Source organism: Alosa alosa, chromosome 5, assembly GCF_017589495.1.
Source record: "Alosa alosa isolate M-15738 ecotype Scorff River chromosome 5, AALO_Geno_1.1, whole genome shotgun sequence".
Classification (NCBI taxonomy): domain Eukaryota; kingdom Metazoa; phylum Chordata; class Actinopteri; order Clupeiformes; family Clupeidae; genus Alosa; species Alosa alosa.
In genome coordinates, this window is record NC_063193.1 from 8,193,449 (window position 1) to 8,265,537 (window position 72,089).

Here is a 72,089-nt window from a genome sequence, read left to right on the forward strand (position 1 = left end):
TATTATCCCAGAGTTTGGTCAACGTGCAGCACATTTAAGACACATAGGGTGTGTTCGAAACGGGTAAAGTTGCTGCCTTTTAAGATATCTAACTGGGGAGCAAGGCAGCAAGTGCGGTTCGAAACCGAAAAAACAAATTCTGCTGCCTTTTAAGATATCTTAGAATTCCCAAATAACGGTCATTTTTGGAGGCAGCATCGATGCACACTTCATGCTCCCTCCTACCCATAATCCCTTGTGGCAACGTCTGAAACAGCTGTGAAAGGTAAACAAACATGGCGGATGACATCGATAATGGCTGCTGAATCTGTTTAAAATGTCATTTGTGTGACCTTATTTTGCTTAGATTTGTAGATTAGAGATGAGAAATAAACAATTTACTATCTGATTATGCCAATGTTGTAACCATTAATAGTGTCTGGTCTGATATATCTGCCGGCCGTAACACTAATTTATACCGTTAGCCTGCTAGCTTACGTAAGCTAATTTAGTTTAACGTCAGGCCTTTGCTAACGTCATACCGTAGTGTTAACCAAAGATTCTAGAGTGCTACGCTCATTTTTAAAAGATGCATTTAATCCAAAGTCATGTCTAGTGAGACAGCTCTCTAGTAGGCAGCTGTCTCCCGTTTCGAACACACCCATAGGCACATACACACACACACACACACACACAATGACAATTAGGAATAAATAATTAGGTATGAACACAACTCTCAGCCTTCATCCTCTTACTCTTCAGTCAATCAGTAGCAGGCTTAAAACACATAGCCTAAGGCAACATTCCCAAATTAATTAAAAACAATAAAAGAAAAACACAGTGTTGCAAGAGTAACAATACAATTCATTTTCTTTACCTGTGATGACACTTGCCATTGAGCTCTGGTGCATCCTACTTCTATCAATGGTCCTTGAGATGCTTCTACAACTTGATTGGAGTCCACCTGTGCCTAAATGAATTCACTGGACATTATTAGGAGAGGCACAGATCTCTTTATATAAGGTCTCACAGTTGATGATGTCAGAGTGATAACCAAGCCACAAGGTCGAGAGAATTGTCCGTAGACCTGCGAGACAGGGTTGTGTGAAGACACAACATTTCTGCAGCATTTGAAGTGCCTAAGAGCACAGTAGCCTCCATCATTCTCAAATGGAAAAGTTTGGAACAACCAACAGTCTTAAATCTGGCCGCTTAGCCTAACTGAGTAATCCGGGACGAAGGGCCTTGGTCAGACAGGTAATCAAGGACCCAATGGTCACTAATGAGATATTGAGTTCCTTTGAGAAGATGAGAGAAGCATGCAGCTCAGTGCCTGGTTTCTTCCATTGGGAATTGTGGCCCAATAGTTCAGCCTTTGTTTTGTCCTTTTTTCCTCGTGGCTTTGTTTTCACTCTGACATACACCATCAACTGTGAGACCTTATTTAAAGAGATGTGTGCCTCTAACCTGACCCTAGCCAGATGAATGTCGTTCCGCTTAGCTCCGCCTAGCTTCACTCACATCCATCTGGGACCTCTTCCATTGAGAGTGATTTCTCCAACCAACTTTATGGTTTAGCCAATCAGGGGACTTGGGGGGGGAGTTTCATAGATGTGACATAGCGTAGAAGCGACTGTGAGTCTGTTATTAGCGTCACGGGTTGGCTTCGATGTGAGTGGTTGAAGTAGCACATCAATAGATGACGGACAAGTGGCTTATTCAATCATATGCAAGCATTTTTTGATTAGGCCCAGCCTTCTGAAGCAACACTTCAATGGATCGGTTCCAGATGGATGAGTGGAGCTAGGCGGAGCGAAATTCATCTGGCTATTGCCAGGTTAGTGTGCCTCTCCATGTCTAGTGAATTCATTTAGGCACAGGTGGACTCCAATCAAGTTGTAGAAGCATCTCAAGGACCATTGATAGAAGTAGGATGACCCAGACCTCAATGGCAAGTGTCATAACAAAAGGTGTGAATACTTATGTAAATGGAATATATTTCTGTCTTTTTTTATACATTTACAAAACACTCCAAACACTAGCTTTTTTGTGGGGTATTGGAGTATTGTGTGTAGAAGATTTATGAGAAAAAATAAAGAATCCATTTTATTTTAAGATGAGTCTGAAACATAACAAAATGTGGAAAAAGTGAAGCGCTGTGAATACTTTCCGTATGCACTGTATACCCACACACTATGCACACATCATATGAAAAGCCACACAACCAGTGTCTCAGTATCTTACTAAGTGCAGTTATTAGACTGATGCTAAAGGTCATGTAAGAACTGCAGAAGGGCCCAGATATATTTCACCTCTCCTCATCATACCCCCTCATACTGTCTCACCTTTAGGAGTGAGAGAGGCATGTAAACCAGGGATGCCAACGCCGATACCAGCAGGATTCTATTTGGATGATGTTTGGACATCATTTGTGTGTGCCACCCGTCATTTTAATGCAAAGGACAAAACTAAGTGTCTGAAGGACCACCACATCTACATAATGGGAGACTCCACTAGCAGACAGTGGTATGACTTCATTATCGAATCCGTGCCTAGTAAGATACATAAATATACACATACTTACATGCCAAAATGTTTTAATTCATGTATAGATACACACACTCACACCTGACATTAGCATACAAATATATACATGTGTATACACATACACTTACACACAACACAAACACACAAAAAAATAATTTCAGATCATAAATTATGGAGTGCAGTCACTACATTTGAGTATGCCTTGCTGTAGGGCCATCCGAGGTGTGCCCCATATGTGCGTTCAAAATGCCTTGAACAGAGGCGAATGTTCATAGCGAACATGTTGGTCTGAACCGATACATTTTAACAATTTTGTGGTAACATTCCATCTCAATGGTAACTGTCCATTCCATCTAACTCCCAACATGTTGCCGGAGAACTATCTACTCAAACCATTTGCCTGCAAATTTGAGGTCAGGTGGGGTGAATACGCTCTTCATTCACTGCATTCTTAAAAGGGCTTTGATCTGTTGAGTCAAGTGGCCCATTGACACCATTAGGTTTTTGACAGGACTACACTGACTTGCAAAGTGTACTGAATGTATCAAGGCAGAGACAAGACCAGAAACAGACTAATGCAGAAAGATGCAGAAAAGCTGAATGAATCTGGGATGAATGGAAAGCTACAGACTCTTTCAACAAGTAAAACACAATAATAGTAATATAAGTAAATTAATGTACTGTATATATTAAAAGTAGTATAATAATTATACAGATATATAAGTGTGGAGTCTTGTGAAATGTGTGTGAGTTTTGAGAATTTGACAACAGTAAAGTTTGAAGGACACTTTGAATCTGCGGTTTAGTCAGAGTTTTTAGTATGTTGGTCTCAAGGGGCGATGTCAACCCATCCCATAACCACTCTTTTTTTTAAGTATATTTTTTGGCTTTATTTCTATAGGACAGTGAAGAGTAAGACAAGAAGTAAGTGGGAGAGAGAGATGGGGTGGGACCGGGATATGATCACAGGTCGGATTCGAACCGGGGTCCTCGTGGGCACTTGGACCCGTATATGGTATGAGCGCTGTAGCCTGTTGTGCCACAGCGCCCCCCCATTACCACTCATTTGATGTATAGCGCCACCTAGTCAAAAATAAAAAAGCAATACAATACGGTACCTTTTCATTTTACTATATTTCCAATTTCTTAGTGACCCTAAACTTGAAAGTATGAAATATTGATGGTCAGCAACAACCATCAAAATGTAAAAAAAAAAAACTATTATGTGGTAACGCAATCTAATTCAAAGATGGCCTAATTGCAGGTATTTCAGTTTAAGGTACACTATGCAAGATTTTCACCTTGAAGCCAATTTGATGGTAAACAAACTTGTAATAGGGGAATCGTTCACCTTGCATAGCCATACAGCATAGCCATAGTGAGTCGCTAACGAGACATAGAGTTTGACCTGCCAATACTGATTTTAGCCGATTCCGATTTCATATTTCATTTCTTCTAACCACTTTAGGGGGAGAATATTTATGCAATTGATTATTTTGCATTATATATTTTTAATTAATTAACATTACTTTGTAGCAATCTGCTTTCACTTTGACATTAAAGTGAAAGCAGATTATTAAAAAATAATATTACAATTATTATTATTAAATAATAATGTATATCATGGAGCTGAAGTGAATATCATTATGTTGTATATCAAATATCTAGCTAAAGAATGGTTGTTAGACGCTTTCCTTTAGTCTCAAAGAACTCACACTACTAACATTAGATTATCCAACACACTGTTTGTTTCTTCCTGACAGCTCTAAGGCGCATGAACCAACACACCATTGAGAATAATGGGCCCCATATGGCTGTGGACGTGGAGAACAATATCGACCTACACTACCGCTCGCATGGCACCCCCCGCATCAGCGTTGCTCGGCAGATTATGGCGGATTTGCACTACATTAGTAACGAGATAGACGACATGGCTGGTGGACCACACACTGTTATTGTCTTCAACGTTTTTGCTCACTTCACCACCTTCCCTCTTTCCTACTTTGCCTACCGGGTTTCCCAGATCCGGCGCGCGGTCGTGGCACTGTTGAGACGTGCGCCGGAGACTAAGGTCATCATGAAGACAGCCAACACAGGGCACAAGGTGATTTCTCTGAGCCATTTTCTCTTACGTGTGGCAGAATGCAGGGAGTAGCTTAGACTCACATGAGTGTGTCTGTGTGTGTTTGGATCCTTTTATTTATCTGTCCGTGTTTGTGTTTGAGTTTTCAGGTCCTCAATCTTAAAATTTAATTTAAACATTATTAATTTGGTATTAAAGGCTTGAGACTGAACATAATTAATCAAATGTTCAACATCATTACGGTTCTGGAAAATGAGCTTTAAAATAACAGGTCAACTTTTGGGGACACCCTTCTCACCCTTCGCTAGAAGTGGGATAAACCAGTTACACCATACCAATAGCTAAAAGGGAGCTATAGACGAACAGTGTCAGACTGGGTGATTGTACATACAGAGAAGAGAAGGGTGTCTACTTACCTAACTCTGGGGTAGATGCAAATAAGTTTATTTCCCAAAAAGTTCCTTTAACATTCCTTATCTTAAAGGTAGGATGTGATGCTGGATTACATTTGCAGGATCACATTTGCAGGATCCCATTTGTTTATGTTTTTAAGCAGATGCTTTTGTCTACATTATATTTGAACCAAAGACCCAACAAAACACCGGAGGTGTTAGCTCACCCATTCTTTCAGTGCTCTCCAAAAAACTTGGTTAGTTTTCTTATGTTTTTTTACAGAGTAATTCAAGAACAGAGAGCTGTATCATACGGAAGCGTATTAGGCCCACATGAAGAGAAAATATTTTTGAAAATTCCGAGATAAAAGTCAACATTTTTGAGATAAAAGTCAAAATTTTCGAGAAACTAAGTCAGAAATAATTTCTGAGATTGAAGTCAGAATTTCTGAGAACAAAAGTCAAAAAAGTCAGAAATTATTTCTGAGATTAAAGTCAGAATTTCTGACTTTAATCTCAGAAATAATTTCTGACTTTGTTACTCGAAAATTCTGACTTTGATTCTCTCAAATTTTGACTTTTATCTTGGAATTTTCAAAAATATTTTCTCTTCATGTGGCCCTAGTACGCTTCCGTAGTATCATGAAGAGATATTGGCTGAATGTGACTAAAAGTGTTACACATTAGAAATGGCTTCAAAAGGCTTTACAGCTTAAAAATGCTTTCTGGAGAGGCTAAGGGCCCTATCATGACATTCTAAAGTCCATCGTCACTCGTCAAAAGTCTCTTCAAATTTAGTAGGATGTCCACTTCACATTGGGAGGGGTTTCGTTATCAAACGTGGAGCGCATGGCGCAACAAGGTGTTCTTAGGTTTTTTAATCAGTCATATGGGTGTGTTTGGGGCGTAACATCATTTAAAGCAATGAGAATGACATCTGTTATTCCCTTTAACGGTGCAAAGCGCGATATGTCAAATAAATGCATCGGTATTTTGGCATTCAACGGCGCATTTGAAGGAGGCTGCTTGCAAGACCGTATAAAATAGTCATTCTTAAACCATGCTTTACTAAAACCTAGCATAGCCTTCACGCATTTGCACTCGTCTATTATTTGAACTCATTGGCAAAGTGAAACTAACTTCACCAAGGTGTCAGTCAACGAAGACAGTTATATGCAGTTACGTTCACTATTGACTGACAATGGGTTACCATCGAAAACATAGGCTGGAAAAAGCCTAATATTGCTCAAATGACTGAATAAAACAAAATTTATCCTGCAGAGGAGTTGCTTATATCTCGTGACAATGCGTCTTCAGCTGTGCTCCATACATGTCTCTTGCCTCTCCCCTAATCACTTTTAACCGTCATTACCAATTTGCAAATGATGGTGAATAACTACTCATCATGAGATGTACAGTATTTCGTAATATCTTTATTCTAATTATGTTTCCCATTGTAATTGTGCAATTTGTAATGCTTTGCATGGACGTGCGCTGGTGTGCGTTCATTAATGATAGAAGGATGGTGCGTGCACCTGCCAATATGACTGTTGACATGCGCTCTTAAAATAGCATATGAACAACTCGCCATTGACTTCTGACCAGGTTTAGGTGGTGTACCATAGCGATTTTTTGACAAAAAAAAACGAAATATTAAAAACGAGTTTTACGCCATTCGCTGGTGTGCAAAATCAGCCCTAAGCCTAAATGTGAAGCCATGAGGGGTTGCTAGATAGGCACCTAATTGATGCGCTTATAGCCACTTGCGTTACTTGTCTAGTGTTATTTATTGCTCTCACCACGTTCAATGTCCAATAATCTATACAATGTCCATGCATCCTCAGATTGTCTGTTGTTACAAAACTACAACAAAGTATCGCCAGGTATGGCCTGCCACAGCAAAACGGTCAAAAGACTATGTGTGCTCCCCCTCTGTCAAACAACACCTGCACAAAGGTTCCCCCATATATGGCTGTGCACACATACATAACACAGTGACATCTGTGGACCAATTAAACATTTCAAAATGAGACCAAAATGACTTCTACACTTACAATCGCTTACTGTACCTTTAAATGTGCAGTTTGTGATTAGAATCTGATACACTGTTTGTCAAATTCAGTCCTCAAGCTATCTGTCTGTGTTCATACATGGTCCTGGCTCTGTGGTGGCTTAGACCACCACACACTGAGCCAATCAACATGCTGTTTCAAATGCACAGAAAGGAGAGGTGTAACATGATAGGTTGGTGAGCTCAAATATCCATCCATGTGTGTATGTGTTTTGCAGGATTTCTATCGCAGTGACTGGCTATCTATGCAGCTTGATCGAGTCCTGCGAGAAACCTTCAATGGCGTTGGAGTCTATATCCTGGATGTGTGGCAGATGACCGCCTGTCACCATAACACAGAGGACATCCATCCTGGTCCAGTGATCATCAAAAATGAAGTTGACATTCTTCTCTCTTTTATCTGCCCCACATAAGGAGGATGTTTCTCCTGGCCACTGCCCTCTCTGTGTCTGCCCCACATAAGGAGGATGTTTCTCCTGGCCACTGCCCTCTCTGTGTCTGCCCACTGTGGTTATGTTCAGATTGCCCCCCCCAATCAAATGTTGTTGTATATACATCGCAAATTATGGTCGACTTAAAACTACTATTGTCCTAATAGCACCGCTAGTGACATAGCAAGAGGCTAACAGCCATTTAACTAGACTGCATTTCCGGCGGGAACTGCGAAAGTGTGCTTGCCCTGGTCCGGTCACCAACGTGAGCAGACAGTGGCATACGTTATGCTGAACCTGGCTTGATCCAGGCATTGTAACAGTGCCTTTCAGTGTTGGAGCAGTGGCAATATCTCAAAAGCTCTAGGAGAGGGCTATTCAACTATTGGCTTGCGGGTTGAATGTGGTTCGTTGGATTTTACCTTTGGCCTGCCTTCGAATTTAGCTTCTATGACTGAGATCAGATCAATAAAATAAAATGAAAGCAGTGATTGGCTGCAAAAATAAATAATGTCACGCGTCTTGCGCCTCTCAAACTGGGTTATCAGGTAACCTACAGAGGAATTGAAATTATGAAATATGACCAAGGCATTAAAAAGCTGCTTGTTTGTCAGGATACTTTTTCACTGATTTATTTGTAAAAATATGAGCTATGAGTGTGAATGTTATATATTCCATCCCACAAATTATGTTTTACTGGTTTATTTGACAAATAATCTATATGGATTTGCTCTATAAAGACCTTATGTCTGTTTGGGATTGTTTTGTGAGCCTGGGGTTGTTTTGAGAGCCTATTGATGTAGCCTATCTCAGATGTATCTCAGAATAAAGGAATACTTCATATTACTCTAAACCACCGTCTGTAAATCAACTGTATACTACTGTCTACATTACACTATATTTCTTGACCTGTCTCTGTATATTTCATCACCTTTCTATACTTTGCCTCACTATGCAACACAGCTCAGATCTTTGGTTGCTATGGAGGCCAATCGTTCTAAATGGATGGTTGCTATGGCCAAAGGCCAGTTCTATTACTGCCACAAGCATCTCATATCAAATGACCATGGCATTACGCTAAACAACATAAATCCCAATTAGCAACATACATCTCCTCCCTTTAGCTAGCCACACAAGAAATTAATGATACTAAATCTCTGCTTAGCATGCTTCTCTGCTTAGCATTTTAATAACAGAAGGGGCACATTTATGTTGACCACTACAACATGACTCATTATGTCTGTAACTCTATAAAACACTTACTTTCATAAAGGAAGCACACCATCCAGCACATACACATGGAAACCGATATTTTAGGTACTTGGCCACGAACTCAAAACGTGTCTCTCTGAAGCTCTGTTCTAGAATCTTTGCTCTGAAGGCTGCGTTGCTAGGCAACATCAAATAAACAAAATGAGAGTCTTTTCAAGGTCTTGAAAGTGTACGTGTGATTACGAATGGATGTGTGTGGTTTGCAATTAGAATAAACAAGAAATAACATTTCCAATAATTTCCCATGATAAATTACATAATATTTGCACCTTCCTTACTTGTGAAGCTCACACGCATTTAGTGAAATGTAATACAACGTTGCCACCTAGCGTTCAGTAGGCTATTTAAGATTAACGTGGCATTTCCTGCTTATTCTTTCGTCAACTCCATGCTTTTAGGAAAACAATCTTTTTTATCATAGTTCCCTCTTCAATGAGCGATTACCAGCTCGTTTTTGTAACAGAGATAGCTGTTTATTGTCCCTAGGTTTACAGAAACACCTATTCATATTAATACGTATGTAGTGCTGCTGACCACTGTTCATTACATGGCCCAGAATGCCTTGCATGTCTTTACAACAAAACAACACAGTAAAAACTAAATGCCTGTAAACATGCATTTACATACTTGTAACATTTTAATAATACTCTCCCATCATGATATTTAACAATAATGAAAAAATAATCTGAATACCGTCAATGTGAAAATAACTGTACTACATCAGCAATAAATAGCTAATGTTCTCCTTACCATTTTAATTCATATGTCCATACTATCCCATGGCTGAGCAAGGATTTCATGATTGGGCAAGACTGCCACAGAGACATTGTGTATACTTGGAAGGCATTGTGATAGAAGTGCAAATGTGAAAGGTGATAGTTACCAAATACTTGTGGGTGGTTTGCCAAATGCTGGAAATTTTTGGAATATTTCTTTTTTTTTTTTTTTTTTTTTTTAGCTTTAGCTTTTTCACCCTCACATTGGAGTCCCCAGTTCATATACAAAAATATGTGAGTGTTCCTGAGATATGGACGACTTCCTGTTTTGGAGCTTCGCCGCCGTTTGGCTGTGACGGGCAAACGTTTTCGAAAATCAAAAATCCTTCTGGTAACTTTTGTGAGGCTTGGTCCAAGGATAATGTACGTCAAGTTTCGTGGCGTTCGGACCACATTTGTGACCTGTGAAAATTTAGTTTTGCTTTCTGTTCAATCCAATATGGCGGACGAACGACACGCTCACCTGACGTCATCTTCGCAAGCAACTTACACCGGTACTGACCGGACATTTTAAAGTTGGAATGGTGTCTCTGTCTCAAAGGGCCTAGGCGCTAGAGCTGACAAAAAATTAGGGAGATGGGAAAAATAATAATAAAACTTAAGAAGAACAATAAGTGTGTTGCTTTGCAAGCACACTTAATTAACGTTAGCTATTTCATTACATTACTAGGCCCTCTCATAAACAGACGCAATCTCTGTGGACAGCCCAGGCTCCAAAAATGGCAACATAAACAACCTGGGCAAACCTAGCCCATAAAAACATAACAAACTGTTCCAGCAAATCACAGATGAGATGCGCGTTTAGGAGAGTTTCAATTGCACGGGAGGGAGGGGTTGGAAGTAGGGAGCTAGCTCTCTGTTTTGTTTGAAAGTCAACAGAAGTGGCGTTACCCAGCATCACTTAGAGCACCTTTAACTCAGAGTAATTGGTAAACCTCCTACAACAAGAGCCCTATGGCATTGTTTTGTATGGTGAATGAAACCACACAGCTCTTCTATTACCCCTTACTCTGAGTAAACTTACCCAGGTTTGTCACTAAACCATGTACTTGAAATCCCCCCTCTAGGCTCCGAGATCTGTACACAAAAACAATTGGTGCTACCAGCCACTCAAAACCAAGATAAATAGCGTTCCAATCCATCACTGACAAGATGCGAGTTTAGGAAAATTTAAATTGCATTGGAGGGTGGGGGAGGGAGTAGCGAGCTAGCTCTCTGTTTTGGTTCAACGTCAACAGAAGTGACGTTACTCCCGCAATCGCTGATACAACCTTTAACTTTTTCACAATCCAGAAAAATAACAGGTAGCCAATGTTATGAATGAAATGTGCTGTTTTGGAAGCAATTCGTAGCATGAACGACTTTAGCGTTAGTTATGCGATATTCCCCGATCCAATAGAGACGTGCTCAAGAGGTGAATCCCCTGGGCGCCCCTCCTCCTTTCCCTTCTAAACTCCTGTGTGTGAGACCTTCTCAGCAGCAAGCACGGGCGCCTGAAAAGTAGCCCATATAGGGCCGCCCACTCCCCACATGATGGACGTGCAAATGTAGCCTGGGTGTTCCCATGCTGCCTTGCGCGCGATTTGATTCACGCTGCTAAGGCAGCCGGGAGACCATGGAGCAAATTTTTTCGCCTGAGATAGGGAACCAATCACAGAACATGGGGGAAAGCAAGACGATGATGAGCTATGCACAGACGCATTTGATAGACATCCGTGGCACCCAATAAACAGATCTGGGCATTTTTTTCAAATACGAGAAAATGAACGTTTGGTTCCCAGACCACGTCTCATTGAGAAGTGGTGGCGCTAGCCAGGCTAGTGCAAATGAGCATTAGAAAACTGATTAGTGCAAATGAAAGCTAATTAAAGAAGCCCTATGCAACAATTTTAGCAAAAATGACCTTAATTATGCAGGTTGAGAGTCGTTCTGATGGTTCTACAACACTTTCTGGGTTGTTTGGTGGGTGCTTCGTCTCCCTCTATCGTTTCTCTACGGAAAAACCGAATATGCAACTTTCTGAACCCGGACCGGTTAAATTCGGATGTAACTCGGCGGAAGTATCCAATCGCGCCTCGAAAATGTAGTCAGATTGTAGTGTCTAAGAAGACTGCAAAACGGACACCAACTTGGCTTTGTTGCTGTTGAAATTTTAAGTAGCCTACCCTTGGGTGAACTTCGTTTTTGTAATGTAGTTTGATAGTCTCTTGAGCAATATGTTTGCTCGACCGTTTTATTGTGAGCCCTGTATGTGTTTAGCTTGGTTTCTTGATCGCTAGCTTGCTAGCTAGTGGGGGTTTAGCGTAGCACGAAGCTGCAGGGGGAGCTATGTTGTGAAAAATGCGAGCCCAAATCCGGCGAAAACCCAGAAACAGCGAAGGAATAACCAGACCTGCATAGGGCTTCTTTAATAAGCGATTTTTTTAAAGTGCTTGTGCCGTCCCCCATGTGTTATGAAAAAATGCCACCCCAGGTAGCTGCCCGCTTTGCCAATGCCCAAAACCACTACTGCCTATCTTACACCCAACATAGTGAAGATTTTGTGATGAAGTGCTGAAGTTCACAAGTTATCAAATTAACATTGCACACCCATGGCCATGTCAATTAAAAACATAGGTGTGGTCAGGCACATGGTCAAAAAAGTAATTTGATTTGTTTTTAATTATGCACAGAAATAAAGTTAAATAGTTTTTTTCACCATTCATTGTGTCCATATCATGATGTGTGTGTGTGTACAGTATTTACAGTATTTGCCTGTGTGCGTGTGTTTGTTTGTTTGTTTGAACAACAATAATATGTTATTTACTACAAGGCACATTACAGTCTGAGACAATCAACTTTAATTGTTTATGATGGCAGGTCTTCAAACACAATGTCGGACTCCTCATAGATTTCCTTCAGGAGTAGCAGAACGGTGTCCTCTGACTCCCTAAGAGAGGAAGAATATGAGCAACCATAAGAGCTGCTCTTATGCACATTATCTCTTTCTCTCTCTCACACACACACACTTCTCACCAGTAACACAAGTGACTCTGGATGGCAAACAGATATTCATTGATGCTCTCCATGGTCGTTTGTTGGAGGACATAGTCAATCCTTCGCCCCCTGTTCAGCATCCCAGTACTGATGCCATTGGTCCTCTCTGACTGGGCTGGGACTGTGCTGGACTCTTTATCACATCAAAAATTATGACAAGAGACCCGTCAGGAGATGCTTTTCAAAGGTGTGTAACTACTTCAGTTGATACAATCATGACTGGTAGAAATATTTTTTGTCTAATTTCTGCCAGTTTATTTCACATTAGCCCTGCCTACTCTTTCAAGAAATGGGATGTTTATCCAAATATAATGCACTATTTACCCTTTGCCTGTGAATTCACATGTTCACTGCATTTAAGGAAAAATGCCTCATACATCCCATTATGTACATTCCTACTTGGTACTATTGGTACAAGTAGGCCTACATTAAACAACAGCTACAACAATAACAATATGTACTATTACCAGCATTTTCTGCACAACATTTCCCCCCTCCCTCACACACTGTCAGTTGAAGTCACATTAGCTAGACACTGGTACTCCACCATGCTAATAGCCCGGTTAAAACCAGACCCTTCTCAGTCGTAACTGAGAGTGGGTCTGGGGAAGGTTCGTTCACAGCCCATTTCCAAAGGGCGTTCCCAAACGGACGCCGATCAAAATGCCTCGGACGCAATAGGAGAGGCCAAAAAACAATCAGAGCAACGAAAGAGACAGAGTTACAAAAACACACAATTTGCAACACTGTCACTGTCTGGTTGTAGGGAGAAGCAGGAAGAATTAACCACTATTTTATTAAACGTAGGCTAATTTACAAAGACATCGTGCCACACTGAAAGCTAATATTTTGTCACTAGCAATTTACATCTGCCCTCTGTCAAACACAATTGCATTTTCAGCTCTGAACAAAACCGAGCATTTTGTTTCATTCGTCCTTTCTGGCTGACCGGGACATATAAAGTAGGAATGGGGGACGAGAGACTGAAACGTTCAAAGCAATTATGCCGGAATTATTTCAAGCCAAACACTGAAGTGTAGCATTCGAGTTATGCTCGCATAGCACACCAATTCAAAAGTAGCCTATGTGTTTTTGTTTTCTGTCGGCTACGTGTCCAGCTACTATAGTCCTATAAATTAACAGAATATCAAACCGTTTTCAGTAGCCTACCACTGTTGCAGATATCGTATCACTTACATACATCTTTGTACAATGTTGCATATTCCAACATAAGGAAGCAGTTAAGAAACTTCTAACCCCATGTCTTAAACCAACGTGATATCAGCTTCAAACAAGCGGCAGCAGCCATCGTTGATGTTTTTTTTTAAAAACCCCGGCTTCTTCAACAGGGTGCGCTATCGTCATTGTGTAAATCCCGCCTCAAGGGTTCCGATTGGTGCCTCGATCTAGGAAAATTGGAAATGGGCTAGAATAGAGTGGTGAAGTCCCGCCCCTTCTACTTCCGGTCCATGGGACCTATCTTTCAAAAAATTATGAACGGCAGTTAATGGAGAGATAACAATTTTTTTTTGGTCCAGTTTGAATTGTGCCACAAATTTCACATACGATGTGTGTGAATTTAAAAGATAATTTTTCACGTCAAGAAAGTACTGTTGTTCGATAGACTTCAAAAGTCAGTGGCGGTTTTAGGTACGGGCGAACCGGGCGGTCGCCCGGGGCGGCATCTTGTAGGGGGCGGCACAAGCGCTTTAAAAAAAAAAAAATAATAAACGCCGCGAAAAACGATTTTCTATTATCCATCACTTGTGTGAGGAATTAGGGAATTGGCCCCTGTTGCTCAGAAGGTAGGCCTACTGCACTGCACTGTGCAGAGGAAGGGGCTAAGGGAGGGGTTTGGCGGGGACAGTTCACCTCTGGGTCTCCTTAATGAAACGGGGAAAGGGGATGAATGGGGATCCACTGTATAGTAGCCTACAACAGTCTATTAGTGGGCTAAAATCAGTCACACCTTGACTTTCTTCCAAACAACGCACATCTCATAATGTTATGAATGCAGACCTATGATTCCTGCACATTTAATTAACTGTGTGAAATGGCTAATAAAAAATAGGTGACAAAACGATTAAGAGGTCACCCAGGTGAATTGGTTTGGTCTTGACTGTGGTCGCGAAAGTGGATCATGGGAATTTGTGGATTGTTGTCGACTGTCGAAAGTGCCAAACACGATGGACAGAAAGCGGTCAAAGCCATCAGGTGCCCAGTTCCGAAAAAAAAGAAAAGTAGAAGAGGAGAGGGATCTCGCCCGGGGAGTAATTGAGTCTAGAACCGCCACTGTCAAAAGTTATGTTGGTTTTGTGCGAATCCACTCAGTGGACTACATCTCTCGTCTTGAACGATGTACGTCACCAATGTAATGAAACGATAAGAGCTGTTATGCTAGTTAACGGTTGCATCTTGCTGCCTGCTATGTCACTTAACAGTATGTAATGTACAGTCTATGGACGAATACAACTTACCTGATGTGTTTAATCCTCTGACTCATGGTATTTTCTTCGGCAAGGAAAGCCCAATTAAGACCTGTTGCTGGTATGCTTGTACAATCTAGTGTGGCTGTGAATGAGCTAACGCCACTAGCGCTGACTGATGGGTTTGTAGTCGTTGGAATTACGATCTTTCACAATGTTGTAATTCAATAGTTACGAAACAAACTGCAAATGTCTTTACATGAAAAATTGTCTTTAAAATTGATAAACATCATATGGGTAATTCAAGGCACAAGTCAACCGGGACCAGAAAATAATTTATTTTTCGCCATAGACTGCCGTTCAAATTTTTTTGAAAGATAGGTCCCATGGAGGCAAACGGAAGGGGCGGGACTTCACCACTCTATGGGTTCTTGGCCAGACGGACTTTCAGAGCGAATCTCGAATTTGCCGGAAGTACGTCTAGGTTTTTCCCAGGCTACCATGCTAACCTTGTTGCTGTAAAGCTGATGAACTTTGTATGCTCAGTTTCCTGCCACTGGGTCTGCGGCTGAGGTACTGCCAGGCGTAGAGAAGTACAGACGCCATCTTGTGCTGCAGGTCTGTGGTCAGGCGTGCCACACTCTGCCCAAAGTCTGCAGCACAAACACAAAGGTATATAGATGAGTGTACATTGTACATTGTCTCATACGCAGAGTTTGTGGGGAGCAGGTGGAACACTGCATACGTGGAGTTTGTGGGGGGCAGGGGGAGCACTGCCCCCCCTGGTGGCTGAAACAGGTAATTGCATTGTTTCAAAAATTAGTGAAATACGTCTAGCATGACCAGATATTTTTAAAATAATTTAAATAATACAAAACATACAAAACAACAATATAAGGAACGGGCTGCGATTGATGATTGGAGCAGCCAGGTTTTCTTCTCTTGCGATCCTTAAGATCGAAGGCGACATTACGGCCAACCTGACAAGGCATGCAGGACGCAAAAAAACGAAAATTACTGTTGTTGCACTAGGTTTCAAATATCCTGTTCTGCTCTCACTATGTGTTGTACTTCCTCAGTGTTAACATAGATTAAACAGGCAGCCAAACTCCTTTTCAAGAGCCAGGAAACTGAGCGTGCTTGCTCCTTTTATTGACTTTGTTTGCAGCATAAAGTCAATTTGACAACATTGAATTGGAGTGAAACTACAAAAAAGAAGAGAAAAACGGAAAATACACTTAGTATGCTATATATAGCAACAGTAGCATAGTATGACGTTATTGACGCTTAGCCTACAAGTTAACATGCCAACGCGATCATAATCACACACACACACAGGTAATCTAATCATCAAAATTCCTTGAAAGCATTCATACAAAAACTCTAAACATGTAAAAAACTCATAGCATTTACAGTCATTGCTTTCTGAAGGTTCAATCCAACGGATTAAAAGAGATTTTACACACGAGGTAAAACAGTAGCAATCATGCATTTGTTTACGTTCTTATTCTTCCTGCTTTCTTACCACTTCCTTCTAACGTTCCGATCTACCCAATAGCAATCAGTGTCAGAACAAAAGCCCCACAATAGAAACAATACAACTACATAAATGACCTTAACATAGAAAAATACAACTTAGTCATTTTTTTAAGTTTTTCTAGCACACACAACTTATTTGGGCAGAACATATCCAATTTTTCATTTTTTCCACCTTGACACATTAAAAACTTGGATCTTGGAACTGTTTTTCCAATTTTCAATTTTTATTCAGAGGAATTTATAAAATTACAAAATTGCATCTGGGCTCCAATTATTCAATACTGCAATGATATTCTCTCCCTCGTTCCACCTAGTTACCAGTGGCAAGCAGAGTGCGAATTACCCCACCATAATTGGGGGGGTACTGGTCCTTCACTTCTTCTATGACCAATGACCATCATGGTCCACTACCATATCAATCCCCATCGTGATCGCCAAGCAGGGACGGATCATGGCTTGTGCCAAGTGTGCACGTGCACAGGGGCCCTCAGCCAATGGGGGCCCTCAGATTTTAAAAAAAATTGCCATGAATTTAGGCTAGATTATGCCCGGTGCTTCTGTCTGTTAATTTGAGGCACAACTGAATGGTATTATGGAACCGCTGGACCGAAAAGAAAAATAAATTAAATGTTTTCCTGATCAATAAATACTTCTTAATTCATAAAATATAGAGGCATAACATTAGGTGGAAGTGGTAGGCTATGAGTGCTCATTCAATGTGTATGCGTGTTTGCGAAAGTGAAACTGACACTGAACCACTCGTGGGTAGGTGAATGAAGTGGATTCCTGCAATGTTCATGAAAACAGCATAGCGATTGGATAGCCTAATAAATCGTGACTTGGCCTAACAGTAGCTTATATCGTAGCAAATAGCCTATGGTGATGCCGATGACAGATAGGCCTACACTTATTTCACTCGTCTCGCTGTTCTGGAGTGAGCGCATAATGTGGGCTGTTGCGCTAAGAAATTAATTAGGGAGATGATCTGCATCTCCATTTACCAAACGCTATAGTTTTGCTAACATCTCCACTGTTAACGTGAAATATGTCTCCATGCATGTAGTGTCAAGCTAGCCCAGAAATCTAGACGCACCCTAGCGGCGGCAAATGAATTTGCTCAGCCTGTACGTCTAGTATCAAACCATAGGTATTTCTATTGGCTGACGCCGTGGACGGCAAACAATCACAGCGCTCTATTTTGTTAGAGTCTTAAGGCGGGCTTAACAGGATAACGACAGTCCTGCGACGGTGAACAACAAGGAAGGTGGCTATGGCGAACGAAGAGCGGTTGTTTGAATCGGCGTTGGCGTCAACTTTGGAGGAGTTGGACTTGTGCTTTTCTTTGAAAGTTGAGCAACACAATGCACTTAAGTCATTCCTTTCGAAGAAGGATGTATTTGCCGTTTTGCTGACCGGATACGGATATGGTCATAGCGCTGGCCTATTGCATGCCTAGGCAGTTTGAAAGACAATTCTCTGCCCGCCCCTTGGATTAAGCGAGGTGAATGGTTTGATTCCAGACTATACATTTCAATGATATAGGATGGCCCGCCAGGCTAGTGTCAAGCAGCAGTGAAGTGAAAACCTTATCATGCAGGTAGCCAATGTTCACGTCACCTGAGTCAGACAGAAAATGGGCCCTGCTTGCTCTGTTTGTTTGCCCCTTCCAAAAGCACCACCTCTCACAAAATACTATCAACGTCCCTGCTACCGGTCCGTCAGAAATATGACAACGGTCTGTTTAGTGAAAAATAAACGTCGCGGTCAGGGGGAGGGGGGGCCTTTTTTGGGGGGCCCTCAAATAAAATCTGTGTCCCCTACATTGTGACCACCATACTGTATTACGTTTCTATTTTGTTGTTATTTCACGTAGATATAGTCTTCTTTTGTTAGTTAGGCTACATGCAGCGGCATAAAACTCACACAGCCAACTCTCCTTGCCCCAGTCTCACACACACACAATGGAGACTCCCCTCCGTGGCCTAGGCAAGCCTCATAAGCGGAGGGAGCGGGGGTGCGGTCGCTCCGATCCCACGGCTGCCACGACTGCAAAGGGGTCCCACCTTTGGCCAAATCTATCTTGTCTGAATGGGTATAAACATGCTTATTTGTACTGATTGCTGGGAGGGGGAGGGGGAAGGGGGGGGGGTGCTACTAAAGATGCCGCTGGTCTAGTGCGCTCAAAAAGGGAGCTCGTCATGCCTATGCTGTAAATTAAATAGCTCGCAACAGGCACTTTCCCTATCACGTGTGTAGATGTGTAGAGTTAGGCCTAGGTGCACTTAGTTGTTAGCGATTGACCAGGTTGCTTTTTTAAATGAAATGCGTTTGTTAGGCTAGCCAATTGTAAAAATAGGGAAATTAAAGTGCGTGCCGTGCCTATACATTACACAAACAATCTTAAATCGCGGAGATAACATTCGTTAGACAGGCAAAGCTCTCAGCAGCAACATGCATTAGGGAGACCACCCGTCCCGCGTAGTGCGTGCGCGCACAGCGTTTGAAGCCCAATTCATGCGTCCCGCAAATTGAGACTGTCACGCATAATCAATGCTTGCTCAAAAAAAAAGTTGGTCGCTCTATATCCTGCAGCCGGTTGCACCAGTTGAACGTAAGTTCCATCTTAGCTTAGTTCTAACGTAAACTACGTTGAAGTTTACGAGCTACTAAAATGTATCGGGTTGCACCAAACTGAATAGTTTCAACGTAACACCTAGACGGGCTCTGGTAACACAAGTTATGACTTAAATTAAAACTTAGGCTATAACCAGGTAAGGAGTTTAGCACGTAATATTTTTGATAAGAAATTATTTATAGGCATAGGTTGTCTGTGGACTTAAATTGGTAAAATATGTCTTGTCTTCACCGTGGGATAGTGAGAAACGTAATTTCGATCTCTTTGTATGTCTGGAACATGTGAAGAAATTGACAATAAAGCTGACTTTGACTTTTGACTTTGAAATTAAAGGAATTGTTAAAGGAGAATTCCGGTGTGATATTGACCTAAAGTGTATTAAAACATGATACCGAAAGTGTGAGCGTTATGTCTCATAGCCCATCTCGGCTTGTCCCCTGCACTCCAAAATCTGGCGCTAGTTAGCCGATGCTACCAACAGCTTTTTCAATAGTGGTGCTTTCGCATCGGGCTAGCCATGCAAATAAATCACTGTTTTACACCCATTTACGAGGCTCAATGTATCTCCACACTTCATTGGTAGACTTCTGAGGGCCCTGACATTTAAAGCGAGACATTGAGAACTTTGAAAAAGCACTGGTAGTTTACTTACAAGGCGATTTATACAGACAGTATCTTCACGAAGTTTAGCGTTTGCAGCCATCTTGAATTTAGTCACGATAAAGTCGAAGCAACGAGTAAGAATGAACTGGTATGATAGGGGATCAAATTCAAAAAAATAATTCAGTGGAAATGCATGGATTCCAGTTTCTTCCAGTAGCAGCAACTGGAATCCATGCATTTCCACTGAATTATTTTTGGAATCTGATTTTACCCATGCACGTCAGCAAAAGTTAGCCTACTGGAGGAATTTACCTAGCGTTTTGTCATTCAACGTTGACACTTGCTTGAGAAGTTTAAGTCGTTCTCTATCTCTGTTGCTTTGCGCGCCACGGTGGTTAAAAATGGTACGGTCCATAATAGGGGTGTCTGAAATCACTTTACATTAAAATGTTCCTACAGTGAAAATAGGAGTTGACTTGTATTGTAGCCAACTGTAATGATATTTTTCACAATATCAGAAAAATGATCTGACCCCCCCAAAAACTGATATTTCTGTCTCTTGGGGGGGTATTGGGTCTTCATTGGGGGGGTATAGTACCCCCCAGTACCCCCTGTAATTTGAACTATGGTGGCAAGGCATGTTGCGCGACACCCCTGTCTATTGCGCTTCAAGACAGCCGTGCCACCGATGAGAAGTTAGGAGACTGCGAGGCTGAGATATCGTTCCAAAAATCTGGTAATTTATTTCCTCTACTTAAGTACAGGCTAGGGCGCGGGCAGCAGGAGGTGTCCACTCAAAAGCAACAAACTGATCACTGAGTCACACTCAGTCACTTGTCATACACACTCATCGACCAACAACGCAACACAACTCATTCGCACATACTGTAATCCACTTTTACTCTGACTAAATTTACTAGACGTCTTAGAACCCCCTATTCTATTCCCTCCCCCTTATCAATCGCTAACCTACAGTATCTGAACCCCTAAATATTCCCTCCCGGACACCTCCCCCCAATAAAAACATATCAGAACTCATTGACACATTCTATGACACAGGAGGGAGAGGGAAACACTCACGCAGAAGACACAGAAGAACACAGGGGAAAGTCCAACATGGGAGCAAATAGCCTTGGCGCTACACTATATATATATTTATTTAGCATGTTTGTTTTTTTCCATATGTGCTCATGCTGTGTTCCCCAAGTGGTAGGCCAGGTCTCAGCTGCTACAATTAGTTTTTTTTTTGCCCCCCCTGGCTCGAATGTCAAACTCCGCCTATGCATTGGCTGTAGTGAGTAAGTCTAGATAGGAATCAGGGGGTGGGCTTGGAGGTGTGGGGGTTGGCAGGTGAAAGATGATGCTCCCAATTTTTAAGGCTTTTTGGATATGGATATGAGCACAGCTATTAGCATAGTATAGAGGGTTTTTTTTAAATTGACTGGACAATTGATTGGACAATTGATTGCAACACCAAGTGAAATGAAAATGAACTAGATAGACAAAAAACAAATGAGAGAGAGAGAGAGAGTAACTCACTCAGGTTTATCCTCTTAGTAATGATGTGTGGAATGAGGACAGGTGGCATGAATGTGTTGGGTTCGATCAGAGGCTCGACACGGTATGCCACTGGGTCCAGCTACCAGGAGAGGACAAATAGAAAATAGTTTTCAAAAACACTGTGTGCACAGGTGTGTATAAGAGAGAGCCAGAGAGAGTAATTTAATCTCCTCTGATTGTTTTGAGGCATCAGTGTAGAAGAGAGAGAAAGTCCACCTCTCTCTCTCTCTCTCTCTCTCTCTCTCTCTCTCTCTCTCTCTGTGCATGTATGTGTTTGTGAGTATAACTTCTATGAGATATCTGTATGTGTGTGTGAGTGTGTGTGTGTGTGTGTTTCCATGATACACTTACAGGATGATAGATGTTGTAGAAGCCCTTGCAGGTGGGTAAGGAATAGTCAGGGTCAATGTGCCTGAGACCCCGGACAGTCAGGAACATCCCGATAGGGGAGCCCAAAGCAAAGAGCATGTAGGGGTTAAAGGAGAGCTGAGGATATCGGATGGACACCTGAACAATATTAAAACAGACATATCACACACACAAACACACACACACGCACACACACACACACATTTTTATGTCAATTATTCTCCCCAGAGCAACTTGGGGTTAAAGGTAGTCTAAGTGATGTCACATGTTTTTTAGGCTAAAATGTTTTTGTCACATACAGCAAAAATCTCCTCACTATCTGCTAGCTGCCTGTCCCCTGAACACACTGGCTCCACAAACGGCAAAAAAACAAACTGGTGCAACCTGCACCAAGAAATATAACAAACAGTGTTCCAGCCAATAAGCAACGAGTTGCGCGTATAGGGGAGTTTCAATTGCACGGGAGGGATGGAGAGGGAGTAGCGAGCTAGCTCTCTATTTTGTTTGAAAGTCAGCAGAAGTGACATTGCCCAACATCGCTTAGAGCACCTTTAAGTGCCTTCCTCAAAGGCACAAAGGTGGCAGTTGCGAAATTACCCACAACTTTTCTGGATACTGTATGCTAGCCCACCTCTTTAGCCATTCTGCTACCACCGCCCTATTTGTATTTGTGTTCATGGGAGAATACTTTCATCATGTTCTGTATGTGTTTGTAAATAATATGTAAATAATATTTGTAATATTTAGTGTAGCCTTGACATTTTTTAAACAATGGGAGGAAAAGGGATACATATGCATATTGTCATATGAACAATTAAAGAGTAAGCAATGGAAACATTTTTAAAAAGAAACACAGTTTGTTGTACCTGGCCAACCCCTATGTCATAACTGTCATTGTCCACACTGCTGCTGATCAGACGCATGCGGTGGAACTTGGTGGGCTGGTTTCCGTCTGAAGACATACTGCTCACTGTTGCACTCAGGCCACTACTCTGGGGACTAGGAGCCAAAATGGCTGTCACACCTCTGCCAAGGTCCTGGAAGTCACAGAGCATAAGCATAAGGTCTGTGTATGTTGTGTAATAAATATGCATATGAATGAGTACATTTGGAATAAGAAAGTGCAAGAACGAGATAAATAAAAGTGGGTTACCAAAAGCTGGGAAGTTTTAGTAGCCTACACTCCATGTTGTCATATAAACAATCTCTAGAGTCACTCATCTATTGATTTACTTTAACACTCAATTCCTTCCCAACCTTCCTGCTACTATTAGTATGAGGTTGTGTGAATATGTAAATACAGTATGTTGCACCTTTCCATCATAGTTACTTACCTCAGGGGAGTGGGGATGGCCTGAGCCAATCACCTGGTTAGTCAGAAGGTCAAACAGAATGAGAGAGCCTATGAGAGGACAGATGGGAAGTCAGGCCATCATCAACCAATCGAACCAACAGCATTAAGGGCAGAGCTGGGTTTTTGTTGTTGTTGTTTGTTTGTTTTTTTAATGTCTTACTTTTATACATTCTGTTTCATTGTGTTTCATTTTGCAGTATAATGTCTGGGTTTTGTTATGGGTTGGCACATGGATTACACACCACTCTGTTTCAACTTCTCTTTGTTTTAAATGCTTCATCAATAAACATGACTTGACTTGACTCGACTAATATACTCCATTTAGTACTGATATTACAGGAACTTGGTCTTGTAATATAATACAGAAACATAATGGGCCAGATCACTGCAACGATTTATGTGTCCTCTTCCAGCTCAAACCAAAACCAACCTACAGACTTGAACAGGACCATGCTGCCTGCAAAGACAAAGCCACAACCCTAGGGAGACCCTGCAAGCAGCCGTCCTAGATAGCTCCCCCTAGTGGGAGCTAACCTAATTACAAATCAACTCATTATGACACATTACAATACCGCACAAACCAATGACCTTGTTTTCTGCAACACGTTACAGCCACATGAGCACATAATAACTATAGGATAGTGTTTAGCTATCATATTGCAACTATACATCAGAAACAGTTACATGAGCATATGTTATAACCAGTGGCGGCTGTTGATCATTTTGTTTAGTTAGGCATAACTCACCCAACCCAACGCACCTAACACAGCTTTTATTCAGAGAAAAAGCAGTGAGGTTGAATGTATAAAACATGACAACGTTGACTATGACTATTCAACGTGGGCGCTGAAATTAAAATCAACACGCAATGGAGCGGTTCCGCAGACGCTACACAGGCAAAGTGTTCAAATATGAGAGTACGCATGTGATCTTACATTAGCCTATGCAATTTTCCTTTCCAATCCCACAAAGTATTTGTTGTGCAAGTTTCTTTAGCTATACTCACACACAGTTGTTGATAGCTCTAAGTTTGCCAGATTCCACATCTTGAAACAACAGCCTCTTAATATTCTAAGCTACTGAATATTCCTCCGGAAATGCACTTCTGCCCTGTAAATGCAGGCTCTACATAAGCAGTGCCAAATTATGTAATATGAGACAAATTAGCAAAGAAATTCTTGCCTCTGGGATACACTTTCCTCCTTGCATTATGCTGTATGCAGTAGTATATCACAACATATTAAAATAAGTGTAAACACGTGATATATGGTCCACACTGGGAGATGGACACATACCTAGACTGTGGCCCACTAGAGACACCTGGCCCTGGAAGTCAGGGTGACGAGAACAGAAGAGGCCATGGAGGCGGTTGAGCTCCGTCGCCACGGTGTCAAGGATGATCTGGCAGTAGGTGGGGCTGCTGTAGAAGAACAGGTCCAGTAATGTTTCATTGGTAAAGGTTCGGAGCCGCTCGATGCTAGGCAGGCTGATGCGTTGTATGACCCTAGGAAATATATTATACAACCCCAAAACAGAAAAAATGTGGGACGTTGTGTAAAATGTGAATAAAAACAGAATGCAATAATCTGCAAATCTCTTAAACTCATATTTAGTTGCAAAGAGGACACAGACAACATATCAGATGTTGAAAATGACAAATAGGACTATTTCATAGAAAAAATATGTTCATTTTGAATTTGATGAATTTGATTTGACAGCAACATGTTTCAAAAAAAGTTGGGATGGGGGTAACAAAATGCGGGAAAAGTTGTGTAATGATAAAGAAAACAAAAGGAGGGAATGTTTCACAACTAATTAGGGCAACTGGCAACACGATTGGGTATGAATAAGGGCATCCCAGAGAGGCAGGGTCTCTTAGAAGTAAAGATGTAGGGTATTCATCACTGTGTAAACCTGTGTGCACAAATAATGAAACATTCTTAAAAGATGAAAGCTTCTTAACATGAAATTGTGAAGTATTTAGGGAGTTCATCATCTACAGGACATAATATTATTAAAACATTCAGAGAATCCAGAGAAATCCTTGCAAACAAGGGAAACAGCTGAAAAACATATTGGATGGCTGTTGTCTTTTGGACCTCAGAGTGCACGGCATCAACACCAGACCTGTTTCATTGTATGGGCTCAGGAAAACATCTGATAACCATTGTCTATGTGCACAGTTTGATACTCAATTAAAAAACTGCAGGCAAAATTGTAATAGCCAACACATCCAAAATTGTATTGAGACATGATACAGAAAATAGCAGGGTCTTATCTGGGCCTAAAATGGACTGAGGTGACATGGAAAAAGGTCCTGTGGTTAGACCAGTCAAAATTTGCCACTCCTTTTGGAAATCATGGACTCATTTGGGCTAATGAGGAGAGGGCCTATCCAAGTATCCAAACTATCCAACTTGTTTTAGCGCTCAGTTCGAAACTTAACATCTATGACGGTGTGGAGGAGCATTAGTGCCTACAGCATGGGCATCTTGAATGATGTAAACAGGTTTTGAGCAACATATACTGCCATCCAGGCATGTCTTTTTTGCAGGGAAGACCTTGAATCTGATCTCAGGAAAACAATGGCAAAATTAATTCTGCACATATTAACAGTATTCTCCATAGAGGAAGAATCCAGGTATTATATTATATTATATTCTATTATATTATATTATATAGCACACATGCTTAGCAGCATGTACTTTCCTGAATGACTGTTTTATATTAAATAGCTTATTTCTTATACCAAGGTGTGAACTTCATCTGTCATATTTCAATTTACTATATTTTGCTAAACTTTTACTTGACTATGTTCCCATTCTTTGAGAAGTGAAGCTTCTAGTCTTCTAGTGCCTACCTATATCCAAGTCTGACATCTATAGCCTATAGCATAATTCACTGGAAGTGAAGTGAAGCCTAGAGCTAGCCTATAGCTAAAAGGGACCTTGTGCCTCCCAGTATCCCAGTGCCTCAGGGTCTTACTTGTCCACTCCCGTGGCGTTGCCATGGAGAGGGGTGTGCCAGTCGACTGGCAGGAACTCCACCCGGCCCACCCGGCCCCCGGCTCGCGCTGCCCTGCAGTGGGTCTCCACCAGCTCCCGTGCCGCATGACGAAAGCTACTTGCTGAAGCACCGTGCGGGATGGAAATTGTGTGGAGATGGAGTGGGTAAAGAAGAGTTAAGGTGGTGAAAGCCCAGAACACACACAAAACACACACACACACACACACACACTTACACACTCACCACAAGTCAGACCTACATAAAGACAGAAACAGACTCAGAGAGCAGCTTACACGCACATGCAGTACACACAGCTTTTTCAATGAAGGCTACACATACCACATGAGATGATGGTTCGAAAGCGAAAATCACATGCAGGCCCAATCCCATGCACCATAAACACCAGGTGATCAACAGTCTCAGGCTGTCCTGCACACACAGACACACCCCGACACACAAATGCATGCACACGTGTGTGTACACATGCAACACACACACACACACACACACACACACAGATTCAAACAAGACAAATGCAGACTCGTAAGACAGAATTGTTTTGAATTCCCTCATATATATATCACCAAAGATAACAAAACTACATAAGGGTATAAACTGCACATGGACGTGGATGCTCACCCTGAGGAATCTCAGCACCAGTGTTCTCCATTCCCCTTTTCACTGAACAAGCATTTTTATGATCAGTGGAAGCCCAGTCATCTACTGATGTCACTGAAGGCCATGGTGTGGCAAGCTAGCATAGACAAAGATGGATCTTCAGTATGGAAATAAGGACTTAGACACTTTTCTCACACTGAATCAATAAAGATCATTTTGTTTTGTCTAATGTCCTCCTCACATTCTTATACACAGACGCCCATGCACACACGCACACACACACACACACACACATTTGAATTTATTTGAATCAGCTATTCACATTTCTTACAGAAAGAATTCAAATATTTTCAGAGATGAAATACAGCTCTGACACTCATGGGTATGGAAAACATCGCTTATGTCACACACACACACACACACACATGAATGCATATCTCACCTTGGGGTTATGAAGAATTACTACCTCACCAGTTGGAAGCTCCACAGTCTTCCTCCACTGGTCTTGCAGCATAGCCTCCATAAATGCCAGCTATTACAAATGCATGACAGTGAGAGATCAATTTTGGAGACCAATTTCGCTTTGGAAATATTTTGCAAAAGATGCATGATTTCAAGAGCAACAACTAATCATCAATTGACATCAGGATATCCTCTCCCATTCTAAATGCATAGACATAGCCAGTGTGGCCTGGCACTGGCCTGTGTATGCTTATGGTATTCAGCAGACACTTTTGTTCAAAGTGACTTATAGTAGACTATAGACACTACATTAGTTGAAAATAATAGTTTCAGATAAAGTTGAAAAGACCACATTAAGCATTATAGTAATTCTAATAATAATAATAATAATATCAATATCAAATGTCAACAATTAGTTTTCATATTAACAAAAAAAACATAACCTCGCCCACTGCGGTCCTAAGTAGGTAAATAAGTAAGTCTTTATTTATATAGCACTTTTTCTATGCACAGAGTGCAACCCAAAATGCTCCACACAGAGACATCAAGAGATAAACGATTAACAAATAATAAAAAAAAAACGTGAAAAACAAGATGCCAGACGGAGCGGCGTGACTCGCCAGTGTACCTATACAGACATTAAGACATAAACAAACAAATGAACAAATAACAAAAAGTTACAAACTCCCTGCGTTAGTGCAATAAGTTAAATTTAGCCGACTGAAAAAGGTCCATAGGCAATGACTGCATGAAACAGTGCATAGTGTCTTTGAACAGACCAACCCGAGACATAGAGCTGAATAATGGAATTCAAATAGCAAGGTGCAGATCCAGTAATATACCTCCAGGCGCTCACTGAAGGACTCTGGGTATGGTATGTAGTGGTGGTCATTGGCGCCCTTATAGAACCACGTGCCCCGGCGGACCGAGGTGGGCTCCTCCTTCCAGTAGGCTGCCCGTCGGATTCGCTCCGTCAGCAGGACGTCATAGTGAGCCCCTTCAGTGGCCACAACTTCCTCTTGCCCCTCTGTCACTGCATACGAAGAGAGAGAGAGGAACCAACAACAATAACAACAAAACATTCCATTTATATAACACTTTATCTTAACTTTATGTTAATATATGTATAAAATTGGAAGACAACTAGCAAAAGAGTGTAGTGTTATTGAATTGCAAACTAAGGGTAAAGCAGTTGACTGCACTTTCAGTTTTGCAATCTTGATAAATGGATTGACTATAAGTGATAATAGTTTCAGAAATTGTACTTCAACAATTAGTCTGTTAAAGCATTCAGAACAAAATATATTGTAACTAAACATATAGTCGGGTCATAATGTGAGGTTCTGTGACCATCCTCTGGCAACAATGTTTTGATGATTGATTTGACCTCTATGGACCCTTTAGAAAAGATTTAGCCCCCATGTCCCTCCCAAAAATCCCAGCATTTTTTGCTAGAGAGCCAAATTCAAAATGGCGCCTGGCGCCATCTCTAAAAAATAACTTTTGATCTGGATGACCTAGAATCATGTATGTAGGCACTTTTTCATACAAGTCAACCATGAGGATTTCAAATCTGACATAATTTTAATCATCAAACCTAGTTTTGACATTGAAATTCAAGATGACCGGTATTCAGAAGAGTGAAAATAGCCAGCTGGGGGGACTGCCCCCTTAGAGCCTGCCGTCCTGCCCTGAACCATTCTTCGTCAGGCCCCTCACCAGAGACCAGTTTGTCATGGGAGGCCCTACCAGGAGCACAAGGCTCCAGACAACATAGCTCTCGGGTCATAGGGACACACAAACCCCTCCACCACGGTAAGGTGACGGTTCCCGTTTTTTTTTTGTTTGTTTTTGTTTTTAATGCACATCGGAGGTACCCCCTGCTGCATTATGTGGAGAGGTAGTTATTGTCACCAATAACGGCAACACCCGAAACAACACAAAACATGTATCAGTCTGAATCAGAGCAGTCTGAGTCACTGCTTTCTGAATCATCGGATTCAGATGACTCCACCCTCCTCTGTACAACATCATCCTTCTCCTCATCCTCCTCTCTCTCAACTTCCTCGTTCTCTTCAACCGGCCCTGGTGCAGGTAGGTGTGTGGGGAGAGCAGGCCGAGTGTGGCGGACAGGACGACTGCGACCACCCACCAACTCCGACGGGTGGTCCTTCAGTGTGGGGTGGCGCACTAGATACGCCAAGTAGTTGGCACGGAGGCAGTGTTGGCGTAAGCTGTCTGCATCTGGAGGGAGATGGATAAAAGACTTTCTCTTCATGGTCTTCCACTTGGAAGCACGGGCTTCAGCCATGGTGCTACTCTTCTTGTCTCCATAGATCACCTGTCTCGTGAACGCAAACAGCTCTTGTACTACCTCCTCTTCAAGGTGAAGGCTGTCTCCGCACCGGGAGAGTTGCTGCCGTGCCACAGAGCTCTTTGCCACCTTCTCATACACTGATGATTCCTTTTCCATAGAACTCTGAGTTGCCTGTAAAACAGTGTAGCTGCACAATGCAGTCTGCCATCTCTTCTGTCAACAGGTCACGACAGAGGACTGTCTCTTTGTTTCTCTTTATGCATAGCATGCCAGGAAGCTGCCGTGAGATGTCTGATGCTGCGACGTAGACATCGGTATCAGCTGCATCAATAACATCAGGGCCACTATAACCTGACTGCCGTAGACCATCAGAAACAGTGAAGAGGATGGTGTCAGCTTCAGACTGCTCAATGGTGTAGTCTTCCATCAGTTGTTGGGTTGACAGGTTCATGCATATGGGGCCAACAGAGTAGACAATCTCTACCTTCACTCTCTGTGCCAGGTCAGTCAGGTGGCTGCATATTCATTTTTCTTCTTTTAACCGTTTCTTGTTGCTGACACTACACAGTAGCGTTTTGAAAGCCTCGGCAGATGGGAAGGTGTCATCCAATTTCATGTATATGTTTGGTACATGTGCATTACCCTGTATGCGCAGGTCTCGCTCGTCATCTTTTTTTGAGTATGTTGTATCGTAGGGATCATTGACACAGATGATGCGGTGAGCATGAGAATGGCGAGCAAGGATGATGGATGACACCTTTTGGACATAGCCCAACCACTTGTATGGGGTGCCGTCCTGTGTCTGCTGATCTTCTGCTGATGGAGTTGCCATCCTCCAGATCATGCCCATGTCATTTAGAGCAACATAGGGTTCTTTAATCGCAATAGGTTGGAGGGAGAGCTTCTGGATGAGCTTGCTCTTCTGCGTCTTCCTGTATGTGCCATTGGGGTTGAATAAGGCCACACATTCCTCAACAACACGGTGTTCTAGCAGCTCGGGGAGCTTCACAAGTTGACTGGCTTCAACCAGGTTGATCACTGCTTTGAGAGCACTTCTTTCCATTTCAGCAGCTCTTGCCTTGAGTTCGTCTTCGGGCTTCTCTATGCAAGAATGCTTGGAAAATGTCAAGCGTTTGCTCAAATTGACAGGTGCATGGAGGGATTTATTCTTGCTGAACACCCGGTCCTGCAAGAACATGTTCAACTTTTCCTCTCCAGCAGAATGGGCGGATTTAAAGTCCGCAACAAGCTCATCAGAGGCAGGCATGGCTGATTGTAGGGTGCGAAGTGTGGGTAAGGCCGGATTAAATGGGAATAAGTCAAACTCAAAAGAATGACTGAGGCAACAAGCAGCAGCACTAAACAAGCATCATGTGCTAATCTTGTGGGCATGTCAAGGCATGCAAGGGAAACAGTTAAGTCCTGCTGACATGAATCAAGAAAACTGGGTATGATGTACACAACATAAAATTAACAAATGTAGTTTGAGTGCATTATTCACTGGCCTTTTGTTATTATTATTTTATATGATAATGTAAGGACTCTCAAAGTAAAAGACCATCACTGCATCCAAAGTAATCATCAAACAATAAACTAAAACATTGGCCAAATTGTCAAATAATATAAGAAAAGGCAAACATTGTGAAAATAGCCCATCTACAAGCCCACTACGCCTCGCAATGCGAGGCATTGTGGGCTTGTAGATAAGCTGTTTTCTCAATATCTGTATATGTGGAACGGAGTCACACAAATTGGGGGGTCCCCAGTCCAAATATGATTGTTTTGGGGGGTCACAGCCTAAAAAGGTTGAGAACCACTGTACTAGATGGCAGCCATCTTGAATTTCATGGTCAAAACAATCCTCATGGTTGACTTGTATGAAAAAGTGTCTTCATACATGATTCTAGGTCATCCAGATCAAAAGTTATTTTTTAGAGATGGCGCCGGGCGCCATTTTGAATTTGGCTCTCTAGCAAAAAATGCCGGGATTTTTGGGAGGGACATGGTGGCTAGATCTTTTCTAAAGGGTCCATAGAGGTCAAATCAATCATCAAAACATTGTTGCCAGAGGATGGTCACAGAACCTCACATTATGACCCGTCTAATAGCTCTTTGACACTCACCTCTGTTGAAAGCATCATTGAGATTGTTTGAGTCGTACTGGCTGAAAGGCACCCACAGACCATCACTGTCCACATGATCATAGTAGAGCCAGTGAGGTTGGACTGGTTCATAGGAAACAACCGAACCTTGGTCCATAATACACTGACAGAGGTGTCACATCCAAAATGTCCTTACAAAATGTGAGGACAGGTCAGCTCACTATAGGTCTAGTGATCCCTAAAGCACAAACATAAACACAGAAGTTATAAGAATTTGTTAAAATAGTCCCTGAAGATTAGCTAACACGGCAAACTAACAGACAAACTTGCGGTGAATTTGCTTTGTATGTTCTTTTTTTTGCTGTGACAGAGTGAAGAAGAGATGTCTAATTAAGATTTTGACAAATATATTTGGACCAAATTCATCCGCACTAATAGACAATATTCAGTCAAATGTTCGGGTGTTAAATAGATAGATAGATACTTTATTTGTCATTCTCACAACATGGGAGCATGTGGAGAACGAAATAAGGACTCAGGTCTCGGTGCCAACCAACTACTATAGTGATTAACAAATAAATTTAAAAAAAAATATTCATAAGCTTTATCCTAGTAAAAACAATTTTAAAAAACAACACGTCATAGTGTTTCTGAATAGCAGCAAGTAAGTCAAGTAAAGTGCAGTGGTATTTCTTGAGAGGACTCAAAGGCATGGCGGTGTGGAGGAGTTTATCAGCCTGACCGCATCCGGGTAGAAGCTGTTCTTCAGCCTGTTGGTCCTTGCCCGGATGCTACACAGCCTTCTGCCAAAAGGGGAGGTGGGAAAACAGTCTGTGTGCAGAGTGGGTGGAGTCTCTCATGATGCAGGTTGCTCTGCCCCTGCATCGGCTTGTGTAAATGTCTAAGAGGGCTGGTAGGTTGCATCCTATGGTCCGTTGTGCAAAACTTACCACCCTCTGCAGCATCTCCTTCTCTGACACTGTGCAGCTGCCATACCACAGTTGATATCCAGCCCTGCCGTCTTCAGCTTGCTCAGGAAATAAAGGTGTTGATGTGCTTTTTTGAAGGTGGTCAAGGTGTTGGAGATGTGTACTCTAAGGTATGCTGGGTACCCTCTCCACAGCTGCACCGTCGATGCAGAGAGGAGGGCGGCGGGGGGGGTCTCCTTAGTCTTGATGGAGGTTGTTCTCCTTGCATCACAGCTCCATCCACCTCCTGCCTGTATGCTGACTCATTCCCTTTGGTGATGAGCCCCACCACTGCAGTGTCGTCTGCGAACTTCACTATGACGTTGCTGTCATACTGAACATGCTGTCATGTGCAGTGTGTAGAGCAGCAGGCTAAGGACGCAGCCCTGGGGGGAGCCAATGTTGAGGATGATGTATGATGGATGATGTGGTGTTGTTGACTGAGATCTGTTGGTCAGAAAGTCCAAAATCCAGTTGCAGAGTGATGGAGCTAGACCTAGTGCTGCCAGTTTGTTCACCAGTGTCTGTGGGATGATTGTGTTAAATGCAGAACTTAAGTCCAAGAAGAGCAGCCTCACATAGGAGTCCAATTGTTCTCCAGGTGTGTGAGGGACTGGTGAACCACAGCAGCGATGGCATCAGCTGTGGAGCGGTTCCGCCTGTAGGCATACTGGTGAGGGTCAGCTGTTATGTTGATGGACTTTTTTTTATATGCGACAAAACCAGCCTCTCAAAGCACTTCATTGCTATTGATGTGAGAGCGATTGGGCTGTAGTCATTTAGACAGGACACTGTAGCGGCCTTTGGCACAGGGACAATGGTGGACGTCTTGAAGCACGTTGGTACGGTGGCCTGGGAGAGTGAGATGTTAAAAATGTCCGTCATGATATCTGAAAATGCCTTTCCGCCAGGGACTCCATCGGGGCCTGCAGCTTTGCGGGGGTTTATTTCTGCAGTGTCATCCTTACGTCAGCTGCTGTCAGACTGAGAGGGGGGTCCTCTGGTGGAGGTGTGATCCTGGAGGTGGTGTTTGATGCCTCAAAGTGGGCAAAAGGATGTTGTCAGGTAGTTGTGTAAATCTCTGATGTGTAATGTTAACATCCCAATGAGAGAAATGTACCAAAACATAATGTTTATGTGGCACTTATATGGGCACAGGTCTAGGTTACATGAAATTAGGCTAGTACTATTTAAGAAATAAGTTATAGTCAAGGTCTAGTTATAGTCAAGGTCTTGCATTCCTGTCCCTTTCCCTTTCCTTATCTACAATCCAGTCTATGGAGACATATTTGTATTACTATTTGTTTATTAAATAATAATTGTGTGAAATAAATATTCTTTTTTATATAATTTGAGAGGCGAACAAATTATCGGAAAAAAATGTTGAGCTGGTCCCGTTGGAATTGTGCCATGAATGTGAACATATGTTGTATGTGAATTTTTAATATAATTTTTCATGTTACGAGTTTGACAGTATATTATATGATTCTTCGGCTATCAGTTGTGGAAAAGACATAACGAGAAAGACTACATGTCGCCTGTGACGTGAGCTAGCTCTAATCGCTAACATTAACTGAAATGCTAGTTTTTTAACGGCAGGTATAAACACACATGGTAACAAAAATATTCGAAACATGTCTAGCTTCACTCAACACATTAACACTATGATACAGTGTGATTGTAAAGTTGTATGGTTCACTGTCTTCAAAGTCGATCTAAATAACCCTCTACATCTCGACCAACTGATGGTTGTTATGGTAAACTAGTTATCGATAGCTCTAGCTGTCGTCTAGCGGAAAGTTGTAGTCCACAAAGTGCTCTCACACAAAGTTTAACCGCATCAAACTTCTACCCGCTCAATTGTAGCAATCTTTACACGAAAATTTATATTAAAAATTCACAGACAGCATATGTTCACATTCATGGCAAAATTCAAACGGGACCAGAAAATAATTATTTGCTCACATACACTTGCATTAACGATTTTTCAATCTAGAGGTCCAGCGGGGATAGCGGAAAGGGCGGGACTTACCAGCTCACAAACCGGAAATTACATCAGTGGAAACTTTCCCCCCATCTTGCCTGGTGGTGGTGGTGTTGACACATAACACTTAAGCATTTTGCATAGACGGCGTGGTCAAAAGAACGGGAAAAGGTAGGCAGAAATTCGTTTTCAGTTGCTTTCATATGGTGGTAGCTTTATTTAGGTATTAATATTGTTTGCGAATTTACAATTGTGTTGTCGAATACCCCTAGCAATGTTATGAAACAGACATCGCTCGCTTGCTGTAACGTTAAGCATTACCAGCTAACGGTATGCTATCTTATGCTAACGTTGTTAAACATTAGGCTAACGTTATTGTAACTATTTTACATTAACTTATGATGGTTAAGTCATGGCAAAGAATCTTGGTCGATACGGTGTAACACATTGTAATGAAAGTCGTAAAGTTGTTGAGCACTCTATCTACTGTAGGAATAACTGTTGACAGTCCTTGTTAGTGTCGCCCAGTATTAGTCTAAATTAAACTCAGAATAAACATAGCGGCAGTCAGTTAACGTTAGCTACTTTCGTCCTTCTAGCTCCCTTCATCTGTCAATCTGATGTTGAGGGAATTTATTTCAGCAGTAGAATACGTCGTGAACAGTGTGTATGCCTAACTTTTCCTTGTATCGCGTAGTCGATTATTCCTTTTACATTTTAATAAGAAGGCAATCAGTTAGCTAGACTATTTATGACGCACAGTGTCACACACTAGATTACGGGAAACGTACTGACTGACTTACCAGCAGAGATAGGACCTTGCCAGCAGTCGCTGGACGGCACAATGCTTCGTCCACCCTCGCGTGATATTGTTCATTAGTCTAAGCTCCATGGAATTTTACAGCTCTTGACTTGGAATCCTCCTGTGCGCACATAATTAGAAGATTCTAATATTAACCATAACAATGTAATGCATTCTAAATAGGCAAGAGTGATTCTAAAGCAACCATTGAATCAGAGAGGATAATCAGAGACGGTTGATAAAATATATTAAGGATCTTTGGGATAATCAAGGATCTTTGATTGAATTGTAAAAAAAATGTCTAGCAACCTAGCAACAACCACAGATAAGAATGTTCATCCCAAGAAACACTTGTAGAATAGACACATTGGTGCTGAATTAAAGTCCTGTATTTGAATTTGTCTTTTCAGATGGAAGTTGTGTATTCCTCCTCCGATTGAGGATATTATTAAAGGGTATATATATATGTGTAGAGAGAGAGGGTATATAAGAGGGTATTGTAATCGGTCTGTCCTGTGTGTCACCGTGTCTTGATCCTCCTTATGTGGTCGTGTGGATCGGATTCGGATCCCGCTCAGAATGCAAATGCTGGACTTAGGTTTCACTTTGGTTAAAATTACTTGACTGGGGCAAGTGTGTGCATTCGCCTGACTGCTATTGTTTCTTTTAGAAAAGCAGGTTTATAACATAATCTAGATCAATCAAAGCAATCAGCTAGCTATACTGGGCGGGCTTACAATATTCTGTCTCCGCTATTTTAGCTGCCACAACATGTTAGCATGGCCTCTAACCTGAAGTTCCATTTACTTTAGACTAGTCTTATATCAGTTTCTCCTTTGTTACATCAGCTGCTCGTGCCACTCCCCCTGTCATCGTGTCTCATCTAGCCATTAAATGTATAACTTAGATTGGATAGATCTTGCTATTGTTCAGATACAGTGTTACCATTATAATTTCTACCATGTATCTGAGTTCTGCAGCATTTAGTTATAAGGATTATAATGTTTTGTGAATTGTTTGTATTTTTTTTTTTTTCATTTGTTAAGTGATCTTGGGTGTCTTGAAATTCACTTTATAGATACATTTTATTATTATTATTATTATTATTATTATTATTATTATTATCATCATCATCATCAGAACTTTTCAACAACTATCTTTCACACTCTTTTCCCACAGAAATGAAGCCTGTCACACTGGTGGTTCTCTCCCTGGCTCTTCTGGTCAGTGTGTCGGCCAGAAGAGGTGGTGGAGGGGGATTCAAGGGTGGTGGATTCAGCTGGGGCCGCAAGACCTCCTCCACTGGCTCCCGCACTAGCAGCAGTGGGTCGTCATCATCTTCGGCAAGGCGACCAAGCCAGTCACAGCCGGCAAATTACCCGCGGCAACCGCAGAACCCTCCGCAGAACCCTCCGCCATATCCTGGAGCTGGAGCACCGCCTCCTTATCCGGGAGCAGGTGCCCCACCCCCTTATCCAGGTGCTGGATCTCCACCCCGTTACCCAGGAGCTGGTGCCCCGCCTCCTTATCCTGGAGCTGGAGCCCCGCCCCCATATCCTGGAGCAGGTGCACCTCCCCCTTACCCTGGCAGGCCCTCATACCCAAACCAGGGATCCTACCCTGGTGGTGTGTACCCTGGGAGGGCTAATCCATACCCTCAGCCAGGAGCTGGCAGCCCTCCGCCATATCCTGGAGCTGGAGCACGCCTCCTTATCCGGGAGCAGGTGCCCCACCCCCTTATCCAGGTGCTGGATCTCCACCCCGTTACCCAGGAGCTGGTGCCCCGCCTCCTTATCCTGGAGCTGGAGCCCCGCCCCCATATCCTGGAGCAGGTGCACCTCCCCCTTACCCTGGCAGGCCCTCATACCCAAACCAGGGATCCTACCCTGGTGGTGTGTACCCTGGGAGGGCTAATCCATACCCTCAGCCAGGAGCTGGCAGTTACCCTGGCAGGGTGAACCCTGGCGGTGCAGCCAATCCATATCCAGGTGGGGGATCGTATCCTGGGTATCCAGTGAGGGGAGGTGGGTATGCTGGAGGCGGATCGTACCCTGGTGGTGCTGGAGTCGGAGCAGCTGGAGGCAGCTACCCTCAGGGCAACCCTTACCCCTACTGGAACCCTAACAACAAGATCATGAGTCCCGGCTACGGGGGCAATTACGGTTACGGCTCCCGGGGCTACGGCCAGGGCTATGGTCAGGGCGGCTCTCCATTTGCCCATTCCGTGCAGAACATGGGCTACAACCCCTCTGTCCAGTCCAGGGGCTTTGGCCGGCAGGCGGTGATGGCAGCTGGTGCTGGAGCCGTGGCTGGCATGGCCCTGGGCTACGGCCTGGGCAGCTTCCCACGTCCCCACTTCCACTTCCATAACCCCCAGGAGGAGTACTACTACAACAACTACATGCACCGCCGCTACGGCTCCAGCTACTCAGGCAGGCCCCAGGAGGGTGGTGGAGGTGCTGGTGGAGGCGGTGATTCTGGCCAGACGGGCGCGGGCGGTGAAGGGCAGGGCGGTCCAGGCGGCAACCCCCCTCCGGTTCTGCTGAGCCCCCCACCGCAAGGCTACGACACGTTCATGGACAGCTGCATGAAGAGGAGCGACCTGCTGCGCAGCAAGAGGAGCCTGCGGCAGGGTGGCGGCATCGGCGGAGAGGAGCCCATGGCGGACGAGCCAGTGGCCCTGGCACAACAGGCCCCCGAGGAAAGCGCCAGCAGCACCCCAGCACCTCTCCCCGCTGACTCGGAGCCCATTGGCAACGTCAGCACCGCAGCAGCGGCCCAATCCCAGAACGACACAGACGGGACCCCGGGGACCACCTCCAACACCACTGTTGCCAAGGAGGAGAGCAAACAGGAGGAGGAGGAGAAGAAGGCAGAAGCAGAGGACGAGGTGGTCAGCATCATGCAGATCGGCTACCCGATGCTGATCGAGCAGCTGAAGGCCCGCAAGTGCATCGAATTCTACATGGTCTACACAGAGCGTGTGGCGCAACAGCAGCAGCAGGAGTGGCAGCAGCAGCAGCAGCAGGTCGGAGAACAAAACAACAACGACTACAAAGCCCGCGGTGGAGGGGAGAAGCTGGGGCCCCTTAACCAGGGCGTGATGCTTCTGCTGTCTAGCACCGTCTCACTGCTGCTCAGCCTGTTGCTCTTGCACTGAGACCACCGGCCTATGGATTTTTGACATGCAGGGAAAAAAATCTGTCATTGAATGCACTAATCAACATTCAGGATGAGGAGGCTGTTGAGGTTAACTAATTCACTAGAGTGTTGCAAAGCTATCGAGATAATGTTTGCACTTACAGTAAATTGACAGTTCAACTTATTAATTTAATAAATAACTTATTGGATGTTTAGAAGAAATAACAACAATAATGTTGAAGAGTTAACTGATTTGAATTTTTGTTTTTTTAAATTACACTATTTTCATGTAGTCATTTTTCAGACTGGGAGAGAGGGAGGGATTAGTGTACCCTAATGGAGAACTCAACAGAAGTTTCTAAACCAGGACATTTAACTAAGGAAGTTAGCAAAGTGCCGTAATCTGCACTTTAATATGCACTCACTTCTTGGGAAAGATACAGTCCCTGGAGTCATTTAAGTCACATGACAAGTAGATTCTGAATAATAACGCCATAGAGGAGATATATTTGTCTCCCAATGTCACTGGCCAGGTGTAAATAATCACCAATAGCCAACACTGCAACATGTTATTGGTGTTAAAGGGAGTCATGATCTTGATATTTGGAAAATGCGCATTCTCATCAGGAGAAATACTTTTACTTTAAATTGGTGTCTCTGGGGGGTTTTTTTGCCAGCATAATTCATAATTATCGTGTTGGCAAAACCTACAGTAGCCTAACTAAACCCTGCTCCTCTGTTCTTGCGCTGCACTGATAAGCAAACAATTCATGGTCAGCTACTGTATTTGCAATACAGGGAGAACTATAATCTGAAGGAAATAATAAGACATCTTGTCTGTAACTGTCCCTGTAGAGACTGAATCTTCACTTGAAATTGTTTTAAATTATGTATAAATTATTCCTAAACTTCTCAACGTCATCTTGTCCCTTGCAATATGAAAACCCTAAAGCGATTTCTACTGTAAATGAATGTAGGACTGAACTCACATTTTTATTATGGAAAGCCAATTAAGATAAAGCATGATTAAGTCAAACTGTCCCACTTACAATCTAAATTTAGCATGAAACTAAAAATAATGTATTGTACCCAATGTAGATCATGGGATCTAACACAAGCTTGATTTTTGGTGTGAATATTTCAGCTTTAAACATTTAACATAGAATGAATGTAAAACAGTGCAGTGTCTGAGTTGGGATACTACTTATCAGGATGACATTTCGTCTTAGGTCACTCTGTGAGTGCGAAAACGTCACTGGCAAAAACGTGCTGGAAACTGTGGCTGTGTGTGGATGTCTTTGATGTGTTCTTTCTTTCCTGCTCATGTGATCGACTGCCTACTACTGAAATAATTGTTTGTTTTGTGAGTTGTTGTTTGTTGTGTGTGTTTTATTTATCATCAGATGTTCTCCTGATCACTGTGGTGTTGTATTTAGGACACCAGTAAGCACACATTGTCAAGCCTGGGTTTGTAATATCCAGTCACTAGCTGAAGACTTGGGTCTTCTCATTACATTTCACTCCACTAACATCTCCCTTCGCTTGTCTTTGTTCTTTTTCATTTGTTTCATTTGTTATATTTTTCATCAGGTTTGGTCAGCTCAAGGTTCCTTTGTGGACAAAGACAAGTGTAACAGTAGCAAGCAGGCACAGGGCTATGCAGTGAAGAACCCTCCCTCACAGACACCTGAAGAGAAGTGCTAGTGAAAGACGTTAGCATCCAATTGTTTTAGCCCTCCTTGCTAGCCACACCCTCCTCTCATGGTGGTGCTGTGGGCTTTAATCCAGGCCAGCGAGGGATTGAACCGTCAATATAACACAGGTTACATAAGCAGAAAGAAGCCACTGTAATGCATGGAGCAACATTTCATGATTTTTGAAGCAGCCATAATGTAATGTTATGCATACCGTTATGTTCTATGACAGAAAGTTTTCTTGATATTTACATGCACTTTTATAGGTATGGTCTCAAAGGGACAGTCCTTTCAATAACTGTACACAACGCCAGATTTTTAAGGTGAATTTAAAGCCTACTCTTTTTACTGGATTGAACTAAGACTTTAATGTCTGCTAAATAAATTAATGTTAAAAAATCAGAGGTTCTAGAGTAGGTTGACACCCTTGTCTAACTTTCTAGCACTCCAACTGAAATGGTTTATAATATTTCCTAGCGGTTTTCACTGCTAGCATCAGATCAAATCGCTAGATCATCCAGCTAAAATAGTTTTAACTTTAGTGATATCTTTTTGCTGCTGGACATATTTTCTTTGATCCTGTGAAAGGTCTAACATGCTCTTGTCTCTGCTGTAGATTTGTTGGTGTTCATATAGTGTGCTGTGCACAATGAGAGTTTATTTTACAATTAGATGTCACTTGTTGGACTGTATGTAAGTCTGTGGTTTTGAGATGAACATGACTGCTGTCTGAATTGTATTTTCACTTTGTTCCATTATGGCTTACGCCAACTGGGATTACTGTAGCAAACTGCCAACACTGGCGATACATTTTGTTTGAATGTCTTTTAAAGATAAACAATTTTTATAACCTGTGTTTGGACCATACAATTTGAACGTAATGTTGTTCCTAATAGTGCTGTTGCCTTTCTTTGATCTTTTAGCTTGTGAACATTCACCTAACAGTAATGCTATCTTATGGGTAGATTGCCTTTGCCAGTCTAATTTAAGATTTTGATGTAATGCATATGTTTAAATCAGTGCATGATTATCTGAAGTCTGTATGACTACTTCTAAATCTTTCAGCTCTGCCACCTACTGCAGTTTACAGTTTGAGAGCTGCGTCATCAAATAAAGACCCTAAAAGACAGTGAAAGTAAATTTAAGAAACTACCATGCATCATTCAGTTCGCGTATGGGTTAAACACACACTCCATCATGGAAAAACTGCTAATTGAAAAGACAAAGTGTGTGTCAATATGTTATTTAGAGACCTCTTCCTCATCGACCCATTTCCTGAAGCTGGCTCTTTTGTGTTTGGATGGCATTGTTTCTGCCTAGAGACTGTTCTGTAAATAAAGTCACTTGGATTGCTGAACTTGAGAGGGGATTCTTTATTTCCATTCATCTCTCATTCATCAGTTCAGAGCAGGGTATTTCAGTGGCTTAGTGACTAACCTGGCTAAATTAACTTATGAGTCAATGATGCACCTACAGATATAAAATAGAAATAGAAGAGTTCTATGATTTGTTTTGCTAGGAGAATGAAGTGAGAGGGAATGAAATGTAAATTATTATCTTTACATGCACCTTGGCTAACCCCGTTGACACATGTATAAGAGATATAAAAACATGGATGACTAACAACTTCCTGCTTTTGCACTCAGATAAAACAGAAGTTATGGTTTTAGGTCCTAAAAAGATGAGGGATATTCTATCCTCATCACAGGCTACATATAGTGATCTTCCACTTCATTGTGGCTCTTTGTCAAGCGGGACCTGTGTTAAAAATCTAGGAGTTATAATTGACCAGGACCTATCACTAAATAATCACATAAAACATCACCAAAACTTTATTTTACCACTTAAGGAACATTTCAAAGATAAGGAAGTCCTTATCCTTATAGTCAGGTAGAATTTTGTGGAATGTGGGCATAAGTGTGACATAAGGTATGAATGCAATTTTTTTGCATAAATTGATAGGTAAGGGGGTGTCCTTTTAGAATCTGACGGGTCCAGCTCCGGCACCCTTGGGCATTTTCTTTAAAATGGCATCACCTGCCACACCCCCTTTTTCTTTCTTTTTGATCATAGAAAATCATCTAAATAGACATTAACACATCAACCCATCATGTATGGTATCAAATTAAAGCTCTTGCCATACAGAAATCAGCTTTGACCATAAAAAAGTAGAAAAAAATAGTTTAGAGTTCCCTCCAGAGAACAAAATACCTTTTGCAAAGTGACCTTTAAGGTCAAATTAGGTTCTTTTTGCCGCATAATAGCTTATACCTCTAAATCGTGTCATGTTTGGTAATAAATTAAATAAATTATGGAACTGCCATGTAGCCTAATACATACAGGAATACAATCATTCAATAGTAATTCATTTTAATATGAATATTATAGCAAGTCTGATGTACCACCAACTTGCTGGTTAGTTAGCACGTTTAGTTAGCACGGTTTAATTTCCCTTGAATCAGTCGCTGAATTTCATATTCATAACGCTGAATTTCAATTTCATAACTGTCCTCGGATTTCCCCCCAGAATTACAGACAACAATATTTTTCATCCTAACATTTTTTAATGCTTTAAAAACAGACACCACATGATGAATGACATGTATCATTTGGAATTACAACAACAAATATAACAACAAATGTAAATCAGGTTTATAGCCCAAGTATACTTGCATATATAAGGAATTTGGTCTCTGCATTTATCCCATCCGTGAATTAGTGAACACACAGTGAGATGAAGCACACAATGAGCACACATGAGGTGAAGCACACACTAAGCCAGAGCAGTGAGTTGACTTGCTACAGTGGTGCTCGGGAAGCAGTCAGGGAGCAGGTGTCTTGCTCAAGGGCACTTCAACCGTGGTTGTAGGGATGGGAGAGCAGTGATCTTCAACCACTCCCCCCCAACATTTCTCCTACTGGTCGGCAACCCTTTGGTTTCAAGCCCGAAGCCCTAACCAGTAGGCCACGGCTGCCCCATATCAGGTTTATTGGCCAAGTATACTTACATATACCAGTACGGGAGCATGCTCCACAGCCCTATGTCCCCTAACCCTAACCCACACCTCAGGCCTAACCCTAGAAATGTGGGAACAGAGGGCTGACTCCACCGATACAAGGAATTTGTGCTCTGCATTTTACCCATTCGGGAGTAGTGTACAACACACCCACAGTGTACACCCATTCAAACACACACACCCCCTAGAGCAGTGAGCACACTAGGAGTACACATACACACCCGGAGCAGTGGACAGCCCTTGATCCGGGCCTGGAGAGCAGGGCTCAAGGGCTCCTCATATGGATGTGGGAGAGGGCTGTTAAGTCACTCCCCCCACCCACATTTTTCCTACTAGTCGGGGATCAAACTGGCCACCCTTCAGTCACAAGTCCGATTCCCTAACCAGTAGGCCGTGGATGCCCAAAGTAATAGACATTAATGCTATGGCTGCATAATTAGGAGACAAATGTTATGATTTGTTGGCTGTTCATGCATTGTCTGGTTGTGACAGTGTGTCATATATCCATATGTCAAAGGGAAAACCTCAGCAATCAATTTGATGCTCAAGAGGAATCTTGATTTGAAGAATTTTACAGATGTAGATGCTGATGAGCATGAAGGCAGGAATGGATTTCCTTTCTTGCCTCTACTATGGAAAGACTGTTGAAAGCCTCAGTAACTTGAGATACATGCTATTCACCAAGAAAAGAGACCTCCGGTTACAAGTCCGAAGCGCTAACCAGTAGGCCACGGCTGTCCCCACCTTACCGGACTTTAGATATTATGTTCTCTGGAGGGACTTGACATTTTTAGCATTTTGTATTGACATCATTGTTTTCTGTTTGAGAAGAGCTTTCATTTGATACCATACATGATGGGTTTATACAGTAATGTTTTTCCTGTAGTTATTTTTTATGGTCAAAAAAGGGGGGCGTGGCAGATTATGTAATTAAAAAAAAAATGCTCAAGGGCACCCGTCAGATTCTGAGTCTACACCCCCTAAACTATCAATTTATGCAAAAAATTGCATTCGTACCTTGTGTCACACCTATCCTGGGGTTCTACCTGACTATTACCAGACGCTGACAAGTTAATCCACACTTTTGTCACTTCGAGGATAGACTATTGCAATACCCTACGCTGGCTGCAATAATACCTGTGAGATCTTACAGCTTATACAAAATGCAACCGCTAGCACACTCACCAGGACCAAAAAATATGAACATATTTCCCCCATCCTAGCATCTTTACACTGGCTACCTGTTAAAAGTCGCATTGACTTCAAAATAATACTTCTAACATACAAAGCCATAAATGGCTGGGCACCTGAATATATTAAAGATATATCCTGTCCCTTATAACCCACCTAGGGCCCTTTCATGACTATGGGCTGTATTTTGCACCCTGGAGCATGGCGTAAAACTTGTTTCCCACCCAGCGCAAAGTATATTTTCTTATTTTACAGTTTATTTTTTAAACAATGCGCCCAGGGGTGTGGCAATTAACAACTTAGGGAGTGGCTTAGCGCATTGTCTAAAAATCGCTATTGTACACCTGGTCAGAAGTCTATGGCGAGTTGTTTATATGTTATTTTAAGAGCGCATTGTCAACAGTCATATTGGTTGGTGCACACAACGCACCATCCTTCTATCATCCATGAACACACACCAGCACACGTCCATGCAAAACATTACAAACTGCACGATTACAATGGGAAACATAATTAGAATAAAGATATGAAATACTGTACATCTCATGATGAGTAGTTATTCACCATCAGGTAAGTGTTGCTTTTCTAGCCTATGTTTTCGATGGTAACCCATTGTCAGTCAATAGTGAAAGTAACTGCATATAACTGTCGTTGACTGACACCATGGTGAAGTTAGTTTCACTTTGCCAATGAGTTCAAATAATAGAGGAGTGCAAATGCGTGAAGGCTATGCTAGGTTTTAGTAAAGCATGGTTTAGTGGAATGACTATTCCATATGGCAAGCAGCCTCCTTCAAATGCATCGTTGAATGTCAAAATACTGATGCATTTATTTGACATCGCGCTTTGCCCCGTTAAAGGGAATGACAGATTGGTTGGTCATTCTCATTGGTTTAAATTGGTTTAAATGATGTTACGCCCCAAACACACCCATGACTGATTAAAAAACCTAGGAACACCTTGTTGCGCCATGCGCTCAATGTTTGATAACGAAAACCCTCCCAATGTGGACTGTGTGCGTGAGTGACGATGCACTTTTGACTGTCATGATAGGGCCCATGTTTCTTACTGAACATACCGTCCATGTGAAAAGCATATCTACTTTTAGAATTTCTTTAAAGAACAAAATATTTGTTTCTTGTCTTTCATTAGTTGTAACCAGATTGAAACCATGGCCTTTATCAGTGTGTGTAGTAAGTGTGCGTAGTTTTCTTTTCTTCAAGTGATTTCCTAGCTCCTGTACTGACCCAATAAAAAAATAATTAAAAATAGAGGCAATTTCAAATTTTTCTTCGATTTTCTTACCCTGAAATCTGAGCTGTATACCTCCTGTGTGAAGTTGTTCTCGCCCTATGAGGTTGATATTTTTTCAGATTTCTTTACTATTGCCTTTAGCCTCATTTATTACTTGAAGATAAAAACGTGATTTGGCTAATTTCAATTCCTTGACCAATTTATTCCTCAAACCTTTATAAATTAAAATATCTGTGTCTCTTCTAGACTTAATAGCTTATTTAAAGCTAAGTGTCTACACTTCATCATTTGCCAGAAATTGTCACTGAACCAAGGTAGATTATCTCTCTCTGAAGTCTTACCGGTATTCTTATTACAGTGCATGAAAACGGTACTGTTATCACTAGACTTCTTATTATTCCGCTTCTATCCACTTTTTCTGCGTTTCAGCTTGACTATTTAACGTACAAACTCCGTTCAAACTTTGTTGTATAGGTCTTCTAAAGGACTGGTGAGTAAAACATTTTTCATTTTTGTAAACTTTATACTTTTTGAGATATTAACCAAAACCAAGCTTATTTTTTCCATATACTTTGTATTGAGCATTATGACATTATAAAGGGTCGTGTTTGGCCTTCACTGTAGGTTATAGGCCTAGGCCTAGTGTGTTTGCATTGGTATCCAAAATTAATAATTCATTTATTTTTATCCTTGGTGTCCCACTTTTTTTACTTTCTCTGACCGTATTTTCAAGTTGAACAAATCATCATGGTCCTAAATATAGCCTATGCTATCCTGCCATCAGTTGCATTCAAAATATGCAGTTCGCTGTGATCAACCATGGCGCTGTCCATGGTGCCGCAAGTCCAAACTTCAGTTGTACCCAGTATCACTGCAGTCTCCTTCCGTCTTTGTTCTTATCGATCAAATTCGTTTGCATAATCCTCCAGTTCTTTCGGAGCTGATATGCTGCTATACTCTGGCCAAAACATGTGCGCTACCATAGGCTAGCATTGGTGAGGCAAACATGAGGTAGGTAAAATCAGCAATACAAGACGTTCTCTGCTGGATACGAATCAGATGGGCACAGAAAGTGATGTAGACGGAACGCGACAGAGACCGATTCAGTGGGATTGTATAGGGTCAACGGGGTCCACAGACTACATGTCCTCACCCACTCGGCATGCCATCAGCAGCTCCGCCTACGCCCACGCCCATGGCACTGATGCATAAGATAGATCGAACGATGACGCAACTTCTGTGGACTACAGTCTCCCCTTGACAAGCATATTGTCTGACGGCCAAACACAACGAGAGAGAAGACGCTCCTCAAATCTAAAGGTAAACGAATGTCAGTATGCGCCAAAATTATTTAGGCGACACCTGAAAAAGTGAAATAGTTAGGCCTAGGATAGATAATCACAGCATGCCAACAAATATAGAACCTGTAGGCTAGATAACTTAGAGGGGGAGTCTACCAGGGTAGCCTAGTCTGTAATTTGTGTGTGATTGTTTTTCTCAGGCACTATTTAGGCGAATATAGAATACAGGCTATGGGTATGCTCTCTCTCTCTCTCTCTCTCTCTCTCTCTCTCTCTCTCTCTCTCTCTATCCATCTCTCTCCCTCTCTTCCTGGCACACCCATTTAGCATTGCAACTTAGGTAATGATATGAAACCATAATTGTGTCAGTCACATAAAGGCAAGGAAAGTCTTTTTATCGCTCTGCTTATCTGTTTTTTTTTTCTCTCTCTCTCTCTCTATCTATCTATCTATCTATCTATCTATCCATCTTTCTTCCTCTCTTCCTGGCACACCCATTGAGCATTGCATCTTAGATGATATCAAACCATAATTGTGTCAGTCACATAAAGGGAAGGAAAGTCTGGAAATGTCATCATTACAGTCGATAACATGCAAGTAGAGGTTAATGGTGCACATGTGTCTGTGATTTAGCTATACATTTAAAGAATGAAGAAGGGATTAATAATTTAAAAATGATGTATGCTACTCATTTCTCAATTCATCTCTCAATAATAATATATCTAAGCATGTGTTAGCAATGTAGGCAACTAAAGTGAATATTGCAAAAGGCATGTATTGTGTACAGTATAAAATAGATACTTTTATATATAAAATGTATTAAAATATAATGTAGCCATATATGCAGTACATATATATTAATTTCATTCAAAACGGCCAAATACAATAAGGCCAATATTCGATAACAATAATATTCACAACAAAAAGTAAATAAGATAGTGGTCCAACAGTGGACTAGAATGGCACACCTCCAATGGGTGCTGACCAAAAATCACTGTTGGTCAGATGTCTGTGAACATGATTTTGCTGTATATACTCAGACTTAGGCTATTGTGTATCTTGTGTGTGTGTGTGTGTGTGTGTGTGTGTGTGTGTGTGTGTTTGTGTGTTTTGTCTCCAGAAAACATGAAGCATGCTGTTTTCCTGACTCTGTGCTTGGCCCTCCTGGTCGAGGTTTGTGCTAAGGGGAAAGGGGGAAGCAGAGTGGGTGGAAGCAAGTCAGGTTGGTTCTCTGGGTCCTCATCCTCATCTTCTTCATCTAAAGGAACCTCCTCTTCTTCATATAAAGGAACCTCCTCCTCTTCCGGAGGTAAGACAGGATCAAAGTCCACAACGTACTCCACTCCTAATAAGCATGTGAAAGATCTGAGTGGGCGTGGATGGGGGGAACACTACCCAACTCGAAATACAAACACGAACTGGCGCCAACAAAACAATAACCCTTACCCCTACTGGAATCCCAACAACCAAATCATGAGTCCACGCTACAGCGGTAACTACGCTTATGGGGCCTACAGCCGTGGCTACGGTCAGGGTGGCTCTCCATTTGCCCACAAAGTGCAGAGCATGGGCTACAATCCCTCTGTCCAGTCTCAGGGCTTTGGCCGACAGGCTGTGGTGGCAGCTGGCACTGGGGCTGTGGCTGGCATGGCTGTGGGCTATGGCTTGGGCAGTTTCCCGCGCCCCCACTACCACTTCCACGACTCAAATCAGGAATCCTCCTACAACCACTACATGTACCAACACTATGGGTCCCAGGAGACCCGCAACACCAACAAGCGCACACACACCCATGGCCAAAGTAGCGCTGGCAGTGGGGCCCAGCAAGGCATTGGCGACAGCAGCAGTTCTGGTGGCACCAACAGCTATGATGATGATAACCGTCCTCTAGTTCTCCTTAAATCTCCTCCAGAGTCTTATGGCAACTATATGAGCACCTGTATGAAGAGAAGGGATTTGCTACAGTCAGAGCGCACAGGGAATCAAACCCAATCCCAAAACATGACCAAGGCTGGAGCACCGTCAACCACTGCCATGCCTGAGGATGCTGCCAATCCTTCTCAGGAGGTGAAGAAAGGGGCAGGGCAAGAAAACGAAACAGAGGAGAAGGGAGCTGAAAAGAAAGAGGAACATGATGAGGTGGTCAGCATCCTGGAGATTGGCTATCCGGCTTTGATCGAGCAGCTCAAAGCTCGTAAATGTGTAAGAGCTCTATACGGTCTACACTCAGGAAGTTGCAAAGAAACAGTACAGAGAACAGCAGGCTTACAATCACAGCGCAAAGCCTGCAGGAGTGCACTTCATTAGCAGTTCTCTCTTATGCCTGATGGGTTCTCTTCTCTTGTACTGAGAGAAAAGGACCATGAAGTTGAGACCGTATTGAAGATGACACGAATGTTGACAGTGACATGATTTACAGAGAGTGAGTAAAATTGTTAAGAGTATGTAATAGAAATAGGGATGTAAAGGACTTATTCAACCAAATATTCAGAATTGCATCATTGTTTTATTGTTTTAAATGTGTGCATACTAATACGATTTCAAATAATTTCTTACAAGCTCCTCAGCATGGTAATACTATGTTTTCAACAGATAAAGGCACTGTTCCAACTCCTAGCTTAAGTAAATGTGATGTATTAGCGTAGCATATAGCATTTATAGAATATGGAGCAAGAAATATATAAATATGGACCTATTGCTAATTTTAAAGCAGAACTTAATCATCTGCTCAGCTCATTTCTAAAGTAGCCTACCTTCTTAATACCCAGTCAGTGCCTATATTTCATCATCATCGTACAGCCATGTATGATTTATACAGAACAGAACTATACTTGGTGAAACTCAAAAACAAAGAAAAACATTTAAAACAAATTGCCAGTTAGTGTCTTTGGATGAAATGCTACTGCCCCAACAGATGGCAGAAAATAAACTTGCACTTGGAACAACACTCTGATAAAACATCTGCAACATTTTGTTGCACACATTAAATTACCTAAGTTTTCTCAAGAAATAGAGTCTGCTCTGACCCTTCTTGTATACAGCCTCAGTCTTGTACCTCCAATCCAGTTTATTGTCTATAAGAACCCCCACATGTAGTTCTCAACAACTTCTACTTCCTCACCCAGTGTTGAAATGGGTATTTAGCTCAGGCCTGGCCCTCCTCAAGTCCACCACCATTTCCCTTGTCTCAGCCACATTGAAGACAAGGTTACCAGTGTTGGGATGCTTGTACTTTACTGTGCGTATTATACTGGAAATGTACTCTTAATATCACCTTGCTGCCTCTCTTTACATTAACCTGACCAAATTGGCCACACATGCATCAGGTTTACTGTCAAATTTAGCACTTTTATCTGTATTTTTACTTCCATTTTTTAGTGTTGTATTATTTATTAATATACTTTTAGATGGAGTGATTGATATATTTTGATGTACTTTGATGATAAAATACCTAATAATTTAGCAGTTTTTAACCTTGAGCCTTGAAAATCCTGTCGCACCATGATATCCCATGGGTCATTCTGGACTGTATTTCAACAACCGATGTGGTTACAGTTGGGAAACGTCTGAGTTTATATTGTAGGCATGAATGTACCAATGTAGACTGTTGTGACTGTCTAAAAGTGTTCAAGAGACGCTTATATATTGTAATGCTGAATGTTACTTGTTCACTGTACTTAACAGAAAGTGTTTTACTGTGCTTAACTGTAATATATATTGGGGAAATAGGAATATCTAAATAGGAATCGGCCAGGGCACCAGAAGTTACACAGTAGGCTAATGAATGATATGTATATGGGCTGTGTGTGTGTGTGTGTGTGTGTGTGTGTGTGTGTGTGTGTGTGTGTGTGTGTGTATTTATGAACATTAGTGACAACTAACGAGTGTGCAGAAACTGGAGAGTGGCTATAGTCAATGGGGAACATGACAGAATGCCAAATAAAGTGGACACTATGAACATTCCTATTCCATCTATGTTGCATTTACGAAACTGTGCCTTTCAGAGCATCCACTATGCATGTATGTAACCAGTAGGGACTAACACAGTTTTCCCATATGTTGAGTGCCTTGTGTAAGGATGATACTGTGTAGCTGCTATGTACTGCTATCACGTTTATGCACTTCTATTGCCATCAACTTTAGGCATGTTTAGTACTGTCTGCACTGTGTAGTTAAAAGTATTGACACTGAATTTAAATAGGTGTGTTTGTCTGGTCTTTTTATTATTTTTGTTAACTCTGCATAAGCAGGAAAAAGTCCTGACCTGGATGACTTTAGTGCAAAATACAAATAGCATATCATCACCTGTGTCTGAACCAGCTGTGTCACTTCAAATTACAGAGTTGTTTTTGATAGATAAAGGGATTATCCAAGAATAGATTCTTGATACATTTATCTGTGATGAACCGTATGAACAAGTGCTCAACAGACACACCAGGCGCCTGAAAACCTGCACAAAATAAGCCATACTAAGTCTCTGGGTTGACTATTGAAATATCCTAAAAGGCTCCTCTAACAATTCAGAAATAAGGGGCACATGGGCCACAAGTCTGCATGATCATTATAAACATATGCAACATTTTTTATTTTATTTTTGCATTTTTATGAGGCCCTTGAATGTCTGAAGTGTGTATCAGTGACAGGTGCTTTACAGGTAATTTTAAGCTTCCTAACAGACTTACAGATCCTGTGGTGTTTTTATGAAAAGATCTTCTTTAGTTTGTGGTTTTAAGTCTTATGAAAAGTCTTTCTAATCTAATTTTAGCTAAACATAAATAGGCTTGGCACCAGTATACCTCCACTAGCATATACTGGTCATCCTAAGCATTTGGTGAGTGGGGTCAGAGGTCAGTAGAAGCAAAATAGAATGAAGACATAGACATATGTACTGCCTAAATTGGCAAAGAAGACACAGGAGCTATGGTCTATTCTGAGTTCACAAAAAAAGTGATGCTACTGGAAAGGTATAAGCTGTGCAATGACAGGATGCCCCTTAGCTTGCTTCGCGAACCAATGCTCTTGAATGAATTAAAGCTACACATCTTAAAGTATTAATTCTTTCACTTTGTCAAAATTCTTCTGGGAGTTTGGGAATCAATTAATTGAAATTAGACACCACAATCCTCCCAAACCACTACCAAGGTCCCCTTCCAATAGGTCCAGTGATATCAGTGTTAGTCAGGTAGAACCCCAGGGTAGGTGTGACATAAGGTATTAATGCATTTTTTTTGCATAAATTGATTATTTTGGGGGTATAGACTCAGAATCTGACGGGTGCCGCTCCAGCACCCTTGAGCATTTTTTTTAAATTACTTAATTTGCAACGCCCCCTTTTTTTACCATAAAAAATAACTAGATGCACATTACTGTATAAACCCATCATGTATGGTATCAAATGAAAGCTCTTTTCTTAAACAGAAATCAATGATGTCAATAAAAACATGCTAACAATGATTTTAAGCCCCTCCAGAGAACATAATAACTATAAAGCCTGGTAAGGTCACACCGCTGAAATGGTAGGCTGAGCAACAAATTGTATCAACCCTCAACAATTAATCAAATAGACAAAGTTATAAGGAACAAAGTAGAACTTTCTCACAGATTCTGAAAGCAACTATATACAGAACATGTTGCCAGGCTGGCCTTGTACACATCACAAACATCAAATGTCTCCTCCAAAAAACATTCATTCAATCAGACATTTCTCCCTCACTGTCATCAGTATCCTCCACTGAAAGTGTAGCCATCTTTGAATTTTTATTTGCACACTGTTCACCACCTTTGCAATAACAGTAGGTGGTGCGTGGTAGTCCATCTGACTGACAGCTGCAAGAAGCCCTGGAGCATGCTGGCACTGCCTTGCATCCACAAGCCACAAGATGTAGACCTGTTTTGGGTGCAATGTCAGTGTTGCCATGAACAGGCACAGGAATTCCATCCTCTATTTTCCAAACAAACAGGGATACATCATCAGTAGCCTACACACTGGAGGTGTTTTTTTTGTCAGCAGCTCTCCACAGAATGACTTGCAGCCATGCACGCTTGATGTGTTCCGCTGCATATTCTTTTGTTGGAGGAAGACTCTTTATTTTAGGAGGGTCTCTTTTCTTGGTGAATAGCATGTATCTCAAGTTACTGAGGCTTTCAACAGTCTTTCCATAGTAGAGGCAAGAAAGGAACTCCATTCCTGCCTTCATGCTCATCAGCTTCTACAGTACATATGTACAATTCTTCAAATCAAGATCAAGATCAAATTGATTGCTGAAGTTTTCCCTTTGCAACATGGATATGACAAATTGTCACAACCAAACAATGGTTCAATGCATGAACAGCCAACAAATCATAACATTTGTCTCCTAATTTTGCAGCCATAGCATTAATGTCAATTAATTTGAGCATCCTTACTGGTTAGGAAATCAGACTTGTGACTGAAGGGTGGCCAGTTAGATCCCTGACTGATAGGAAAAATGTGGGTTGGGGGAGTGACTTAACAGCGCTCTCCCACATCCATATCCACGGATGAGGTGCCCTTGAGCTCTGCTCCCCGGCCGCCCACTGCTCCGGGTGTGTATGTATACTCCTAGTGTGCTCACTGCTCTAGGGTGTGTGTGTGTGTTTGAATGGTGTGTTGAATATTGTGTGGGTGTGTTGTACACTACCCCCGAATGGGTAAAATGCAGAGCACAAAATCTTTGTATTGTATTGTGTGGGTTACGGTTAGAGGACATAGGGCTGTGGGAACATGCTCCCGTACTGGTATATGTAAGTATACTTGGACAGCCGTGGCCTATTGTTTAGGGCTTCGGGCTGCCGGTTCGATCCCCGACCAGTAGGAGAAATGTGTGTGTGTGTGTGGGGGAGTGGTTGAAGAGCACTGCTCTCCCATGCCCACAACCACGGTTGAAGTGCCCTTGAGCAAGGCACCTAACCCCTCACTGCTCCCCGAGCGCCACTGTAGCAAGTCAACTCACTGCTCCGGGTTAGTGTGTGCTTCACCTCATGTGTGCTCGTTGTGTGCTTCATCTCACTGTGTGTTCACTAATTCACGGATGGGATAAATGCAGAGACCAAATTCCTTGTATATGCAAGTATACTTGGGCTATAAACCTGATTTACATTTGTTGTTGTAATTCCAAATGATTCCTGTCATTCCTTGCAATACTGGAAGAAATAATTTTCTTGATTCTGTCCTCTCCTCCTGTAATCAACTTTGCAGTTTTCTCTGTAATTAAGGGGGCAAATTCAAGGACTATTATAGTTAATGTGCTGACTAACTGGCAAGTACCTCATAACTCAGACTAGTTTGTATCAATCCTGGATTGTACATAAGACTTGCTATAATTCATATTAAAATGAATTACTATTGAATGATTGTATTCCTGTATGTATTAAGCTACATGGCAGTTCTATAATTTATTTATTTTAATACCAAACATGACATGATTTAGAGGTATAAGCTATTATGCAGCAAAAATAAATCTAATTTGACCTTAAAGGTCACTTTGCAAAAGGTATTTTGTTCTCTGGAGGGACCTAAACTATTTTTTAGGTCCCTCCAGAGAACAAAATACCTTTGTTCTCTCTTGTTATGGTCAAAGCTGATTTCTGTATGAAAAGAGCTTTAATTTGATACCATACATGATGGGTTTATATATTAATGTCTATTTAGATGATTTTCTATGATCAAAAAAGGGGTGTGGCAGGTGATGCCATTTTAAAGAAAATGCTCAAGGGTGCCGGAGCGGCACCCGTCAGATTCTGAAAGGACACCCCCTTACCTATCAATTTATGCAAAAAAAAAATGCATTAGTACCTTATGTCACACATGCCTAAATTCCACAAAGTTCTACCTGACTATGTGTAAATGGCTTTTATATGTTGAACTAAAACATTGCCCAGTTATAATTATAAGATGTATCACCGTAGTTAAATGTAATAGGCTATTGCAATGCATGAACTCATTAATTCCATGTCTTCTGAACACCTATGATGACACAAACTCCAAAGCCAGTTTTGGGTGAGATGTATTTTCTTGGTTTGAGGGCAAACTCACTAGTTGGCACATGAGTCAGATCTGTTCAAAATATTTCTCCTGCATAAAACAGCAAATAATTCCAAACAAACTGTAGTTTTTCTGTATAGGTGGAGCTAGCCTAATGATGAAACACAACATTTTAGCAGCATGAAGATGTGGATTGTGTTTGAACATGGCGGCATGGATATTTTAAGGGGGTGCTGTAGAATGCATTCAGCCACACGAGCGCGCTATAGGGCTATATTGGCAACGTTAACTACTGTCTATGCGTCAACTGCATTATCGGGCAGGTAGCCTAATCATAAATCGAGATAAATCACAACACTGTAAGAAAACTCGGTATTTTATAGTGAATGGAATTGCTGACATTATAATGAGTCTATTTAAACACAATTGTAAAAATCTGAACATTAAAAAAAATTCTTCATTGACACCGCTGAAATAGCCTTTTCAATGTTTTAATTGAATGTCAGATTAATGCAGGGCCTAAAAACTCAATGATGAAATAATTCAGTGGTAGGCCTCTTCAATATAGGCTAATTTCTGCAATGCAACAGAGTGCAAGAAAGAGGAGAGAGGGGCCAGTTCAGCAGAAGTGAAGACTTTCTGTGACTTCAGCGCATCTTACAAATGACTGAATGAGGCGAATCGAATATCGTTAGGATTTTGAACAGAGAAACTGCCTGGACCAGACATCCTCATGCTCAGGGGCGGGCGCCGAAAACAACAGGCTATGAGAGTAATAAGACAGACAACGACTCAGAGGTCCTCCTTGTTGTGCTCTTTGAGGGGGAGTGAAGGGGTCATTGCTAACTGTGCAGGTCACACAATTCCCATTGGAATGGCATAGACATGTTTTGAATTGCTGTGTGAAATTCAAAACTATAGTTCAGCATTTTCATAAAGTTATTGTAGATTGCACGCATGGGTAGCCTACTATAAGGGCGAGGAGTTACCATTTGGGCAAGTGTAGGCTACTCCATCAAGGGTGGGTGTGAGGAGAATATCATTTATTGTTGTACATATGTGACTACGTCGTGGCCTCTTCTTCCTTGTTGAGTCTGTCATTGGAACAAACCTCCCACTCATTTACGAATCACGAGAGTTCGAAGTTTAACGAGGTGGACAAGGGAAACGTGCGGTGCATCGAAGGCCAGTTCTGCTGGTCCAGATTGTACAGAAAAGTTTTTTAAACGCTTGAGTTGTTGAGAAAGGCGTCTTTATGATATCATCATTATTGTCTCTGTAGCGGGATACAACAGATCATAAACCAGTAAACTCGCTAGCTTGTTAGCAAGCTAACTAAAGGGGTAGTGGGGAAGTCGTGGGGCAGGAAGGAGGTGTTTCCTTGACTCGCGGTAGGCAGTATTTTTGTGAGTCTGCTAGCTCCCAGCTAACTAGCGTAGCCTTGTAACACACCCCCTGTCGCACAGTGTCGTTTACCTGCAGATGGCTTGCGGGTAGTGGCGATTCTTTGTCAGCTTATTTGAGAATTGTATACGTCTTTGGGCATGCCTTTTTAATGCGTTTGTCGCACCCTCAGCTGCAGGGTAACGTTAGCTAGCCAGCCAGATAGGTCGTTGTTGAACGCCTGTCTGCTTGCTAGCCTTGTCTGTCTAGCTTGCTAGGTTACAATCGACAGCGTGGTGGACATTATCTAGCTTATCGTGTAGCAGATAGCGTCCTTGCTAACTGGGTTTGTTTGATCAAATCTGCCAATATTGTGAGCATCTGGTACAATATATCGTTAGTCGGTAACGAGTTACATCTTTTAGAGTCTCTGCCATGACATTCAAGTGATTGAAGTCAACGGCACCACAAGAAGTCGGTCGCAGAGAGAATGCAGGACAAAGACTGGAGATGAGAAGGTAGCTGAGCAAGTTTGAACATTTCTCTGCGTCTCGGTACTGTCAGTAACAGCCCCAAAAGAGCACGGTCGAAGAAGTGGACAGTTCATATCAGAATCAAGAATGAAGAAGTTTTCTCGAATGCCAAAGTCGGAAAGCGGCGGACTGGGAGGTGGCTCTGGGTCCGGAGGGGGCACGGGAGTCACAAACTACATCGGGAAGGTGTTTGCTGTCGGCCGATACCAGGTCACCGTGGATGAGCTGATTGCAGAAGGTATGTTTGCATATGTTTTGTTTTATTCTCCTCCAATTTGTGTTCCCTTCAAAATGTATTCTGGGAATGTGGTTGTAGGATGAACGGGAACCGCGATAGAGGCAAACCCTGAAGGTATGCCAACGTTTTGTTCCACTGTAACATTTCGTGATGTGCGTTACATCGGCATTTGCGGGTTGGTAACGCCTTTCTCCTCCGTGTCTCTTGCTGTCTAATTTCGTGATGTATGATCATTCTGTCCATTTTGATCAGCGTGGATAGGCGCGTCCAGAAACAACCAGGTCACAGCAGATGGGCGTAAAACCTGGGTGAACTGACGAGCTAATGGCTACGGGTTAACTTGTACCTCAAGACTCAACAGGTGACAAGTCATGGGTATTGACCCTTACCAAGATGCTAGCTGACTAATATTAACTTTGCAAGTCGAACCTAACCTTTTTTGCAATCATTTGTGAACCTTTTTGATATGGATCCCCCAACTGACCACCACTCGGTGTCCAGTTAAACTTTTTTTTTTACCTGTCCCTAGCCAGAATTCAGGAGCTCTCCTGGGGAGTGAAGCGATTCTAGCCTCGGAATCCAACTACCCTAACATTGCCATACACCACGATAAGTCGTTATCTCAGCCAACAAGTTTTTTTTTAATTGAAACACACAGTGATGCCCAGACACGCAAAGATAAACGTTGCCATCTATCTAAGCCAGCAATTCCCCAGCTTATATATAATACAAACTGTCAGACTTGTGGCATAGCCTACTGTAAACCCCCCCCCCCCCCCCCAGCATACTAGAGACCAGTTACACACTAGGTTGCTCAGAATGCTGAACCATCAAAGTTCTAATGCATAACCTGTCACACACTTTCTTTGGTTACAATAGGATTGCATGCTCACTCAAGCCCCAATTGCACAGTGAAATTAAATGTGATATGAAATGTACCTCAATGTTAGTCAATGCAAATTGAATAAGGACAAGTACGCACACGTCTATGATCGGAATGTGTTTGTGGATCTAGTTTTCCTGAATCTGAAGCAGGTCCTGATACAGCAGATATCTGTTCTGCCTGTGTGCTTTACAGCTTCTCTATTTTCAGTTTTATTTCAAGTCTAAAATTCTAGCCTCGCCACATTTCTTCACCAGAAACAGATCTGATGCATACTTAGGTGCAATAGTTGTGCAGAGTACGGCAAGTGTAAACAAACTGTGGAGTTTATTGATAGTCACATGGTCTGATCACCGTAATGGGATGATTATGCCACATTGTGATCATAGCTGGGTCTAGCTGTCTGCTCTGTTCTGTGTTCGTACACAGTTCTGGCTCTGTAAAAGGAAAACAAAGGGTTTCGGACTGAGCCATACTATATTTCAGCCAATCAGCATGCTCCCTGGGAGCACAGAATGGAGGGCAATGATTTGATTGACAAATTTGAGCTCAAATAAGCAACTTTTCCCAATGATCGTGGGCTGTGTCTTTATGTAGCTTTGTTTGCAGCTATAATTTAACCTGAGGGAGCTCAGGGGCCTGTACTACGAAGCGGGGTTACTGGCTTATCTGGGTAACTTCGAGAGTAACTTGATCACGTGTGGCGTAACTTCCCGATTAACCCGTACTACGAAAGGTGGATAGGTTTTAACCGAGGTATGCTGCCATGGCAATTTACGCTGCATCTCAAACCTGCTCCGACCAGGTTATGTTCTTGGTTAACCCGAGGTTTCCGTTAACCACACCCTTTATAAGTACCACCCCTCCACTAACAATTTCTCCCGAGACATGTCGGCGTACCTGGATGATCCATACGACATTGGAGCGCAAATCGTGAGGGACTCTAAGCAGGGCGAGGGGTTTTAGAGACCGCCAGAAAATATATATATAGCCTACCCGGACGATATTCTCTATGAAGATATATATTGTCAGTCAAGGCCATTCGTTATCTTTGTCAGATGATCTAGGAAGACGTCTCATAGCAATGCCCGTACGTGGACATTCATGTATTCCATCGGTGATGCAAGAATACTGTATGTCCGAAAATAAATCGGACATAGGCCTACAGTATGCTGAAAATCTGAGCAAGAATAGCCTAAAATAAATTGGACATAGCCTAACAGTAGGCCTAATAAATTAAAATCACAATTTTAACAAACTTGTTGAATTGAATGTCATATTACTGTACCCTGCACATAAAGGCTACACATTTCCACAGCACCAGAATCCGACCGAATGCCTCCCTCAACCCCCTCCATAATTGGCCTTCCACTATTATTTGCGATGGCCAACTCTTCTGCTACTGTAAAACATGCTGGTGCCTTTCCTCCTACAGTAGTGTTCGAAGACACCTTTTTCTTGTTAGCTGTAAAACAGAGGCCAAGTGAAGGCTATAAGCTAGGCCTACATGTTTTCATAATTAAGAAATATTAATGCAATTATTAATTAGGCAAGCTATAACTATATAAACCTACTATTCTGAATAATGTGTTTGTTTCATTTTCACCTGCTGCCATGTGCGTTTGGCAATGGTGTTGCATCTGAAATGTTCACAGGATTAGGCATACACTAAATCAGTCAATGGGGGCTACTTAAACATTCAATAATCCTTATTACTGTAATCTATATGCCCACTTCTGAATTGGGTTGCATCTGTAGGCCTTTCTATGAACTCAAAATGGTCTATTTAATTATTTCAACTCATTTCAGACATTCCGCAAGCTACTAATCCTCCGTAACACATATTTGAAGAACATGTGGGAATAAAACTTTACTTTTAGGCATTTAGGCTACCCGATCTGCAATACGTTGGCAACAGCCTTGCTTTGTTCACTGCCAACGTATTTGATTTTTGTCGTAGAGTGGGTTTTAATTCCTCATAACTTGTCATAATAATTCATCCGTAAAATAAGGTGATCGCATCATCATTGAAAGTGGTGACTTGCGCTGCAACCCGCCCCTTTATGTGAACGCGCACAAACTCCAATTAGGTTAACCCTGGCTCAACAAATCAACTTCATAATCAGCGTCGTAGTACCGATTAACACCACTTAAGATAAGCAGGTTTTGTCAACCCTGGTTTAACAAAGTAACCCTGGGTTACATTTGGGTAGGTTAAGCTCCCTTCGTAGTACAGGCCCCTGGTTTAAACTCTGTCATGGTCTGTTGTTAGTGGAGAGCTTTACCTGCACACTGGAAGCAGGTTTGATTGCTTCTCTGTTGGCTGCAAATCCTCCTGTGCCATTGGTCACAGCAACAAGAAACAAGAAAACCTGTCATACTTGTTCGGATTGGATTGAGTCAGTGTCTGTTGGCACACTGTGTTGTTTATGTTTCTATGTGTGGGCTCCGTCATGTTCGCCATGGGCAGAAGGCTGTGGTGGTATCTGGGCAGACATTGACACTGACTTGCAATTACATGTTTTCGGGACAAAATGGAGAAGATGTCTTTTGTCTTTGACTGTTGCGAACACAATGGATTTGTGTGTTTTCCCCCAGCTTGATTGGCATGAGGTGGCAAAAGCTTGAGCTTTTGCAAGCATGAGCTTGAGGTGGCAAACCTTCAAAATATACAGAAACTCAAATATGGAGTGTCATGTCAATTTTTAAGTGATGGACTTGGAAGATGTCACATGCATGATGGGTCATCTTCATGTGATAGCAACACCTTTTGAGTGACCTCAGCAATTTTTTTTCTGGAATGGAATGCTGTTAATAATGTGAACAAATATGTTGAATATTTCTGTATTGTATTGGTATTGTAATGTTGTAAACCTAGCTCTTGAAGGCCTCCTAGTGTTGCCATCATCTTCAATAGGAAAGAAGAAAATGATAAGTCCTATCATTTAACCGCCGTTATGCCACGGCTGAACTTGTGTAACGGCTTTTCAGCTCTGCTTAGCCAGTGTTCAGATCTGAGTTGACATTAGGAAGTAGTTTGTGGCTCCTCACTTGCATAACTGACTGTGTGTGTCCTTGTGTGTTGAATTTGCGGGTTCGCCACGTCTCACAGAAATGTTTGCCCACGGTTGCTGTAGGTTCAGTGGGACGACCATCTTCTGAGCCTCTTTGTGTTCTCTGGGGTCACGAAGGTGAGGAAAGGAGGGAGAGAGAGGGGGAGCGAGAGAGAGATCTACTTTACAGGGAGGAAGGGCGAGGAATGGATGGGGAGAGAGGGGGATAGCCACTGGCAGTTATGGTGACAGCAATGCCTGTTTCATAATTCTTGACAGCAGCTTTAACTGAATTCTAGAGACAAGGCAAGCAACAGGACATTTATTTATATAGTGCAATTTATACACATGGCTAGTCCAAACTTGGGCAAATGAGTACATTTAATTAAATTTTATTGATTTACATAGTGTCACTGTTAACAATAAAAATGGCTTCAAAGTGCTTTACAGGGCCCAGAACTAGGATTGTATGGAACAGCACTTGCCAGTCAGTCTGTCTTATCAGCTCTGGCTACTCCCTGTTAGTCAGTGACCACCCCGATGCGAGAGGTCCATATCCGATGTGCACCGTCCATGTCAGGGAGATATCAGCAAGGCCGCTCTTCCTTGCTGTCACAGATCCGATGTGACCGGAAGAGGGGTCAAATGGAGAGGGTCACACATGTAGGGCCCAAGACAAGGGCACGGAAGTGAATGTGAGAGAGACTGGGGCAGGATGCATCTGTGAGGGCAGCGATACACACACACACAAACAAATGCAGAAATACTCAGGCTAATGATCAAACATTACACTTTATGCACATTTTGTTTCATAGACAGCAACACATTCTGACTGAAACAACCAAGTTATTTGTAAAGAAACCTGCAACTACACATCTATTGTAATGTATGTTTGTCTTCCTGTCTCTCACTTCCTCTTTCTCTCTCTCTGTGTGTGTGTGTTCTCTCTCTCTGTGTTTGTGTGTGCGCGTATGCGTTCTCTCTCTCTCTCTCTCTCTCTGTGCTTGTGTGTGTGTGTGTGCACAGTAATCCACTGCAGTGTTTGAGTCAAGGTCAGTTCTTGCAAGCCTCAGATGCTGACTCTAGACTGTTAGGCTGAAAGGTGTGTCTGGAGCTGGCTATTGCAGCACCCAGTGTCCTGGTCTGATGTGGCAGTACACTGCATTTGTCAAGGTGTGCGCAGGTTTGAACGTTAGGTACACTCTCGCGGTGGCTGCTCGATGGGACTGTCTGTGCCGTCCGGCCCTGGTCAGCGCTCCTGCGTGCGCCTCCTGGAGCGTGTGTGAGGACGACTAAGAGTAGGTGAGGTGATGTGTGGACTGGAGCAGCATGGCCTCGGGGCCTGGGAAAGCATGACGCGGCAGAAAAGCCCGGCCAGCACACACGCTGACCCGGCACTTTGGAGTTATTGTTCTGTCACTGAGGAGTGTCTTTGTTCCTCACTCACTTCTATTCTCTCTCTCTTTTGTCTCTCTGTCTCTCTCTCCCCTTCTTGGGGTGTGTTTGTGTGTATGTGTGTGCGTGTGTGCATCTGCCTCACTCACATTTCGCTCTCTTCCTCTGCTTGCCTTGTGTGTGTGTGTGTGTGTGTGTGTGTGTGTGTGTCAGTCTCGCTCTCTTTTTCTGCTCTCCCTACCAGTGTGTGTCTTTTTTGTATATAAGAGAGAGAGAGAAACTTCATGGACCATATATTTAAGTCTCACACAGCTGGTTGGAAACAATGATGAAACTGCAGAATCAGCCAGTTTGCTTGATGACTGATACAGACACGTACATAGCTTTGGAACATGGAACAAACACCGGAGTACAAAGTTTCTGCTAGGGGCAGTCACATATGCATGTTGTGCACACAAACGCTTACAAAATATGGACAAAAGATCACAGAGTGCTGTATGCGCAATGCAGACAAGCGCACACACACATACATGACTAAACTCCACGGACCGTCTGAGCACTGTAAACACATGCTTATTTCATTACATTAAAAGTTTTATATCTTGCTTCACCTTTTCTGGTATACTATGTCCATCCCCGAAGTAAGTGTGTGTGTGTGTGACTCTCCTCTGGCATTGCATAGTGTGTGTTTGTGTAGTTTACCTGTGTGAGTGAGAGACTCTCCTTGTGTTGCATGGTGTGTGGGGTTTTGCGTGCAGACAGAATGTAGCGTGTGACCACAGGAGGTGAGTGTAGCCCTCGCGAGCTCACAGTTAAACGGTCGTCGTCGGAGCGGGGCTGATGAAACGCTAATGTTCTGAAACCTCTCAGCCCAGGCGAGGCACAACTTGACGTGACACAACACGCCCCGATGGCCCTCGATCTGCAAACGGGAGGCATATGAGGGCTGTTTACATGAAGCCGCTCGGGAAGGGTGGTTTGGCAAATTGTTGCTGCACCGTCACCGATATTGTTCAATATTGCTCGATATTGTCTAGTTAACAGTGAGACTTTGTACACAAAATGATTAAACAGTGAATTATTCCCATATAGATTTTCAGGTTCCAACTAGCTACCCCACATGCCATTTTTGTCCTATAAAAATGTCCAAAAGTAACCACACCTACTTTTATTCTTAATTTCTCCATGTTCATATGCTGGATACTTCAAATATTGGCATAACATTAATAAAGTATCATATGGGCAGGCTAGGAATTATACTAATAATATATGATTGTCCAAACTCGTGGTATATACAGTTAAGAACAAAATTATTCATACCCCTGGCAAATATTGATGTAATGTTAATTCTCTTGACCAAAATGTTTGTTCTGACTGAAAATGACACTACCACATGCCAAAATGTTGTAAGACAATGTGGTAGAAACATGGGAAAAAAAAATAATCGTTTTGATCTTTTTTAGCATTTTTTATGAAAAATGGCAAGTCCAAAATTATTCATACCCTTTTTAAATAATCAATGGAAACATCTTTATTTGCATGAGCAACTCTCAAAATGGTTCTTATAATATCTACCAAGCCTCTCCATGTCTCCACAATGATTCTAGACCACACGTCTGCTTTCACTTTCAATGAAATCCATTAGTGAACAGGCTACTTGCCGAGTAATATGAAAGACGTGAATAAAAAAAACACATAACCTGTTGCCATCGCCATGTTGCTGACCAGGCTACCTCTGCTGCATGCCCATGCGTCAAGAGTGTGAAATCGACGTGGCTCGTGAAATCATCTTTTGCACACCCCTACCGAACATGGTTCCCAAGATCCCAAAATCCAAGGGCAAAGAACATATAAAAACATTGGAATTGTAAGAAAATATATTGTACATGTCTTTTGTTTTTATGGTCGTTATGTAGAGAAGACTGAGCAAAATGTGAAATGGTACAGCAACCATTTTCCTGGATTCTGTCTAATTTAAACGGTTCCCCCTGTGGTGATGGTTGGGTGGTAGAGGCAGGCTGCTCTTCCTGTTGGTGCGTTTAGCGATGTAAATATCAACACTGTCTGTGCACATCACCGCCTGTGTTCTTTCTTTCTCTCTCTCTCTCTCTCTCTCTCTCTCTCTCTCTCTCTTTGTCTGACATGTACTCTCTCTATTTCTCTGCCCCCTTCCTCTAAGGGCATCTGTGATGATTGCTCTCTCTCTCTCTCTTTCTGGCTGGAAGGAGGGGGGTGAATGGTGGGATTGTGTCGTCCTTTTGTTGCACTGTTCCAGTAAACCCGCTGAGGAATGCTGGTACGGCCCGACCCAGAGCAGCAGTGGCATCGGGCAGCACACGCAGCAGCAGCCTACCGACCCAGCCCAGATCAGCCCTGCCAGGCCGGGCAGGACTCAGACTCGTGACAGAGGCCCGTGGTTTTGTGTGTGATCAACCTGGCATGCATGACACTCTCTTTTTTCTTTCTTTCTTTCTTTCTTTCTTTCTTTCTTTCTTTCTTTCTTTCTTTCTTTCTTTCTCTCGCTCTCTCGTACTCACATTGTCTTCCATTCTCAATCCAGGCTTCTTTGTCTGCATACAGTGTGTGCTCAATGACTTAGCGAGCTCATTAGTGCACTGTGGTCGTGGTCTCCATAATGGGCAGAGAGCCAAGGACTGGGATTCACATGGACATTGTGCACCATTGCTATCACTGTGTGGTGTGTGTGTGTGTGTGTGTGTGTGTGTCTAGGACGACTCAGGAAGTCTTGAACGGGAAGTAAAATAGAGCAGAGGAAGGGGAGGTTTCAGGAGAAAGAGGAGGAGAAAAAGACAGAATAAGAAGGACATGGTGGCACGGTGTGTGTGTGTGTGTGTGTGTGTGGGGGGGGGGGGGGGGGGGGGGGCAGCATTCGGTGCTGGGGGCTCTAGTGTTTCCTCAGGACACTGCTCACGTTGAAATGGTTTACACAAATTTGCAGACTTCATTAATGAATGAAAAAAAAAGAAATAAATTGTTGGGCATTCACTTAATTTTACCCCTCAATTGTATCCTGTTAGCAATTAGTTTTCTCTGCTTATCTTGTTTAACTAGTTTAGTTACCCTTTTTACAGGACAGGAGAGTAGGGGGTGAGAGAGAGGATAGAGCTGTAGAGAGGTTGGACTCTGCTCCTAGCATCTGACCTTGACTGGGCACACGCACATACACACGCGCACACACGCACACTCATGCGCACACACACACACTCACAAAGGCCATCTCTCACACACACACACACATTCCTCACACACGCACACTCATGCACACACACACACACACACACACTCACAAATGCCATCTCACACACACAAACACAATTATACAAGCACAAATACACACTCAAGACCAGGGTACAATCACCAACAAAGAGCACACAAATAGCTGCTTATGCACCAGGAGTTAAAATGCCCTGCTCTGATGTCCTTATCTCCTTTCAAACGTTCCGAACAGAAGACTTTATGAGGTGTGAGGTTTGTGTGTGTGTTAGTGTGTCATCTGTGTCTTTGTTCACAGTCTACACTGTCTTCTGTGTGTGTGTGTGCGGTGAATAGGATTTCTCCAAAGCCGTTTGATATCTGAGCCTGTATGTCATCTCAGCTGTGCGATGCGGTCCTTATTTCGGTCTTTCCTTGAGAATACGTCATGACTTATGCGTCTGCTCCCTCGGTGTTTAATAAAACAGGACTCCCCACTGGAAGAGTATCCCAGCGTGGGCGCACTGTGGCCAGTTAAGGTATGAATCTGGACCTGGGTAAACACTGTTGGAACCACATCTCCTAAATCACAAAATGTTTGCACACTGGTGGAGTCTGGGTAGCAGCAGGTTGAAGTAGCTTTGTGTGTGTGTCTGTGTGTGTGTGTGTGTGTGCTGCAAAGCAGCTCTAGCCAGAATCCACTGGGGCACAGATGTTGATGACCTTAATATTTGCCCCACAGGCTGCACATGGGCTTAAATACTTCCTGTTTAGCCCCCCAAAAAAATAAATAAATAAATAAAATAAAGTCTAACACAGATACCTCCCACCATTTAACACAGAGCTTCACTCTTTCCTCACCGATGCTGCTAAATCTCTTTGGGACCTTCTCTACAGTTCCTCAAAGAGTTTGTTTGTTTGTTTGTTTGTTTGTTTGTTTGTTTGTTTGTTTGTGTGCCCCCAGGCACGTCTCTGTCTGCTGGCGTGTGTCTGTCTGCCTGCTGTCTGCCTCTCTCTCTCTCTCTCCTTTCGTCCTTTCAAGCCGAGGCTGACACCTGCTGAAAAACGGCGTCCACAGCCAATCAGTAGAGGCACACATTTATAGGCACACATATATACACACACACACACACACACACACACACACAAGAGAGAGAACCATCCAGCTGTTTCTGGCATCTGCTCAGCCTGCGTCACTGGCACTTTATGAAATTAATAAATACTTCAAGCTCTTCCCGCATAGTATTGGATTTATGCCCCACAAAGCCAACGGAATTCTGATGTGTGTATGTGTGTCTAATGTCTGCTCTGTGCGCACTTGTGTGCATAAATTTGGGCACCGACTTGTGATTGCATTTCCTCCCCTTAAGTCATAAGCAAAACCTCCCCTCCAGATTTCACCCTAACTTCAGATTCATGTGCACAGGCCAGAGGAGCATTCAGAATTGGCAAACAGAGGTGAATGTTCGAGGCATTTTCTTTTAACTTTTAAATTTTTTTACACAAACATTTGAAATAGTTTATTTTTTAATGGTAAACCCTTAGTTCAGCCTCCATGTTTGTTTTTGGAGAGCTAGCTCCTTAGACCGCTTGTGTGTGTGTGTGTGTTTGCAAACATTCACCCACAGACCGTGAACTGAACTCAAAGCAAATGCAAAGCAAGACTATTTGAACACGCTCGTAAACGTGTGCTTGTGTTTGGCTAACTTGAAACTCACAACTGAGCATTGGCCAGACAGACGTGGGCGAGATCAGGACCAGGGCTGCTTGAGACTCACGCTCTACTAAGCTGTCAATAATCTACTCTGCTGCCCTTAACCCTGTGACCAGTGCTGATATTTGTGCTCAAACACATGTGTTTAATGTGTTGCAAATACCTTGGCACCTTGTAACCCAAAACTGATAAGAGTAAAGGTAACCAATGGTGTTGTTTAGCTTACGTAAGCAATAAGTTTAAAGGTAACTCATGGTGGTGTTGTAATAACTGATGTTGTTTTGGTAATTGGGTCATTCCATGTGAAAACAGCCAATATCGGGGTATCATGTACCCCTCAGATTTTGCTGAAAAGCTGTGAAAAACATGCCTTATGTTACCAAACGAGGGAATCTGAAGTTTCAGGTCAATATACGGTTTGCCTGTGGCTTTCGTTTGAATTCCGGGTGCCACGTCCTTAATTGACACTTTGGAATTTCACATTTCATTTTTTGGCATTTTTGGAAGCCCATAACTTCTGTTCGAATAGTGGTAGAAGGCTGGAAGCAGGTGTGATAGTTCATTGTAGCCTGTACTATACAAATTATGGAGGCAAAATCAACATTCCTTACTGTTTGGGTGAGAGGTGGGTTGACGGCATGTGTGATTTTTCACTTTTTGTGTGGCCCTAGCCAATACGATCAATTAATGATCATATTTATTCTAAACAGGATTATTTGTTATATGTTGGAACCTAGCTCTTGTCAAAATTAATTTGAAGGGTATGGTACCACTGGTGGGGGTTTTATGGGGGTCCAAAGACCCTCTCCGGCAGAGGTTCTTTTGGAACCCCATATTTGGACCCCCAAATGACCATGTGGGCACTTGATCCTAATGGGATTTATACCAGATAAAGATACATATTTGTTTTTTTTTTATGAAATAAAACGTTTGACTATGAAGCTCCATAATATTAATTTTATTCTTCATAATGCACCATTTTGGACATTTTTTCCAGAAGTCTGGAATGTAGATCAGGAAGAATTTAGTGATGATAAAGCATGAAAATAGTGGAAATAAATTAATATTATGCTCAGTGATGGCAAACAATTAAATACTGAAACTGTCACGGATTAACCCCTTATCCCCCATGAAAGAGACCCGCCATCAAAGAACTAAATAACAAAAATGTTACATATTACATGTTGTACACTACAAATAAAAGGGAGTTTTTCCTTGCCCCTGTCACTCTCCAAATAAAATTTAATTGAAAATTAAATTGAATAGTGTCTTTAACTATTATCCAAGAAATTGTGTGCAGATTAAACAGTGGGCGGTCAGGGTCACTTCTCTGTTACTGTAGTGGTAAGCTGTTGTGCCACTGCCCAAGACTGTGTTTAGAGTGTGATGAATCACTGGGACTTTTGATAGTAGTTGTACATTCAAGGGTGCCATTTCAAAGTTTGTCAAATCTCCTGAGCTGCATTTGATTAGGTTGCCAATGCAAACAAGCCCATTCATCTTGGACACTTCACTCTCCCCTTTCTACCACATGTGGGTTATCCTTTTTTATGCAAATATCATCTTACCCCTACCCCTATGTGATTGAAACACATGAATTAAATGTAATTTAGAGAGATCGTACCACACTGAAAGCAAATATGTTGTCACTAGCAACCTATATCTGTCTTCTGTCAAATAGGCTATCATTGCATTTTCAGCTCTGAATAAAACCGTTCAGGAATTATTTCAACAAAAGCAGAACGTGCCTATGTTCGTTCGTAGCCTACCTCCTGGTCCAGGTGAATGAAACAGGGATTTAATTAACATGCAGTTTGCTATGTAAACATCCCACAACTCCTTTGATATTTTACAGTAATATCCAAATGGTCGTTACTTGACATCAGAAGCAATAGCTACCTGTAATAGCCTAGATGCGAGGAGTCGGCAGCAGATGCAGCATTCATATCAGACAAACGGTAAAAAAGTTAATCGAATTTACCTGCTGTTTACATTTCGGACATGGTATGCTGCCAATTTGCGGGGTATCAGACATGGAAATATGTAAAATGCGAAACATTCGCGCAAATAATGATGTGCTGTTAAAATTCACAAAACAGCAATTTTTGAAAACTTCATGAAGAACAGGACCTTCATATATGGTCACAAGATTGAATGCAACATAAAACAATTACCATTTAAATTTTATAATCCTTATTAATGCCAACATTTCATGTCAATGAATCTCTCGGTGTGCTTGTTTTTCCGGTGTGAGCGGTGTATGTTGGGTATTTCTCTTACCCCTCAGTTTCAAGTAAGCTCACGAAAACGCTTGGTTTTAAGGGGTATCTATACCCCGTCCACTTAGCCCTACCCCTTGATCCAAAAGAGAATTGGGATAGCCCTTCCTCATGTGAACGCACAAAACTAAGGGGAAGGGGTAAATCGGAGAAATGAGATTGGCCCTTAGTGTCTGTCTGTGTGCCTGTGTACGTGTGCGCATGCGTGTGTGTGTGTGTGTGTGTGTGCTTGTGTACGTTTGTGTTTGTTGGTGTATATGTCCCTGGAGTAGTTATTTAAATAACTGACTTGGTGCTGAACAAAGTGGTGTACTGATCAGTGCCCTTTTCTTAATAAGACGTGCCTGAGCCTCGTTAGACTGAGGTGCGGCTCTGATGTAAAACTCCCTGCGGGTGGGTGGTGATTTCTACAGAGTGGGCAACATCCGGTTTGTGTATAGTAGGTGTTTTTCCTAGAAACTCTCAGTGATTATATTGTCATGTCAACAGCAAAGAGCTCTGTCAGGCCAAGCACTGTGATGTAGTTTGTTCACTGCAATAGTCATATCCAGACATGATTGCGTCTGCGTGCGTGTATGCGTCTGCATGGTTGACCTCATGATGTAACCATCTGACCTCACCTGTCTCCACACTTTCCAGTGCTTCCCCACCATTCCCAGCAGATTCAGAGACCAAAAAGAACTTCCTTGACTTCAGTAATGGCCCCCTGCACACAAACGGCAGAATGATGCGGTCATTGTGTCAAGTGGCTCTCTCAAATGTGAATTGTGTTTGTATGCACACGAAGATCCTCACAAAGCATTTTTTATTGCATTTTTATTACATTGACTGAGATCGGCAGCCTGCCCATGACACAATGTGAGACACAGGCCTGCCTATGTGTGTGTGATGGAAGAGAGAGTAAGAGGTGTGTGTGTGTGAGAGAGAGAGAGAGACCATAATGAGTTGCAACAGGGAGAAACTGGGGCAGTCAAGTCTGCTAGTCTCTCTCTCTCTCTCTCTCTCTCTCTCTCTCTCTCTCTCTCTCTCTCTCTCTCTCTCTCTCTCTCTCTCTCTCTCTGTCAGAGGAGCACCAGGCTGGCCTGGAACAGCCATTGACTCTTAGTGAACTGACTGATGCGGTCATGGGTCAGTCTACAGGGAAGACACCTGGACTAGATGGGCTCACAGCAGAGTTCTTTAAAGTTTTTTGGACCCTTCTTGGGCCTGAGCTGCATGCGGTCCTCCTGGAGTCCCTGGCCGGGAACTGTCTACCCTTAAGCTTCAGGAGGGCTGTAATTACTTTGTTGCCGAAGAAAGGCGACTTAGCATGCCTTAAGAACTGGCGGCCGGTGTTGCTCCTCGGGACGGACTTTAAGATTTTTTCCAAAGCCATGACGAATCAGCTCAAAGGGGTGCTGGGCAAAATCATCCACCCAGATCAGTCGTATTGCATCCCGGGGCGTTCGATTTTTGACAGTCTTTTCCTTATGAGAGACATGCTGGATTTTGTCAAAGTGGAGAAACTGGACATGGGCCTTCTCTCCTTGGACCAGGAGAAGGCATTTGACAGAATAGATCACGATTATCTGTTCCGAGCACTTGAAGCATTTGGGTTTGGCCCTTTTTTCATTTCACGCATCAAGCTGCTGTATACAGATGTGTTCAGCATGCTGAAGGTCAATGGGACGGTCACAAGGCCTTTCAACGTCAGCAGAGGCATCAGGCAGGGCTGTAGCCTGTCAGGCTTGCTATGTAGCATAGCCATAGAGCCTCTGCTGATTCAGTTGAGGAAGAGGCTGTAGGGGCTCTCGGTTCAGACTTTTGCAAGGAGCGCAATAACAACAAAGCTTCTTGCTTATGCGGACGACATTACACTTATCATACGCTCACAGGGTGACATAGGGAGTGTGTTGGCCTGTCTGGACCTGTTTCAAAGGGGCACCTCTGCAAGAGTGAACTGGGGGAAGAGTCTGTCCCTGTTGCTAGGGCGGTGGCAGGGCGTGACTGTGCCACACTTACCAGTGCACTGTCAGTGGGGCAGGGACGGGCTTAAGATCCTGGGAGTCTTCTTCGGCACAGAGCAGTACATCCAGAGGAACTGGGAAGGGCTGGCTGATAAGGTGCTGGGAGGGGTCAAAATGGAGGGGTCATTTTGGGGGCAGTGAAGATCTGTCACCATCATGGAGGGTACTGTACAAGCCCCCCATACCAAAAAGGTCTGGGGACTGTGGCCGCCCGGCCGTGCAGGGCAGAGTAGTGGGTCAACCAATCGGAACAAAGCAGTCAGACGCAGAGGTTGCAGTGAAACAAACTTAGGAATTTATTTATAATGTGTGGGGAAAAGGGATGGGGAGCAAAGTTCAACTCAAATCTTCAGTGCTGGACTGAGGCAGTCAGAGGACTCGTGTCGGCTTCTGAGACAAAGGAGAGAGAGAGACACAAGACAACGTTAGTGGGGAGTTCAGTCCCTGCCACTGACCTTGTC

The 72,089-nt window shown here is 42.5% G+C and overlaps 5 protein-coding genes across 9 annotated transcripts in view; 4 read left to right on the top strand and 1 right to left on the bottom strand.

Moving 5' to 3' along the window:
- LOC125294087 (NXPE family member 3-like) overlaps window positions 1-7,830 on the top strand; it is a 13,555-nt gene extending 5,725 nt beyond the window's left edge. Inside the window, exons 4-6 of the mRNA XM_048242433.1 lie at window positions 2,331-2,534; window positions 4,290-4,630; window positions 7,291-7,830. Coding sequence (XP_048098390.1) covers window positions 2,331-2,534; window positions 4,290-4,630; window positions 7,291-7,485 — 740 coding nt within the window. The 3' untranslated portion in view covers window positions 7,486-7,830. The remainder of the gene's footprint in view (window positions 1-2,330; window positions 2,535-4,289; window positions 4,631-7,290) is intronic.
- A 4,524-nt stretch (window positions 7,831-12,354) lies between these two features.
- LOC125294600 (phospholipase DDHD2-like) lies at window positions 12,355-35,440 on the bottom strand. 5 transcript variants are annotated; one of them, XM_048243478.1, is made up of 15 exons: window positions 35,334-35,440; window positions 31,600-31,816; window positions 28,002-28,192; window positions 27,140-27,229; window positions 26,719-26,833; window positions 26,419-26,508; window positions 26,059-26,200; window positions 24,369-24,493; window positions 23,054-23,121; window positions 22,586-22,756; window positions 21,702-21,857; window positions 21,330-21,429; window positions 15,523-15,666; window positions 12,567-12,720; window positions 12,355-12,480 (listed from the first exon to the last, which is right to left on the bottom strand). In XM_048243478.1, exons 2-15 carry the CDS (start codon window positions 31,733-31,735, stop codon window positions 12,399-12,401), a joined length of 1,764 nt encoding a protein of 587 aa, XP_048099435.1. In that variant the 5' UTR covers window positions 31,736-31,816; window positions 35,334-35,440; the 3' UTR covers window positions 12,355-12,398. The 5 variants fall into 5 exon arrangements, with proteins under 5 accessions (XP_048099435.1, XP_048099436.1, XP_048099431.1 ...); XM_048243474.1 differs by having other exon boundaries at window positions 12,356-12,480; window positions 24,369-24,577; XM_048243475.1 differs by lacking the exon at window positions 35,334-35,440 and adding an exon at window positions 34,579-34,658 and having other exon boundaries at window positions 12,356-12,480; window positions 24,369-24,577.
- Window positions 34,618-41,524, top strand: prnprs3 (prion protein, related sequence 3). Its single transcript, XM_048243480.1, has 3 exons — window positions 34,618-34,701; window positions 36,512-36,898; window positions 37,264-41,524. The coding sequence occupies exons 2-3, from the start codon at window positions 36,514-36,516 to the stop codon at window positions 38,490-38,492; spliced, it is 1,614 nt and encodes a 537-aa protein (XP_048099437.1). The 5' UTR covers window positions 34,618-34,701; window positions 36,512-36,513; the 3' UTR covers window positions 38,493-41,524.
- A 5,182-nt stretch (window positions 41,525-46,706) lies between these two features.
- Window positions 46,707-51,127, top strand: LOC125294144 (prisilkin-39-like). Its single transcript, XM_048242542.1, is given in 3 exon segments — window positions 46,707-46,948; window positions 48,050-49,134; window positions 49,136-51,127. Coding segments are annotated over 2 exon segments (1,224 nt in total). The 5' UTR covers window positions 46,707-46,948; window positions 48,050-48,054; the 3' UTR covers window positions 49,280-51,127.
- Window positions 51,128-55,802: 4,675 nt separating this feature from the next.
- bmp2k (BMP2 inducible kinase) overlaps window positions 55,803-72,089 on the top strand; it is a 66,088-nt gene continuing 49,801 nt past the window's right edge. The window contains exon 1 of the mRNA XM_048244260.1: window positions 55,803-57,085. Coding sequence (XP_048100217.1) covers window positions 56,935-57,085 — 151 coding nt within the window. The 5' untranslated portion in view covers window positions 55,803-56,934. The remainder of the gene's footprint in view (window positions 57,086-72,089) is intronic.

What these genes read in the sequence shown, in the direction of transcription:
- prnprs3 (XM_048243480.1), top strand. Translation starts at nt 36,514, where the DNA reads ATGAAGCCTGTCACACTGGTGGTTCTCTCCCTGGCTCTTCTGGTCAGT. An exon ending in GCCCCCATATCCTGGAGCAG is followed by an intron (nt 36,899 to 37,263) that starts GTGCACCTCCCC and finishes ACCCTCAGCCAG; the next exon opens with GAGCTGGCAGTTACCCTGGC.
- LOC125294600 (XM_048243474.1), bottom strand. Translation starts at nt 31,735, where the DNA reads ATGGACCAAGGTTCGGTTGTTTCCTATGAACCAGTCCAACCTCACTGG. An exon ending in TGGTGCTGAGATTCCTCAGG is followed by an intron (nt 26,509 to 26,718) that starts GTGAGCATCCAC and finishes CTGTGTGTGCAG; the next exon opens with GACAGCCTGAGACTGTTGAT. An exon ending in ATGACATAGGGGTTGGCCAG is followed by an intron (nt 21,858 to 22,585) that starts GTACAACAAACT and finishes AATATTGTTCAG; the next exon opens with GTGTCCATCCGATATCCTCA.